General features: G+C 40.2%; 1 protein-coding gene across 6 annotated transcripts; it reads left to right on the top strand.

The window, feature by feature from the left end:
* Positions 1 to 19,417: 19,417 nt before the first annotated feature.
* On the top strand, positions 19,418 to 46,034 carry LOC130168215 (acetylcholinesterase-like). 6 transcript variants are annotated; one of them, XM_056374897.1, is made up of 12 exons: positions 19,418 to 19,634; positions 20,930 to 21,238; positions 23,222 to 23,456; positions 23,772 to 23,904; positions 24,014 to 24,165; positions 24,788 to 24,974; positions 25,433 to 25,743; positions 27,819 to 27,835; positions 27,959 to 28,028; positions 28,124 to 28,281; positions 28,819 to 28,845; positions 36,894 to 38,395. In XM_056374897.1, the coding sequence occupies exons 2-12, from the start codon at positions 20,938 to 20,940 to the stop codon at positions 37,034 to 37,036; spliced, it is 1,734 nt and encodes a 577-aa protein (XP_056230872.1). In that variant the 5' UTR covers positions 19,418 to 19,634; positions 20,930 to 20,937; the 3' UTR covers positions 37,037 to 38,395. The 6 variants fall into 6 exon arrangements, with proteins under 6 accessions (XP_056230872.1, XP_056230868.1, XP_056230867.1 ...); XM_056374893.1 differs by having other exon boundaries at positions 19,430 to 19,629; positions 27,819 to 28,028; XM_056374892.1 differs by having other exon boundaries at positions 19,431 to 19,634; positions 27,819 to 28,028.
* Positions 46,035 to 72,089: the final 26,055 nt, after the last annotated feature.

The following is a 72,089-nucleotide window of genomic DNA, read 5'->3' as shown; positions in this document are numbered from 1 at the left end:
AGCCCACCACCCATTGACCCATCTGCTGTGGGATCAGGCTTAGAGTGCCACTGTAGGGTAATTGGCCTGTCTGTCTCCCACACAAAGCTTGACACGACACACACAGTTTTCTCCTTCACTGGGTCATGGGAGCATTTGTGAGAGGAAGGAAACATTTACTATGTGTGTGCATATCTTACACATTATAAGAAAAAAAAAACTGTAATTGGAACACTCACAGACAAGTACAGACAAAGAGCTACATGCAGAAACAGAGACTGTGCCATAGTCGCACATTCATTGTGAGCTGAGTGCACCTCACACATCAGATATATGCCTGATCCACACTTAATGTCAACAAGTGACCCGATGACCTCACAAGAAATAACTTGGCCTTTTGTGACCCTCTCTTTATTCTCTCCCTCCTCCAAGTTAGACACAGGCTGCGCATGGGATAATTGCTCATCTCTTAATATGCCAGATTAGCTGACCCCATAAAACAATAGTGGCACAGAGCACTCAGAAGAAGAATTAGACTCTCCAAATGAGTTTTTATTTTTGGGTTACATCCCTTAGTAATGAAGTGAGCTGCATGCTGTTGGTGACTGTGCCTGGGTCATGTCATGGGGTCGTAATGAATTGAGGAACGAACTAAATGTCAAAGGGCAGAGAAAGGTGAAGACGCAGTAGGGACTTTGACATCACGGGTGAGTCTCAGGACAAATAGAGAAAAAGGAAACGAAAAAGAAGAAGGATGCTAACTCATTTTGGGTGGATAAAGTTCAGCTCAGGGACTAGTGTGTCTGTCCACATGTTAGAACACAACTAAATGAAAATTCAAGAAAAAAAATATATCATTTCAATTATATAAATGTTTTACATATTTAGATATTTACTACACAAACACGCTATTTCATGGCCAAATACACGTAGTAACTCTTGTTCTATAACCACAGGGAGACTGCTCTAATCTATAGGCTGTAGTCATCCACCACTAAATTGTGCATTTAAGTACTCAACCAGGGAGCATACTCAACCCCATGTGGGCTGCCCTTTTGGGTATTAGAGACCTCATTTAATAGAAGTAGAAATGTAGCCCTTTCATAAAATAATGCTAAACGCTTAAATATATAAACACCATTAAACCAATTTTGTATCCCTATTATAAATGCCTATTCACCCAACATCTGACTCATTTTCCACTCAGTTTGGGAGGAGCATTGAAAAGCCAGGTTCAGTTGATGAAAATTTGAGAACTGTCTCGATGTCAGTCTGATTTGGACATGACCTTTGATATCAAACAGAAGCTGTACCTTCTGAAATGGGGATTAAAGGCGACAGGTCTCGGGACAACCCCCACAGATGTGAGGCTTGATACAGTGAGACTTCAAGTATCACATGACAGGTAAACAAGCCGATCCTTCTGTCAACCTGAGATCTGGTGGTAGAAACATTTATATGCCACACTCCATCATTACTTAAATATAATATTAAGGGTTTAAAGGTTTGAAAACTAATGCAGGAGGAGTCATTAAATCAACTGGTCTCATCATCAGTGGCAAAACCATAAGATGGTCCTTGTCCTTTCTCTAGAAGGTTGTGATGAATAGCAGAACACGCCAGATGCATTTTAAGGATGTTAACTGTGTGAATAAGTGGGACACTCAGAGAAACTCTTTAGCTGACAAGGAGGTCTCATATATCACTGCTATTGATGGAGCGACAACCGGCAGCACGGAACTATTGGCCATCAGCATCCACCACGATGTACGGTACAGTTTAGTATCTAACATTACACCAACTCCTTGTCCTTCACATGGAGTCGGTCCCCCATTCCCCAACCACTTAACAGAAGCAGGTACCAGGCAGTCAGCACACTATTGAGTCAATCAGTGCCCTGGCATTGGACAACGGTGTTCCCCTTCACTCTAGTGAAGTTTGCAAACCCCAGATATGGGCTGTGACACAGAGGGGCTCTTGCCACTCTGCCACCACACACTCCCAGAGCTTGTTAAGTTTCAGGCGGTGAAAACTGGCTTGAAGCCTGTAGGCGCCCTCTTACAGACAGTTCTGGTGGTGAGGGCCAGGAGGTGTAAGCTCAACACCAGTGGTCTCAGCAGTGGAGTTCTGCTTCACCAAAAAAAAAAAAAAAAGAGGGAGTGAGATGTTTCTTGCAGTAGTACACAGTGGCATTGTAAATGCCAAAGCAGCACGGATCCTTTGACAATGTTCCATGAGAAACCAAATGCACTGCAACTTTACTCCTACAAGCAAAGGCTCAAACAAAAAAGAACAACAAAAAAAAAATACTACCTTGTTCAAACGTCTTGGCTGACAAAGGACAATTTGTGACACCCTGTAAGCCAAAAATCTATTACAACATAAACAGAATACATCCTATTGATGTCTAAAACTATATTTCACTCAGTACTTGATTTGTAGAAATTTGTAGTAGTTCATGTTAAGAAACTTCATTGGTAAAATGAAGAAGTTTTATTTTATTTCCCAAATCATTGCACTCTTATTATACAACTGTGACTTAAGTCCAGAGGGCTCATATCCTCCTCACTGACAATATTTTGGAAGTTATTGGTATATTAATTGCTTTGTTGTGTATTTACCATCGTGGGCAAAGGAAGCTGCTGTCTCTGCAGCTAAGTGGAATATCAATGATATGCAAAACACTCCTGTGGCTGTGTCCCTTTGTCTGTCAGTATGTGTGCGTGCTGTCTGGCTCACTAAAAGTGTGTCTCCTTCTTACACATTCACACACAAATACAAACAGCCACATGCACAACAGGAGCTGTAATGGCTGCTGTTCATTACTTATGAGCTTATTTTGAGAGGTCAGCGATTAGCTGAACAAGACAACATTTTTTTTTCTAATCATGGTTTGAAATATAATCGAAGTGAGGGTGTAGGGTAATTACAGTCAGTACAAAACACTTAAACATGCACTGACCTTTCGTCTTTAATCTTGCATCCTATCTGTTGTTTAAAAATTTCTTCAAATAGAAAACTCATTGTGTGCATGGTCGACAATTTCCTATATGCTGATGGGGAAGGAAGATAGGGTCTCAAACTCTTTGCTCCAGTCGCAACTCTTACTGGTTGGTCAGAGCAACTGCACAGTGTGGTTGGAACTGGTTAGGATAGCATAAAACTGGACAAACAACTTTGAGAGTAAAATCAATTGATACTCTCTGATTATGTCATGCAATGACATCAGGTCTGGGCTACTGCAAAAGAACACAAATGCACACACAATACACACTGAAACTGTGCTACTTCTTTAGCAATCTCTGTATGGACAAACTGAATGGAGCGGAAAAAAGTATGCTTTTGCAAACAAGTGATTAAGGGGGTACGGATGTCAAGATGTAGTATACATCCAACAGAAAGAAAGCTTTCACATTTCTGTCTTTGTGTGCACACAGAGTTTTAGTTCAGAACTTGTTCATATTTTACACTTATTTTGAATGGAGGATGATGGTAATGTTGCATTGCACTGAGAGGCTGAGGGCTGTTCGGACAACCTGTTCAGTTGTGTCATGAAGATGCAGTGGACGGGTTCATTAATGCCTTTCAAATGCTAAGTCTCAGACTAAGGCATAATTGATATTGACAGATTAATACAAATATTTTTAAGTCTACGAGTCTCCTTAAATGTATTAAATGATACGATATACTGTATACCAATTTGAAATCATTTCACAGCCTGCCTATCCTGCAATTATGTCACCTGCCTGTTCTGTAGGCCTATCCACACCATGATGCAGGATGGGCTGTTGCCAATTAAATTATTATTGCAGCGATAAAGAGCAACATTGTCCTCATTGTACCAGTTCACTCCTGTCATTCACACGACAACCTGTGCTAGCCAGAAGATAAAAAGAAAAAAAGCATATTCTAAGGGAGTGTTTGACTGTAAGGATAACAAGATATATATATATATATATATATATTTTTTTTTTTTACAAAATATGTCCATGGAACAGTGAGAGAAGTCTGGGTATATTAAGACGATGTGAACATAGATCAAAATGATGTTGGCACAATTGGAGGTCAGGAGAAAGGAATAGACAAGTTAAGGGGTTTAAAGGAATATGGTACATGGGCTTGTGGATGGATAGAGAATTGGCAATTGGAATGATAGGGTGTGCAAAGAAAAGCCTGTACCCACAAAGCAGCTGGATTGGCTGTGTGTGTGTGTGTGGGGCCACAGGGCTGGGAATGCGCTTGTGTGTGTGTGTGTGAGAGAGAGAGAGAGAGACAGAGTAATGGTAGTTACAGGTTAGTGGAAAATCCTCAGTGGTTCAATTACACAGCCTTGTATGACCTGGGGGGACGGCTTGATAGGTCTATTAGCTCATAGTCAGGGTACCAATGCTGCCAATGGGACCTATATACACACACCTTAACACACATACACACATCTCACACGAGCCCTTGCACACACCTACAAGCAGACGGGCACACATTTCCACAGCAGCACACATACAGTACTCAGTAATAAAAGAAATGAACTGAAGAGTTGAATACAGCACATATTGTTTAATACTGTTGATGCATAGAGTGTCTGAGGTGAATTGGACCAGGTCCTTTAGAATATGGAAAGAGTTAAGAGCTTGAATGGTAACTTGTGTTGTAACTCTTGTGTTTTAGGATGTGAATAACTGTTCTATCTGTCACATAATTTATCAGTCTTGAGCCAAAGTATACTTTATGTAACAAAGTGGATGGCTGTAGATGCAGAGTAAACATAGGAGTATCAACTTCCTTTATAACATTTGAAACTGCAGAGGGGCCGCCTGAGGTCAGACAAACGGTGAGTTTGATCATGACTTCGCTGTGAAGTGGAGTTAGCATAACATAGCAAATCTTTGGGAGTATAGCAGCTCGTGCTATGTTATGATATATATATATAGGTGTGTGGGTTGGGTTATGGGACTTATTAATGTATGGATAAATGGATTTAGAGATTGTGAAATTGGACCTGTGCAAGACTGTGCCCTAGGGTTTCCAAGGCACTCCCTGCCCATATGGGACGAGCAATCCCTACAGCATGTGCTGGATCTGCTCTAGGGTCTCGTCTCAGTTGGACGTGCCTGGAATACCTCCACGGGGACGTATCCTCAACACAAATAAGCAGCTGTTCTACTCTAAATTTATCTGCGCTCTTCTGAGTTCTGTTCCTAATGATAAACCCGGACAATCTGATAAGGAACATTTTGGCCACTTGTTTCAATCTTCACCAAGAACCCATCACCAGAGGAAATGTTGGAACATATTGAGAGGTAAATCAACATAATGACGACACCACATTAACTACCAGGCAACGCTCACTTCTCACTCCCTAAAATAATGAGGCACTCACCCAGGGGTTTGTGAATACCCCAACATCTCAACCCTCTACATTGGCTTTAATTCTTTCTCTTCCAATGATGTGACTTCCAATGTCCCAACAGCCAGATTACAAATCCAGAGGTCATTCTGCCAAGGCTACAGTCTTCGCCTGGACCCTTACACCTGTCTTTTCAATTGGTGAGCTCACACAGTAATGGCCTCATGTTCTTTCTTTTAGGTGAGCCTGACTGGGCCCCATGAGGACAGACCAAGCCAAACTGCTCAACTCCCAGGCCAGGATCAAAGAATGGCCTTTAGTTTTAGTGTTGAGGTCATTATTTCCCAGTGAAGCCTCTTCATGAGGGTCTCTGAATTGCTATATGTCTGGCCTCTTGCTTTGCCGAGTTCCATTTTAAGACTCCTCTGATTGAACAGTTCCCTGACAACAACCCCTGGGGGTCACAATCACGTACGAACCTTGCCACCACAAAAAAAGTGATGATTCACAGAGAGGCAAAAACACTTAGAGACAATGTAAATTAATTTGAATGCAAGCGATCAGCTCGTTCTCTGTCTCTTCCTCCTTCAATGCTGCTTATTATCAAAAGGAACACTTTTTCGAAGATTCCCATTGATTTGAGCAGAGTTCATATTTGGAGTGAGTGAGCACAGCAAGGTTACCATATTGATAAATTTTGTTTGCAACAAGGCAAGCCTTCATAAAAATCCAACATAATTATAACAATGGAGTCAATTCAATATTGGTCTAAAATGTGAGATGACTTTCAGAGTTTGCTGAAGCAATTTGAAAATAAAGTTTCATCCTAAACTAAATCAATCATGAATTCAAAATGAATTAATCAAGGGTGTATTTATATGTATATGTGTTGATGTTTTTAATACTAGTAATGGACACATTACAAGGAAACACATGCATTCAACTGCAGAATATAGAATCCGTTCTTGGGTCATCTTTGTACGACCTTTGTGATTTGAGTGTGTCTATGTGGTGTCTATTTGTGTCACAGGAAGGCGACGGAAAGCAATCATTTCAAGGTTAGAAAATAAGAGATGTAATAAGAGGAAATAGCCAGCCAGTGAATTTAATTAGCACCAAGTTTGAGAGGGACTGCACAGAGCAGTCCTTCTTCCAAACGAAGGAAAAAAATTAAATCCTCATTTGCACCAGAAAGACTTTCTCCTCCCCTATTTACATTCTTCATATACATTTCTTTCCGGACTTTAAAATGAAGACACATTATGTAGCCATGTATTTTGGCATCTTGCACAGAGCTTTTATTGTGTTGAAAAGTGCTGTCACTGCAAGACAGGCTTTCCCCCTGTGATTCTCACTCCACATGTCCTCGCTAATACTGGGGGAGTTACAAATGACTTTGCAAATACACACTCAAAGAAAATGTTTGGAGATGGTGGCAGTGAGTGTATGTGTGTGTGTGTGTGTCGATGTGTGTGTGTGTGTGTGTGTGTGTGTGTGTGTGTGTGTGTGTGTGTGTGTGTGCATATCTGCACATTCAATCTGCGGCAATGTGTACTCAGAAAAAAAAAATATATATATATATATATATTTGTAATAATCTTTTCTAAATATCTTATCTTGTGTGTCAAATGCATTTCCTCTGTCTGTGGCACAGCATGCCCCTCAATTTCACCTTCCCACTTTTACAAACTGTCCTCACCAGTGAAATGACAGCATTGGTTGTTTTTTTTGTTGTTGTTGTTTTTTTTCATTTACATTCTCCTGACAAGTGACCCTTTTGGCAATGAAAATATGATGCTTTCTGAGTAGAAAAAGTGTTAGTGTGATAATGTTATAACCACTGCTGGACTTGGTGTAGTATAGTCGTATATAGTTTCTATTAACCTGTTTAATGTGAAATGTGAAATTGACAACTTCAGAAGGAATAATGGACACATTTGAATTTCAAAATAAACTTTCAAATTGCCCCCAAAAAATGTAAACTGCAATGGAAACCCAGCTAGTAATTCAATCCTCACATCCTACTATCCACATATTGTGTTTTTTGAGAGACACTGAATCCCAAGTTCCTCCCAATGGTCTGGCAGGTGCCTTATATGGCAGCTCACCATTGGTGTATGTGTGATTGGGTGAATGAGAGGTTATATAAAAAGCCCTTTGGATAAAAGGGCACGCATGTTAACATCATGGAAGCGTCCTTTTGGGGACTATAAATGTTGCTGAAATAATTTAGTCTGGACCAAAGTGATGAAGCATAATCTAGTTTCACAGAATCTTCCAGCGTTCTTATCCGGAGGTAGGGTTGGAAGACCCTTTTAGGGAGGTGGTTTGGATGGATCATTGGGCGTCACATTCTGTCTCCTAATATTGGCCATTGGGTCCTTAAACCCTGAGGGTGATGTTGCCGTTAATTCACCCATCACTGCAATCTTGTTCGAATCATTGCAGTTGAGTTTCTATTGCCTGAACTTCACAAACTTACAAAATGCTTGTTGTTGCTTTTATACTTCAATAAGTCTTTTACTCCCACCAAAACTGATTTCAAACCAACAGACCAGAACACACTATGTTGTCCAATACTACTGTCAGTTTTATTTGCAACAGTGGTTAAATATCTAAGGGTGTATTTTCCCATAATGCTCTGATGAGTTCTTTTTATTGACTATGCCAGAACAGACAGATATCACTACCTTCCTCTGCTCAGTCAGCCAGTTCTCCTGCGTCCCATTCACCTGTCTGCCCCACCCATCGACACACCTGTTCCCACTTCTCGTCAGCCCCTGCAATCCCCTGGTCTCTCCCCACCTGCTTCTCGTTCCACAATCATCTTTTCGCTATTTATGATAAGCCATTTGTTCCCCAGTCTTTGTTGGACAACCTGCTTCTGTTCCTGGTTATGTTCCCTTGCGTTTCCCATGTGAAGACTTCTGCTGTTCGTTCCTGCCTTCCTGTCGACTCACCTGCTTGCTTATCCACCCGTCTGCCCGTAAACCTACTATATTTCATTAATTGTCAATGCATCAGCCTGCCTTCGTGTGTCTGCGTTTGAGTCCACTGCCTTCGCTGCTACCACTGTGACATTGACTTTTATAGATGAAAGTCTGCCTGCTTTAACACAGTTATGTTTTAATGTATGACTCAGATGACTACTTTATATTTTACAAACCTTTCATTAGCCAGCGTTATATTTCTCAGTTTGTTGTTTTGCAAATTGAATCTTAAAAAAAAGAAATATGTTTTATAAATCTCTTTGAGTATCTACCCCATCATTTATACATGTTTTGCCAAGTCCTCAAGTGATCCAACTGGTTATATATTTTTGAATCATTTTACTTCAGGCAACATCACTCTAATCAATTCTTTAAGTATTATGCACTCAGGTATGCAGGTTACAGTACGCTGCTCTGCTGTTGCCTTATTTTCATGTATCTGTTGAGTTGTTGTAACTATCTGCCCTTCGCTACCACAGGTCCATTTTCCATTTTGTATCTCTGTCAGAAGACTCTTTCCATTTCTGTAATATATCTCCCACGCTCTCATGCTTGACCTCAACCCCTTCTAAACTCTTTGCCTCTCTTAACTTTCCATCTCCTCTCTCTTTCTCTCTCTCTCCCTTTTAATTTTTTTTTTCTAATTCCTTCTCTCCCCTGTCTTTCTGCCTTTTTCCTACTTATTTACCTCCCAACAGCTTTAGCTGCTGCTGGTGAGCCTTGATCCTACTCCGGTGTCTAATTAATAGAGTCCTGCTGAGTGACCACATTTAACCAGCCCCACTACTTTGCCAATCCTGTTAAAGGGAGAAGACACACACACACACACACACTTGCACACTTACAGATGCTGAATAGACATACACGTATCTACTCACACAAGCACATTTCTCCCACTATGTCTACAAAATATTATTATCTGCTCTCTCCACTACAAAGCTGTTAAGTCATTAGCATCAGTAGATTGGTACCACATCGTAGTGATTAAGGCATAAGACGAGTTCAACATAAACGTCTGGAAGAAATGAATTTCATTGATTAGAAAATGACTAAGAGGACAGGGGCAGATTAAAGCAAGGTGTGAAGACATTCACTCTTCAGAAATAATTCATTCATTGAACAAAGAAGATCTTTGTTGTTGTAAATTAAGTTGGATATTTCCTTTGATTGTTTGCAGTTCTTAAACTATTGCACGTTACTCGGAGTAAAATGCCTCTTAATTGTGTTTGGTGACACACACTGTCTGTATACAATGCTGTCCATTCAGTGGAATCAGAGTGCAATGTATTCCCTGAGACAAATAATGGCGAGAAATGTTGAAATCCAAAATCTGCGTCTCACCATTTCTGTACGTTTTTGTGAAGGCAACAAACAATCAGGTGTGTGGAGGTGAGAAGAACAAACTGCTACTTCTGTCACTTTTTGTTTGTACATAGAAGTGTATGCTCTTTCCAGGGTGAGAGTGTCTGATACTGTTTGCCATTATCCTCATGTTTAAATGATTATTGTTTCTTGATCATTTCTAGGACAGCTAGCTTTTCACCATGCATTTCACAACGGCCGTTTGAGACTGTCCTCCCACAAAAAACTATTTCTGTGACAGGCTACCTCTAGCAGACAAGTTAGACACAATAATAGTTTTTTTGTTTTTTTTTTTGGGGGGGGGGTTTATACCTAAATTAGCAGATATAAGCAGTGTTTTTAGGCGCAGGAAAACTCCCTTTTTATATTGCTAGCCGAGTTTGCCTTTCTGTTCAGAGAGAATGCAGAGCACAGACACAGATGCAGGGGAGAAAGAGTTTACTGCTAGCTGCCACGCAAACTGATAAAATGGATCCATCGCATCTCATTCCCAGGTTGGTGCTCCTGTAAAAGTGTTGCAGCCTTCTTGTGAGACGCTTCGATCTGCGGTTGAGTCTTTTGATTGATTGTACCCTTTCCCATTGTAGACAAAAGCCTGTGTTGGTGGGCCTTAGCAGTTTTTTTGAGTGTAAAAGGGGCTTAATACTTTTCAGCACATATGCCAAAATGGCACATTTAAGCTCAAAGCCCTCGTAGATTGGTCACAGTAATTATAAAACTAACAAAGGAGGAAATCGGGTGACGTGGGTCGACATTGTAGCTTGACAGTGTTAAGGCACAGGTAGTACTGGTAAAATAATGGCCTATTAAGTCCAGGGGAACGAACAATCACTAAGCGTGCGTTCAAACAGACAAGATGACGTTTTGAGTACAAAGTCAATGGAAAGATCCAACTGGGCATGAATTTGCCTGGGGCGGAGCAACCTGATGTCAGGATGCGTCTACAAGTTAAAAATGTTTCAACTTGAGCAAAAGATTTGTACTTATCCAGGGGCTTTATGAGTCTGCTTCATAAATGTTCAGAGACAAGAGGGGAAAAAAGAGAAATAACTGGAATTCAAGACGAGTTCTGTCAGAAGCTAAGCTGCCACACACACAGATACACTCCCATACACATGCTCTGTGTGTCAGTCACTAGGTAGCTTATAGCTAATGTCTTTACGGTTGGTCAATTGGCTATTTGGGCCAGAGGCCACAACATATCCTGCCTAGGTTGCCAGCAACAACAAAAGATCTGTGCCTGCCTGAACCCCGGAGAATCCAACTCGCCCCCACCCCGACAGTCGCTTCACTCATCTCCTGCTGCACCACTCACACTCACAGTGTGGTGGGGGGCGGACCAGCCCTCCTCCCCTGTTGCCATCTGTGGACAGAGCTTGGCATTGGCTTCAGTCCATCCAGGTCAACAAACAGACACAGAGAGAAACTAAACCAAAATACCTCAGGGATAAAGGGTCATCACCCATCGTCCACCACGGTCCCCACAAAAAATTGAGTGCTATCAGCAGCAGCCTGCTCTCTTCTCATCTTTCTGCCCTCGGACAGGCTCACACCACTCAAGACCTGCCTTCTTGACATTTTGCAAACAATCAATGAGATAATGACAGTGTGATGGCAAAGTGATGGTTGAAACAGTTGACTGTAGGCCAAACAAGCCAACGTCTTAACGCAGGGTTCTCTAAGACCCCAAACAGAACTCACGCTTTTAAAGCATTCTTCTAAAAGGTCATCAATTCAAAATGGTCTTTATAAACAGTTCTCATATCCTATTTAATTCATCTATTCATCATTCATTATCATTCTACAGCATGAAGCTAGGGTTCAAGATTTGTCAAAACATCTGCAGTAACGATGCAATGTAATGTCTATATAATCACAGTCATTAGGGCCGCTTTAGTTGGACTTGTTTTCACTGGTGAGTTGCGAAGCAGCTAAGCACAAATCTTATTAAAACATCTAACAGCTAATAGGAACAAAAATTGCCCGGCTTGCACAAACACACTTGAATACCCATGCATGCATGTGCACACACACACACACACACACACAGCACTAACTATGCTTGGTATGTGAGCAGCATGTGACAATTTGTGGCTCCAGTGGTTTCCATCAGGAGTTGATAAGATTGCATATGAGTATAGCTTCATTTCAATTTCACAACCATACAACTGTATTTTGATTTGCATTCACCTGCTGAGTCCTCACTGATGTCTAGCTTGAACTGGGGATGTATGTTGTTTTAATTTGGTTTCATGATTTGAATAAATGTGCAAGGGAAAGACTGCATTACACACGCACACACACGCACACACACGCACACACACGCACACACACGCACACACAAACAAAAACAGACGCTCTCATACCCCACAGAGACATATAGTCTGTATGCAAATAAGCATCTACTGTGTCAAAGGCCAAAGTGATTTTAATTTTTTTTTTATGCAACAAATTGAAAGTCACCAGCAAGATGCATTATGTTCATGAATATTTGAGCATTTTTTTTTTTTTTTTTTTACTCTATAGTCAAATCAATCAAAAGTCAATGTGACAACTTCAAATGAATCAAAATGATTATAATCTGCCTTTCCAATCTCTCTTTCACACACACTCTCTGGTGGACATGATCCATAAATCCAGCAAGTTGCCATTTGTTACAGCACAAAAGTCACATTAAACAGTTTGAAATTTGTGATGCAACAGCAGGAAAGCAAATAAATTGTTGGGGAGGGAGCAATTCCATACTCTGTGCGCAACTCAACTCAAGTAACGTGATGAACGGCAGTGAAATAATTTACATTTAATGAAATATACATGTTGAAATAGACTGAAGGGGATACTATCCTCCACGTCAACAGTCGTCTACCACATCATGTTTATTTAAGAGGAAAAACTTAAAGACTTGTACTTTCAAATTTAACTTGGCTCCACTTTAAAAACACCTTCATACTAGCATCCAGGGAGTGTATCCCATCTTCCCTTTCTTCCTTTTTCCTCCCTTTTGCTCCTGTGTTGCTATGCATCATTCCCCACATCACCTGTGAGTTCTAACAGCAATTAAACCTACTTTGCATAGCAGCACATACTTGGGGAGAGAAGAAGAGAGAGAGAGAGAGATGTGTTAAGGACACATGAAAGAGAGGAAGAGAGAGGGAGTAGAGGGAATGAAACACAATGGGGAAAATGACAGCATAGAGAGTTAGAAGGAGGGAAAGAAAATGAATAAGAACATAAACAAGTCTCCCACCTCTCTTTCTTTTCCTTCAATCTCATATATAAATGTGATGGTTCCTCTCCCCATTCAAAACCCCATAGGCAATTTAAAGAAAGTAGGCCAAAATGAAATATGGCTGCAATATAAAAACAACACTTCAGACACACAGCAGCTTGATAACACCCTCTTGTGTGTGCATGCGTGCACATGAGCGAGCGTGTGTGTGTCTGCACAAGTGAGAAAGACGGAGTGAGTTTGGGGTAGGTATGGGAGCAATGGGACACTAAATGGGTCGCAAGACACTTGAGTGTTTTATCAAGATTGAATTGAAAGTAGGATTTCAGATGAAATTTTATACCATTGAAATGGTTGTATAATCTATCATCCTGTTTTTTATCTCTTTCTCTCCCTCTCACGCACATGCCCACACACATACAAACACAAACACACACACACACACGGAAAACTCTTGTCCACTTGATACCCTGCAGTCATGCTGCACTCACACTACTCTAACCTTTCAGCCACCGGCATAATGTAGCATAAACAGGCTAAATCCCTGGTAATCTGTCTGTGACATGCATGAGGAACATGTTGATTTACTCCGAAGAGTGACCCAAATATGGTTGTGGGCATTAGCCAAGAATGTGACCCATTATTTAGTAACATGATGTCATGCGTGATTGCATGCAGACAAAAAAGAAGAGTCTTTTGGTTGGCAGAAAGGACACGGTATCCTCGAGTGGCTGTGGGAGATGACTGTGCTGCCTTTTTTGGGTTTTTAAGAGTCTTAAAGACTTAATTACCCAGAAATTACATAGAGTGATATCAGTAAAGTGGACATTCATTTGACCTAAATATCCTGTTCTAAGTGGCTGGTAGGGGTTTTAAAAAGTGCAGAAAGTTCAACCATCATAGACGAATGCAGCTTTCTGAGGACACAGCACTCAGTTGCTCTTATTAATGGGAAATATCAGGGTGACCACATACGTATACCCAAGCCAATTTAATAAAGCAGTTAAAACCTATTTAAGCCCATTAGGATTCTTATCTAAAATAAATGGTTCACATTAAAGGGGCCCTCTGCTTTTACCTCAATGATTTAAAAGTACAAATTTGACGTGTTTAGGTCAGGTACACTTTCACGATTCGTCTCCGGACCTGCCACTGCCTCCTGTCAGTCACCTGTCATACCCCACCCGCCCACAAGATGTCCCCAGACTTTCTTCCTGACTCCATGTCCACCTGGTGTTTTCCATTTTTTCCAGTCACTTTCCCCGCCTATCTACACACCTGTTCTTTATTTCCCTCATATGTCCCTCAGTATTTATACCAGCCCCTTTTTCCAGTTCAGTTGCTAATGTCTCTGTGTGCTTTGGGTTGTACTGCTCTTAATGTGGACTTCTGTTCCTGCTTCCTGTGTGAAGTTACATGTTGTTGGAACCTGCCTGCCTGCCGGTCCATCCAGCTGTCTGTAAGCCTGGTCCTCTTCAGTTTAGTTTGGGTTATTTGACAGGGAGTTGTGTGAGGTATTTATACATAGTCGCTGTATTACCTGCACTAGATACGGATTGGTGCCCTCACAGTTTGTAGAGGCAGCCAGGAGTACCGGGACAGAGGCTTAGTGATGTAGGTTACTGCTGTGGACAAGGCCAGCCACAAAATTGCATTTTAGCCACATAAAGAAAAATGCACACCCAAAAAAGCCAACATCAGTTGAACTGTATGCTATATTGTGAATATTTTCAATGCTTTATCTTGTCATCAAACAGCCCTTTCCTTTAGAATTACAGTTTGTCAACCACTTATGCATGAGCGCACTTACGCTGCAAACTGTATTTGTAGATGTTGTCTATCTGTAAATAAATGGAAACTTTAAAATACAGTAATACAAGACTAAATAATAATCAAATCCTAAACATTTCCTTACCTATACTAATGTGTTCTGTTTACACTTCCTGGAAAAAAAAAAATGTTATGCTGGTTGCAGGAAAAGGTCAAGCTAGTCACGGTAGAAGATTTCCACGGCTAGGAACTTGTTCAAGACTCCAAGTAGAGATCACAGCTTAGGTCAGATGGACAAACTCAAGTTCGCACCTTGCCTAACTGTCCTTAGACAGGATCATGTCTAGGACCTTTCTTACTCATATGCTGGGCCCAGCCACTGCACTGCATCTGACGTCCCTTCCAACTGTACTTGTAGGTCAAACAGAGGGGACTGCCAAAAGGTAGGTGGAAATGTGGATTCACTGTTAGTCTCACTCTGTTTCATTCGACCATGTCAGTCTCCATTCCACACTTCATTTACTGAGTTATCTAGTCAGAGTGGTATGTTCTGCAACCTGTTAACCAGCTGTCTCACATTGATTACCCTCCTCGTTCTGTTTCTCAGTTCACCAGCTTTTAAGTAACACCCCCCCAACCCAGGCTCACCAGCTCTGTCTCTGTTCTCCATCTATTTCTGTTCTACCAATTAGGGAAGCTCATGTCAGTGAAAGCTGGGCGCTCTATTACCTGTGAAGGTTAACGGAAGCCAGACGCTTCACTGGTTAATCTGATGTGTGCATGCGTGCGTGTGCATTCACATGTAGCTGTACATGCGTCATGTCTGATATGCACCGCGCTGTAACTGACTATTTTTGTGTCTGAAATCAGAGAGAGGATGTGGTGCTGATTAAGGAAGTCACAGAAGTCCAGTTTAGCCATTCTTTAAAGAGTAGATTTGCTGTTTCCCACTATTGTATCAAGACGTCTGTTTTGATGAATACCAAAAAAAAAAAAAGAAATTTACATTTCCTTGGTTTCTCAGCTAATCAAGGTTTGGTATGATTTGCTCATAGTTTTTAAACTAAACTGAATGGCACTTTATGAAATTTACAGTGTATCAATATTATGTATCTCTGTATATATGTGTGTGTGTGTGTGTGTGTGTGTATAGATAACTCTTTGACACTCAAATACAAGATTTAAGTACCTTTTAAAAGTTCTAACTGCAAATAATTGCATACACATATGGATACTCACTCCACACACAAACGCACGTTCAAATAAAATAGAGACAGACAGAGCATGACATAAACCAATATCCTTCTCTGTGACACCATGATTGGATATTTACTATCTCATTGCTCCAAGCTTACACACAAGAAATGAATTAAATGTTTTTTTTTTTCTTTTTTTTTACTGCTTATCCCTGCCTTCATAACAGCAGATTGACATTAAAAGGGCATGGGTGGAATTAACTTGTCTGAGTGTCTGTGTTTGTGTGTTTGGGGGGTTGCATTCCAGTCCCAAGCCTATTTTGGAATGAGAGAGAGAAAACATTCTCTCAAAGGTTCCTATCAAATCCCTGTCATTTCTCCCTTTAACCGCCTAATCCCTGATGGTGTGTGGTTACAGCAAAGACTGTGCTGTCTCGCTCCTCAAACAAACTGTTTGCTTCCCTTCTCTCTCTTTCGCTCTCTCTCTTTCAGTCTCTCTTCCCACCTCTGTCTGTGCATCTGTCCAACCCTCCTGCTGAGCTGTACACGTCTATAAAGAGTCAGCCCACCCACGGCTTCCTCTCTCTTGGGTTGATGGCCACTGTTACAGCTGGCTGCCGTGTTGAAAGATGGAGGGACGGAGAAGAAAGATGAAGAATGACAGGAAGTGAGACAACAAAGGAAAACAGGTCCTTGCATAGCGAATGGGGTTGAATGTTTTCCTGTTCTTTTTAAGTTAGTCATTTAGGGAAATGTGTTACTCTGTGTCACTGTTGCCTGGGAATGGAGATTTCATTCCAAGTATAGTTTGATTTTAGAGCAAAACTGAACCAATAATTAATAAAAAAGAATCACAATAGTAAAAATTCCTTTTGAAACTACATTACTTTTCAGGATAAATTTTACAATATCACAATTTTAACTATATCATACATATAGCATGCCCTCCTACAGTTTTAATAAGCATTTTATAGCAACATGTATTTATAGGGCTGAACTGAAGTAAGTCATGGAAGGAGAATCCATCACATGAAGACATTAAGTAGCACCGTTTTTTCATGTTTTGTCTGAGATACAAGAGCTATAGTTCCATGATGTTTTGCTGTAATATCAGTGCCATCTTCATACCTGTTGAATTTCTGCTGTATTCTAGCAATATTTAATACAACAACATAGTTTACCTGTAAGCTACCACTGTTGCCTGAAAAGTAAATAGAGAAGCATCAGTATGAAAATTTGGTTCAGCTTTATTACTACAACAAATGCATTCCAAGTTTGCACTTCAGTAGATTGCTATGGCTGGCTTTGTTTCATTAGATATAGTTGTCATCAGCACGCACACATACCAACATGTGAAAAACACACACCAAAGCACACACATGCTAAAATCTTGCATTACTGCAGTTATTTTTCTTGTTAAAATGTAGATTTGTATGTGAAATATGGGTAAAGCTAATTCCTGGACCTCAATGCTATAGGCAATCATTTATGGTCTATGCCTATGTACAGCATAAACCCATGATAGAGAACATAATATTAATCAGGCAGACTTAAGCCTGTGTGCCTCAGTCTCTGTGTTGTGCCAAGGCACCGCATCAGAGTCCCAAGAAGACTTTGTTTATAGTTAATCCAATTGCACATTACCATACTATAAATAACATGAATACATGCACACAAACACACACATACATGCACATGGACTCAAACAGCAAATTTCTCACACACGTAAACGAACACACATAGCTACACATAGTCACTTACCCCCAAACAGAGAGAGAGAGAGAGAGAAGAAAAGTTTAATTTTCTCTCAAGCTTTAGCCTCCGGATAAGTGGAAAAGTAAAGAAAGGGAAAGAAAAAAAAAAGCCACAGATAGAATAAGCACACAGTAGTGTAAGAAATAAGCGAGGAGTAAAAACAGGAAGCGGTATAATGACTAAACTAGACTGTGTTATCGTGCCAAATCATCTTCTGCTTCCATAGAAGTCACTGAAGAAATAATATATGACGGACAGTAAAGGTTGCTCGGGGTCAGCCCACTCATAATATTTCCACACATTGTTTTCAGTCCAAGTATGTTTATAATATAAAATATTGAGTGTGGACAGTACTGACTGCGGCATCGGCTATTGTCCGAAGTGGGGAAGTCGCGATCCAGGTGTTTGGCCCTGATTCTGATCAGACTACCCTAAAAACTGGGATAGTCTGGTCCCATAGTAATGTATTTACCAAGTATTGTTTAAATACTTATCTGACACATTGTAATATATGTTGTAGCCGGATACCGCATCTTATTTTTCAGAGTTACTTGAGCCAAATACTGGCGGTCCTGGTTGAGAAATATTGAGCTCCAAAGCTTAAATTATCCTTATGATACGAGAGACCACAGAATACATACCTATTAGTCTGGCTGGCTTGGGACCTTGTCTGCTTCTCAGTGGAGCACAACCTGGAGGTCGGCTTGGAGCTCTTCTAAATGTTTGAGTTTCGGGAAAATTACGTAATACAAGATCCTAAGCAGAGCATATATTACACCGGCACACCAAAATGTAAAAGGAATTTGAACTTAATAACCTGAACTACTCATTTCGCTGTGTCATCACTGTTCTTTGCTCTATAAACATGTTATTCGTCTAGAATGAGCGGATGTCCCTAAGCGAACTGGCTAGTCAAACGTGGACCCCTACGGCCTCGGAACCAGGAACAGGACAAGGTTCGGCTCTTTGCAAACGATAGATTGATGCCTATGTGACTATCGACCATCAGCCCATATGAAACGGATGTATAGAAGCTGTGCTCAACATCAGAGGATTGTCAGACTTCTTGAACCCGCTTTGGTGAAAGAATTCTGTCCCTCTCTGACTCTGTTCATTGGCTTTTGTAATTTTCCAAGACTTATGGAAATGCTGGAACAATTGTGGCAATCAAAGTTCAAGTTCAATTTTTTATGTTACATTTCCTGTATGACCCATATCATGCTTGCTGGACGAAAGGACAGAACAACTGTGTTGGAGTAACTGTTGACCGACTCTGGATACTGGCCTGACTTTTCTAGGGATGCATGACTCGAGGAATACATGGAGTTGCTGAAAAAAAAAAAAAAAACTTGTACTTTATCCTTTTTTGTGGCTGTTGCTCTTGTTTTGTAATAAAGTGTTGTTTTTGTTTCCCTTGGTAAATGTGTGTGCATAATTATGTTAAAAAGACTAAAAAAGCTCTCAATAACAACTGCTCCAGTGGTGACATTTAAATAACTGTTTGGGGCCCGAAGAGAGTCGAAGGAAAAAAAAGAAGCAAAGACTAAAAACAGGTCTGAAAAATGAACACAAATTTGTGTCCTCCCCCATTAATCATATCATGACCCTTTAGATTTAACTACTTAACCTCAACCTATGCTACAGTACAATACTGTTGCAATTGATCTGTACTAATAATCTAAAAAAGTAATGCAACTACAATAATATTACAGGTCCAAAGGGTATTTTCCCCAGGACTTTTACTTTAACTACATTTTGCTGCACTGGTACTCTTCTTTATTAAAAGAAAAACATTGCCGGTCAAATTACCTGTCTATAGTGTTTTCTCTTGATTAGCCTATATGTTATAAATACAGTGCTGATATCATATTGGAGTGGTAGCAATAGAAACTGTGGGTGGCGGACAGGGCTAGCCCAGGACAGAGGGATTCTGAGTCCACGCCTTCTTCACCCAATCACTGCTCCGTCCGCGCTCACCCCAGACAGACACAAACGGCACAACTGGTAAGGTAAGACGTCAATAAACCTTTATTTTATTTTATTTTTTATAAAGTTATCCTGGAAATTTCACCATCAATAACTGTTTTTTTTGTTGTTTTTTTTTTTGTTTTTTTTTAAGTCGCTTGTATGAATCTGTAGGTGCGTGCGTCTCCTTAAGATCCATCTGTGCGCGGCTTTTACTCTGGAAGCTTTGCTGTTTGTTTAGTCTGTGGCTTTCTGAAAGTATCCCGGCTTCATGAGTCATCGTCGAACTGGTAACGGCCTTAAAGTTTCCAAATATTTAAGGATTATAATAAAACGCGACACACTTGCCGTGGGAATGACGCCCCACTCCTCACTCTTTCTCTCTCTCACACACACACGCACACACACGCACACACACACACACACACACACGCACACACGCACACACGCACACACGCACACACACGTGCCACTCTGCTGTAGTAGTATGTAAATTTGATACACAATTTGCTTTGCTAAAGGTGTGGGTTGAATGTAGAAAAATCAACCTGCCAAATTATTCATTGCATCGAGCAAGTAAAGTACAGTAACGAAAGCATGCTGGTATTTTCCACAAGTGAATGCCTGAATGCTCCTGAGTCTAATTATGTCTTGTACAGTAAAAATTATTTTTACTGCACAAGGCATAATTAATCCAACCATTTAATCCTGGTCCCTGATCCTTGAGCCCAGTTCCATGAACCCTAAACACAGGACATGACCACTGTCATATATTTGTAGTAAATGTTGAAGGAAACTGTGATGTTCATGTAATCCGTATTCGGGGTGATACATTTTCAATAAAGCGTATTACTTATAGTTAGATGGAAATGGTGTACAGAGTGGTGGCAGAAGAAGAAGACAACATAAACTTTGTTTTTTTTTTTTAGATACCACCCTAAACTGACCTGGGTTATGTTAGTGGTTATGAAAGCAATGAAATCCTTTACTGAAATAAAAGATACACCAAAAGGCATACATAGAAAGTACAGCATAGAAATACAAAGGAACGTAAAAGTATAAGCCAATAAGTTCTTTGTAACTGAAGGAAATTGAAAGTGTCAGCATCCACAGTGCTGTATTGTAAAAGCTTGAAAACACAAAGCCAGCGTATGAATGTAGACTTTCTGAGTGATGAAGTAGAGTTAAGACCATGTGCGCTGTGCTGGATAATCAGTTACATTACTGGTAATTATCTAATGAAATGTTTCAATCTAATAAGCTTCATTTAAACACGTAAATAATAATAATAATAATAATAATAATAAAGTGTTTGTGTGCGCATGTTTTCTCCACCAAGGATTTTCCATGGCGACAGTCTCTCCATCTACACACTTCACCATTCTCCTTCTGTTGCTTCATGTCCTGAGTGCATCACCTGCCACTCAAGATGACCTCGTAATCACTACGAAGCATGGTAAAGTTCAAGGGAAGTTGGTTTCAGTGCTGGACGGTAATGTTAGAGCATTTCTCGGAGTTCCTTATGCAAAACCACCTCTGGGAAAACTGAGATTCAGAGCTGCAGAACCAGCAGAGAGATGGGACAGGGTGAGAGACGCCACCGAATTCCCAAATTCGTGCTTCCAGTTGCCAGATGTTGCCTTTCCAGGTAGGATACATTTTTACATGGATGGACACAATGCATATGTGTAATGTTTACCACTGTGTACATGCATACTGTCAATTATTCAAGTGGGTCTTGTGCCAAAAGGTGGCTCAATATTTGAAAAATCCAGTACTTGACAATGCCCAAGGTTATACGGACGCCCCAAAACCCAAAGGACAGCTTGAACACTGAACTATTCAGAAGGCCATCAGAATTTTAATGGACATGTGTTGAACTCTCAGAATGAGCTAACAGATTGTGATAAGATAATCATTCCAGTCACTTTCCCCTCTAGAATTTGAAATGCCTTAAAATTGGGGTGTTCACAATAGACAATAATTAATTATCAGAGTCGATGCAACAAATGTCAAGATTTAGTCTTGAACTTTTAGAATATTTCTAGTTCTGAAACCTTATATTTCCCAAATCTTACACTTCCCATAATGCAAAAAAACCATTTTGCTGAGCGTTACTAAACATGAATAGTAAATTGAACTTCAGGTGCAGATTTAATGGACGGATCATTTAAGTTGTAACTTTGCTAAATGAGACGTAGTTGAATCTGGTTTAGTAGTGTGTCTGCTTGAATAACCAAAGTCTGAGAAGACACCAGACACCACTTTTCCAAAAAAACCTGCTAAGACTTGCTAACATCAGGCTTTTGTCTGCAATGGAAAAGGGTACAGTCAGCATTCACTCCCGGGTCAAATGACTCTGCAGTAGACAAGGGTATTTATCGGCTCCGGCTCTGATCGTAATTGATGCAAACACAACACCTGAGTGAACATGCTAATTTTTCGCCCTTTTTCCGAGCTGTTACGTCTTTCAGAGCACAAACACCGCAAACAGACCTGACACCTGCCCAGCACGGTGCTGTTACGCCAGAAACACCGCTGCTACATGGTACAGGGATGAAAGAGTGAGCTGGAGCCCCAAAAAATGTTTCAAAAACATAAAATCACTGTTCAAAGCTTGTCACACGGTGGCTCTGATACGTACAGGAGCACCAACCCTGGGGAGATGCTACAGATCTGTTTTACCAGTCTGCACTGCAGCTAGCAGCTCACTCTTTCTCCCCATACGTCTGTGTGTGTGTGTGTGTGTGTGTGTGTGTGTTTGTGTGCGTGCTCTGTAATTGCATGTGATGACACTGGTCCCTGCACTTGTGTGTGTCCTCTCAGGCAAACTCAGTGTAAAAGGAGTCAATCGTCTTTATTTGCGGGTTGACCCACGTTCAAAAAACCTGCTTATACCGGCTATTTTTGGCGTAAAAAGGGTACAAGTACATGCTTGAATGAAAGATGACTTTAAATGGCCACTGTGGTATGGCATGGTAGGCATTTCTGTGGGGACTTGCAGTTATATGAGACCATATCACACATATACTCACAGCCACACCTAAACCTGATGTGTGAGTGAATGGTTTATTACTGTATTTGAGATGGTAATAAATCTTGGGAAACAATCCAAGTGTTTGGGGCCATTTTATCAGCTATCAGTTAAGCAAACAAAGACGTGCTTTCTTGAACACATTCATAAGCAGACATGCACAGACTGAATTGGAGCTGGGTCATGGATACATAGCTATTTACAGACACAGCCACCTGTCAGTGGTAGCTGGAAGGCCAGCTACGACCAGTGACAGGCATGTGTACAGAGAAAAACGCCCAAAACATACTCTAAAAATAGATATGACAAAACAAATAGATATGGAAAGTAGGCAATGATGTCTGTTTCTGCTTGGGATAAAGCAGCACACATCAAAAAGAAAGAAAGAAAAAAAAAACAGGAATTAGTAGATCTATTTACTGTTTCTGTAACTGTTTGAGAGCTGTGGCTACATACTGTTAGTTTAGCTAATATCTAATCTCAAAATATTGTGTGTAATAAAAGATATAGAGGAACATAGATAAGAGTATTTATCTGTTGTGTGAATACAGTCTATCAATCTCTCTTGACGGTGATTAATATGATTATTCTTGCCAGGGTTCAAAGGTGCAGAGATGTGGAACCCAAACACTCTTATGAGTGAGGACTGTCTCTACCTGAACGTCTGGTCCCCACATTTCAATAAAACCCAGCCTCAGCCCGCACCACTGGCTCCTGTCCTCGTCTGGATCTACGGAGGCGCGTTCTCTGCAGGAACGTCCACTTTGGACATTTATGACGGCCGCTTCCTGAGTAAATCTGAGGGTGTTGTTGTAGTGTCAATGAATTACAGGTAAGATCTGATGTAAGCTGAAAATGTGAAATACTGTCAATGAGTCGTTATAGTTACTGTAGGTAAATGGAAACGCAGCCTAGCCGGAAGTGTGACACTGGATTCTCGCCTGCTCGACAAAAAATGCCAGTTGGTTTGAAAGCTTTGCTAAGACATTTGTAAATAGTAAAGTCCTATACAACTATACTGTATTCAATAAACTTCTTTGTACTTATTTAGATTACCATTGAATCTATGATTGTAAGAGAATGTGTCATTTATCCTCAGTTAAATGTTTTGAACATGTTTCCTCATTCTTCTGATTGTCAATGACAGAGTTGGAGCTTTTGGTTTCCTGTCTCTTCCTGACAACAAGGACATCCGAGGCAATGCGGGTCTGCTGGACCAGCGCTTAGCCCTCCAGTGGGTGGCCAATAATATTGCTGCTTTCGGAGGTGATCCTTCCAAGGTAACTTTTTTTTTTTCCTATCTAAAATCAGGAAATTTTATTTTTTTTTTTTATTGTTTAAACAAAGAATAAAACAAGCTGTGGGGTTTTGATTTGCTGTTGTGTCCAGGTGACTCTGTTTGGGGAGAGTGCTGGCTCAGGATCTGTGGGCTTCCACCTGCTGTCTCCAGGGAGCCATGGTCTTTTTCACAGGGCTGTGATGGAGAGTGGCTCTCCTAATGCACCCTGGGGCACAGTCAGCCTAACTGAGTCCTGGGACAGGTACTGTGTATATACATGTATGTTTCATTGTGAGTCTTCACTTATAATATACGTTAGTCTGGCGCTTCACCGCCATGAAATTTTGCCATGAAACATTCACTGCCCCTAGGGGTGAATCCGATCGACTTTGATGATGCCTTGACTTTGTGTGTAGCACCACCAGTTCAGTTCAGTGAAATGTCTTAATTACTGTTAGATGGACTGCGATGAAATTATGTACAGACATTTGAGGTGCCCTGACTTGTGACTCCTGAAGAGTTCTGCTTCACTGCCACCAGCAGGCCAAAGTTTCCACTTATCCTGAGATATACGCATCTCTCCGTCTACTATGTGGATTGGCACATATTTTTTGTGCAGACATCATGATTCCCAAATAATGTATCCTTATGATCTTGGTAAATCCCCTGAAATGTTTGCTCTAGAGCCACTATGAGGCTGACATTTGTTTTATTTGAAGTGAAATGTCTTCCCAACTAATGGATGTATCGCCATGAAATTTAGTATATCATCTACAATCACCTCTCTTTCGTACCCTCTTGTCCTATCCTCTTCTTCTTTCTCACATTCCTCTTTATCCCTTCTTTTACTGATTGGCTTGCTCCCTTTCTTTGTCAATATCCAGGGCCCTGAGGCTGGCATCATCACTGAAGTGTCCCACGTCTCCTCCAGGTCAACTGGAAGCTTGTCTGCAGAAGGCTGATCCTTACGAAATCGCAGAAAAGCAATATAATGCTCCCGCACAGCCTTCAATCTTAGGCGCACTCTTTGTCCCTGTTGTTGATGGGGACTTCCTACCAGATAAACCTGAAGTAGGTGTATGTGTTTGTACATTCTCACTCTCTTATCTCTGAGGAAGCAAAACCCAGTCTCTCAGTTTAGAGGGATGTGCAGTTTTAGTGGTGTGAAGGCAAAACAACATGAAGGCATCAAAGATAAAACTAACGTTGTCCAAAAGATAAATTCTTAACTGTCTATATGTAGTTTGGTCACCCGCTGTTACAACAGCATTTTAATCCCTATATTTCCAGCTGCCACACATGGAAAAATACACTGAATTTCAGATGACATAATATTTGTAACCTGAATAGAGGAAGTCAAACAAACTTAAACTTCAACCAACTGTAGCCTAGTTGCTCACTGGGTAGTTACAGCAGCCCAAAACAAAAATGTTGCAGGCCCATGTTAACATTGGAGGATCAGCTTTATTTAAATCTTGTACAACATCTTGTATCATAAACACCAAATTATCTTTTTTTTTTCCCTCCAGGTGTTGCTGAGTAGCGGTAAGCTCCCAAAGAAAGAGGTGCTGCTTGGCTTAAACAAGGACGAAGGGACCTACTTCCTAATTTATGGAGTGCCTGGATATAGCCTCACTGGTCAGAGTCTCATTACCAGAGAGCAGTTCCTTAAAGGAGTGGACCTTATAATGGAAGAAAAAAGTAACATCACAAGGGAGGCGGCCATTTTCCAGTACACTGATTGGACAGATGAGGAAAACAAAATGAAAAACCGCGATTTTCTGGGTAGTGTGGTTGGAGACCAGCATTTCGTTTGTCCTGTGATAGAGTTCGCTCAAAGGTAAAGGAAAATTCTGCATATTAATGATGTGGTCCGATTTGTAGCTATAAGGAATGACCCCAAAGAAAATTCCAGAAGTGGATTGAGAAGGAAGGTTTTGTGCTCTAGCAGCAAATATTCAGGGAAAAGATTTATTTTTTTTCTTATCTGGTTGTTACGTGGCATTCAGACTGAAAACATCCCTGTGTTAAAGAGGAAATGCGAAGGGCTGCATCAGAGGGTTTCTGGCTTGTATACAGGAGACAGAATTTTCAGTTTAATTAGAAAACTTGATTGGTGGGGAACATGCATACAACATATACACATACACACGTATACACACACACACACACACACACACACACACACACACACACACACACACACACACACACACACACACACACAAGCTGGAGTGACTCTCCCAGCTGATCTGTGAGCACCTGGGGATTCTAGCAGGAAAAGTTATCTAGGCTGCTCTGCTTTCCCTTTTTCCCCATCATGAATCTAATCTGGATAAGCAGCTAGAAAATGGATGGATGGATCTTATTATGTGAATATGTGAATCATGACGAATATCAAGTATTTTGCTTCATTAATCACAGACAATGATAATTGTTCCGAGGAGGAGTTATAGCATTAGCATAAAGACTGAAATTAAAGTCTCAGTTGCTCAATTTCTTCTTGTTTCCACAAACTAAAAGTCACAAATGATCCAGGAGGCAATTCAAATATACAACCGACACGAAGAAAGACCAATATTGCAAATTTGCACCAATAATACTACATAAATATAACGCTGTCATGAACACATTTTTTAAACGTAAACACCTATGTTCATCAGCACAAATTAGGACAGACTGGTATGCATGTTTCCACACCAGTAACAAGAAGCCTCATATTAAAGGCGGGCAGTATTAAAAGTTAAGGCTGTCATAGTAAGCAGGCACTAATAAAGAACAACAACACAACAAGCATGATGCAGCATTGGTGCTATTAAAAACGAAAACACTACACATACCAATTTACATTCAACAAGTAAAACTAAATAAAGACTAAACTGAAACGAGCAAACCTGCTCTGGAAACAAACAGAAACTAAACAAAAATTAAAGACGAAATAGAAATAGAAATAAAAACTAATGAAAAATACAATAGAATAATAACTCTGGTGCAGTGCTCGGGGCAGGGGCAATAATGAGTCACAGTTTCTTTATGAAGTCTGGGGACTGCAGTGCCGACTTCATTTCGTCTTGCTGCTCTTGCCTCGTTTCCTCATCCACATGTCTCATCTAGTCCCAGCCAAGAATGTCCATCTCACTGCGCACATTTGAACAGGCCATTTCTCATGAAAGAGAATAGCCGCTGAGATCATTACTGATTATTTCACACCTACACCGTTGAGTACATTGTACATCATTAGCAACTATATCTTGATCTCGCCTCTTAGCACCTGTTGCTACAAGATGTAGGAATGTACAAAATCAGCGCTGAAGTAATCCAAATTATGCATTCCATCAAATGCTTCTATTGCCGCAAGTGCAACACAGAGAGACAGAAGAAAAAGCTTCTTTTCTCGCGCCATCAGGATGGTGAACTCTGACCTCTCTGAAGAGTTGGTACCAACCTGCTCATTGCATATTAATGCTCATTGGGACATATGTGCATGTTCATTTTTTGCATTTATTCATAATTTCCAACAACACTGCACAGCGGTTTATATTATTATGAAATAGAATGTTACAACTCTGAAAAGTTATCACTCTGGCAGTCTTTATAGCTTGTCATAAGGAGCGCAATGTAAACAGTAGAAATAAGATGTTCACCTTAAATAGTAAAATAATCTGAGTGATGGAAAATTGCACTTGCAGTTATTCGACAGGTCAATGCAGTGCCTTGCTGGTTAATATACTGTGCTGCAGCACAAGTTGAGGCTGCTTTTCTTGGTTCAACTTGTGCTGCTTGGCACTAAGTCAGTGATTTGCTCATTTCTTGTGATTGTTCCAGCACATGCAGCTTGTTTGTCTTTTATTTTCTCTAATTCACCTGACCTAGAGAAGTACAAAAATAGCTCAATATTGTCCATTTCTTTTCCAGATACTCACAAGGAGGGGGTAAGACATTCCTATATTTATTTGACCACAGGTCCTCCGTCAATCCATGGCCAGAATGGATGGGTGTTATGCACGGCTATGAGATTGAATTTGTCTTTGGGATGCCTCTGAATGCATTCCTAGGATACACAAAGAATGAAGTGAACATGACTAAGAAGATCATGAAACACTTGGCCAACTTTGCGCGAACAGGGTACGCATAATCACACAGTCAATCACTCTCTCAAACAGTCTGAGGACCTCTCATGACACGGCTGAATTGTCTTGATTGGCTTTTGTTTTTGTCAGGAATCCAGGGATTGATGGAGCTAACTGGCCCGTTTTCACCCCTGAGAAGCAGGACTATGTTACTCTGAACTACAACCCTCCGGAACACAAGACGATGATGAAAGCTCAAGAGTGTCGTCTCTGGAACAAATTATTACCAAATGTACAGAGAGTCTCAGGTTAGACACGCACCAACAATCTCTCCACCTCTCTATCTATGTCCGTCGCTCTCTCTCTCAGACACACACACACACACACACACACATACACACACACACACACACACAAAAGTCAACACGCACACTCTATAGTTTTCTGTGGTAGGAGGCATTGCGTCAGGCTCTGCCAGGGAGGCGTTTTGCCTTGTTTAGCCTGTGGAGGAGATTTGTATCCAGGCTTGCTCCCCCTCCGCTTCACCACAGGGCTGGAGGTCTGAGTGGGAGGAGAGGAGGGTCAGTCATCACTTCACTGAACACTGATCACACACAGGGTGAACAATACTCATACACCTCTCTACTGAGCTCATTAGTCACTCACACCACACATCTGCACATTTGCACATGTAGAGGATTTGGAAACATGCAAAGCAATGTCTACTGCTCTATTATCCAAATTACACCATGCAACTTTACGTCCACTACAGTTGTTTCTATCGTCATGCAAGGTAATGAAATAAAAATCTCTCTCTCTCTCTCTCTCTCTCTCTCTCTCCACAGATGAGCTACAGTCCTGTAATAAATCAGGTGGGATTATACTCCACTGTAATTACAAATTCCTCCTTGTTTTACTGGTTACCTGTTTACTGCTTTATTAGAGCGAAGAGACCTATCGTTCATACAGTTTACATAAATAAGTAGTGGGCAGAAAAAATTAACAAAACTAGTACTATTGTAAACTTTATATCTGATTACTGCATTTCTTTTCAAATGAACTGATTTTTGCCGTATTGAATTCAGTGGCGGAATATGTTTATTAATATTATTGAACCTTTATTACTAACATGTAAGCAGTACTTTAATGTTGAAGTTGGTCTGGGTAGATAATTCTAACAGCTTTATAATAATGTTGGGTAAATTAATCTGTAACAATGCATCATATTTTAAAAACTAATCACATGTTTTGCATGTTAAAACTTAGTCTGAGAAGCAACTAACACTACACTACTTTACTCTCTACCTTGTAGTGGAGTGTAAAGTATGTTTTCAAAGTTTGTATTTACAGAATTTAAAGTCAACCAAATACAACACTGGCAAAGGCAGGTACTGGCACTGCACAATGCACAACAACCAGATAGTGGCTAACCCAGCTACAGCTGCCATTTTTTCCCACTTGTTTATCTCTGTTCAAACTGGGCATATACATAATTGGTGTAAATTTATATTTTTAAACAATCCAATTTTGGAACTTCCCTCCACTTTAGAAGAATTTAGTTTTTCATGTCTAGTAGACGACATCATACTATCACAAAAACAATCAGGGATTATTGCAGTCATTATTAAAGGCTTTGTATTGATCATTAAATATGTGGATATAAGGTTGATTAACACTGTGGTGTTATTTAAATGAATAAAGTTCTTTTAATCTATCAAATTTTTATCCATTATGATGAATGATTTAATGTTTGTGATAGACACTCACACATTTTTTTACTCTTCTATGTTGGACATTGGGTCATTGTGAGTCATTATGTGTAGTTTGTATGAACAAAATATTAAAAAAAAGGCTATTTCAATGTTTATTTAAATTTTAAATCAGATTTCTTTAAATAATCAATAACCGACAAATCCAAGAGAAAATCAGGTGTTGGCAGAAACATTGTTCATTAACTGAAGTTGCATAATCAGCAGCTCATTGGGAATTTTCTTCATCATTTCACTTTCTATTAACAGAGACATTTTCTGAGCTGTGCAGCGGTCAGGGTGCTCATGCAGTAAGAAAGACGTCACGTTCGAAAATCTGCACTAGCACTAGTCAGTCCTGTCATACACACAGGAAGCACCAAAACGCATCACATCACAATCAACACGAATTATTTATAGTGTCAAAGGCAAACAATCTCGTAGCTGTCCATTGCTGAATGATATTTATTCTTGTGATCAGAAGTGTTCCACAGTTTAGTATACTGTGTTATTGCTCCTCGCTCTGTCATTGAAGACAGTAATGTGATAATAAACAGTGTCACCAAGCAAAGGTCAGACTGTTGATACAAAAAGCTAATGAGATGTTAGAGAGAAATGAACTGCTTTGGTTGAATGACCTTGAATGCTATTTAAAATCCTTGGGTGCGAAAGTAATTACATTGTTTGAGGATCTGGTACAAAGTGTGTGTGTGTGTGTGTGTGTGTGTGTGTGTGTTAGGAAGTGGGGGGTATTTTGAGTATTTGTAAGAAGTTAGAAACAACTGTGATATGACTCCATCATGTTATTTGTATCTACGGGTGTTTGTAGCAACTGATGTGTTTTTTTTTTTTCCTGCTAAGATGAACTCCTTAAATGCCAAGCAATTTATTTTTGTCATAATCTGTTTGAATCTTTATCCTTCCCCACCACCACGGACACACACACACACACACACACACACACACACACACACACACACACACACACCCACACACACACACACACACTCTCCTATACAAACTTAAAGTTGAGAATGCTGTTCTCTTCGTGACCTTTTAAAGTGACTGTTGTAGGATGACTCCTGACCATTGCTTAAAGGATGGGGTGTGTGTGTGTGTGTGTGTGCCTGTGTCTGATGCAGTTAAAGGAAAAGACGGAAAGTAAGATAATGAGAGCAGGAAAGTTGCCAAAGAAGCATGTTTAGCAAAGAACATCAGTTGAGACTTGACAGCGTTAACAGTGATATCACCACACCCTTGTTTTGTAAAACATTCGGTATTTTCCAGGGAGAAAAACAAAGTCGTCAATGTGACTCATACATAATGGATATAGATAAAGACAGTGAGGTGGCGCAAGAGGGAGGGTGAGGGAGATTAAGAAAGAGAGGATGAGAAAGGGACAATAAGAAAGAGAACTACAAAGAGAAAGTAGAAGACAAAGGGCAATCTTTAAATGAACATAAGGAAGTCTTTGGAGGCACAGGAGTTATTTCAGACTTGGCTTAACATCTTCTCTATGTTTAGGAGATGCACCTCTCTTTTCATGATCAAGAGAGGTGAGATCATGACAAAAAAAAACTAGACAACTCTTTAATATTTCCTCAATTTTTCTTCTTAAATGGCAATGATACAGCTGGATAGAGGAGTTATTGCATCTGTTCTGTATTTTAGTGGGGGAGTGTCACCAGCTAGACTAAAGCCACAGCAGAATTTTTGTCTTAGAGACCTTTCCAAAACCCCAAAAAATGAATGAACAGTACAGGTCAGCCTGCGCCATCACTGTATGTGTGTACCCTGCTCAGGTAGAAAAAGTACTACATGCTGTAAATGCACTTTATTTACATTAGTGCAATAAACACATCCTGAGTGGTGATTCACTGACATGTGAATCATGAGTCCAACAGCACGGTTTCGATATCTGTGTTGTTACATTTTACAGTTGCTATGAGACATAATTAGATCCAGTTAAGTCGCAGCAATGTAGGCTCAGAGCAAATATACTAAAAACAAATGCTGGTGAAGGTCATGGAAATGACAACACAAAGGACAGGTTTGGCTTTTGGCATGCTTAGACTTTCCAACTAGTACTAAACACAACGTACAGCTGATGCTGAAGAAGTTTTGCTTATATTTGGTCAGAAAACAAAAAGAAAATAGGACTGGACTAAGTGAAATTTTGATGTTGCTGGTTGTTGCATAACAATTTTGTGGTCAATTTGCTTTTGTTGAGATATTTCAGGGTGGACCGAAGTGGTGCAGCGACCGACACAATGCTAGCATGGCTAGAAAACAAAAACAAACAGTAAACTGAGATTATTTAGGTGCTAAAAGGTCTTATTCTGAGAGTTAGTACATGATGGCAACATTCCAAACTGTATCTACAATGTGGATATTGACAGAGGTGAGAACATTTATAAGTGAAGCTGTCTTGCATGTTCATTCTACCTCTGGAGTCAAGTCGTTCTTATATCCTTTGTTGTTTGAGGAGTTCAGGGTTGTGATTCGATATTTTCTCAGCTTATGACAGTGAATGATGAACAGCTGCTTCACAGGAGGTTAGTTGTTTTGACTCATGTCAGTGCCACAGTTTAGTTCTCAGACATGACACTTTGAGACAGATGTCAGGGGGTGAGCTGTGATTAATGCGCATGACAGTGACAGCTTCATTAATTAAGAGAACAACACCTCCCACTGTGTGTCATGTGAAATTACTATTACCAACCCCCAGGCGTAGTCAAGGCCGAACACGTTGTCAAAAGAATGGCAATGCTTGATGTGAAAGACTAACAACATTTGTTTCACGAGGCAGCAACGTGTCGGGAGTTTTCAAAAAACATTGCGATCCTGAAAAAAAGGTAGCCATTCGAAATGACATCTGAAGCGTTGCATGAAATTTAAATTCTCAATGGAATGCCACTGACAGCATTGACTATTAGCAGAAAAGTCAATCCTTTTCTGCTACTTTTCTGTTTCCCAATATCTCTTAACTTTATTGCTTCATATAATGTATTCAAACCTTTAATAAAGTGGGTTAAATATTATGCCCTTTGAATTCCAATTTTGATCATCGACAGCTGACACTGCAATAAAATGAAACAGAAACTCTTCCATGACTATAGGACTCAATGTGATTGGTTGATTCAATTCAGTTGGACTGATTAATGTACATCCTCCAAGATATCTGTTGCTTATCAGGTCATAAGTAGTTCAAGCAGTGGAGTCCACGTCCCTCCTTCCTGACAGACTTCCTTGAGTTCCTTTCCAGACGTATATCCTGACCGAATGAGAGATGTCCTCCTTCCAGTCTGCCCCCATATCTCATTAGCTCTTCCTAGTTCACCATCCAAAAGCATGCACCTACCTGGCATCCTTGCCAGGTGCCTTTTCCACTACAAAAAGCTTATCATCTCTGAAATCGCTTGACTCTGAGGTACTGGTACTATTGCAACAGTGGTGAAACGCTGATGAAGCTGAAAACATCAGCCAACATTTTCATAATACACTGTTTAGGGTTTTTGGTAAGATGCCTGAAATAAGTTCTGTGCTTAACACAAGCTCAAGATAGTATCATCTTTTATTCTACGACATAAAATACATCAATAAATACCCCAGTCGTGATTTTTTTAAGCTTTCCATTGCTTCAGAAGGGCCGGTTGCTAACAAGGGACTAAATGAAGTTGGGGATGTCAGGACGAACACAAAAACCAATCTACTCATCAGCCCACCTCGACAGCCTTGTTGTGTTTTGTAAGAGGCCTATTGTAGAAGAGGTGGAAGAGGTAGTTGGAAGTTTGGCGGTGGTGACATTGAAGCCATGTGACTGAGGTGTAGTTCATTTATAGCCTAACGTTAGCTTTTAACATTTAGCGATTGTATTTAAGCTTGAAAAATCATACAGGTGCTGTTCATTTGTTAAGATTATCGTGCTGAACAAAACATGTAAGTATCAAAAGCTTTTGTTTGTCACAGACCTTATTTTCTGCAATGATCCAAAAGCCACTGTAAAAATCCCATTGGCTTTTTGCCAAGGGAACCAGGGTGACCTAACTTCCGGGTTGGCCTTCCTCCAGCACCCTATATGAATGATCACTGAGCATTTGTTATTCATGCCCCTTAGCTGGAGACCAGCAAAATCAGTATCGCTTCTGGAAAAACTTGTTAATATCATCTATTTTGTTTTTTCGACGACCTTTTCAGTACGTTATTATTGTCCTTTTAGCATTTGTTCAGTATTTTTGCCTCTTTAGCAAGTCTCTTTGCTTCTTTAAGTCCAGTATGTGTCTGCTCTATGATGTATGTTGAACTACGCCGAAAACATACTGTACCTTTATAAAGTACTTGGTAACTTCATTGTGGAATCTACAACAATCACTCATGTGTTTTAGACCAACTCTTTAGTCTTCTACACTTACTTCTACCAGATTCCACATGCCCAAGGCTGTTCGTGCAAACTTAGCTTGTAATACTAATGTTGGCTTCCTTCCCTTCTGCATGTACAGTGATAGCAGAGACGGACGGACACAGGGTGGTTGAGGTGATTGCACTGATACATGTGCTTGCTCTGAAGATAAGTTGATTTCTGGTCCAACAAAAGCAAATAATGAAACGAGAGGGAGGGATATAGATACAGGAAGAGAATCAGTTAGTAATGCACTGGACTGTGTTCAAAATGACGCAATGTTATCCTTTACTGTGAAACTCAAATGCAAAGTGAATGAAAGCATAGCGGATGCAAGGGCTTGGTAATTTCCCACTTTTTTCAACAACAAATGTAAAACAAAAAATGTGCGAAACAAGTTATTTTATCTCATGGACATAAATACTTAAAGGAGCTATTCGTAATTTTTGCTAGCCAACGGCTCCATGGCTCCGTAAGCAACATTAGCATTAACAGCTTTTTACTTTAAACACTTTCCCCTCAAAAAATTTCTAGACAGCTTCTTCAGGACTGATAGAAACCTACAATTTCTTTCAGTAGCAATTGAGACTCATCTCCTGTACCTTTCACCAAAAAGCTGAATCACCTTCAAGAGTTTCTTTTAGATTTTAGCCACACCCATGATTGGCATGCCCATGAAAAGCCATGCTGAACTGGTTAATCCCATAGTAAGATGCATTTCAGACATCCCCTGGAGTTAACCAGAAAATGCTATTTAACACCATGGCAAAGTGAGAATGAGTCTGACCCCGGCTGTCAGTTGAGACGGAGACACCCATCATTCAAATGAGACAGGCGATTAGGGGAAGGACAAATCCAGACAGCTAAAGAGAAACAGAGAAAGAAAGAGGGAGGTATGAGGAAAGATGGACATAGGCTGCAGTGATGTGGGAGAGCAGAAAAATGGAATGATGGAAGAGAAATACAGCAGCTGTTTGGGGAGGCTTCAGACGCAGAAGGGTTGCTGCACTCAGGTAGTGAAGGAAGTACTTGGTGAGGATAAAGGAAAAAAATGCAATTGATAAAAAGAGGGAGGATGAATGGTTTTCCTGCAGACCAAGAAAAATAAACACAAAAGTCTGGGAAGTGAGAGAAAGAGAGAAAAAACTATGATAAAGGGACACACAGAGAGGGTAATGAAAGACTGAAGACTTTCAAAATGAGAACGGATTTGGTGACACTGAATGATACAAGGAGAGGCAGCCGGCTTTCATCAGGCTACTGATGAGTGGAAGCGGAGAAATATAATAGCATCATTCCATGGAAATTGAAAAAGGTCCCGCAAATGTTTTTTTGAAGTCATTTTTATGCACACTGTGTGGTTTATCACGGGGCACGGGGATCACTTTTAGGCGTGGAGAAGCAAAAATAAACACAACCTTGTCTGAGAGCAGACGTCAAGCATCTCATTTGCCTGGCTTCAACTTTTCCATCACCTCGATTCCTCCTGTGGCAACAATTAAGTGAAGTCTTCCTACTCTCATTCACTCTCAATGACAGACATTCAAAATATCAAAATACAGAACGATATTACGGTGCAATAATTTTGTTTAGATGGGTTTCATACTGGCACAGTATAATAGTTCCATCAGGCTTGTTTTGTGGAGTATGCTTCTACAGTCTGCATGATGGCCGAGGTGGCTGAGTCACTTATGTAACTCACATCAAAAACTTGGCCATATGCAGTAAGTTAGTTCAATCTGATTTCTCCTCCTCTCTTTACAGACATAACTTTTGTTGAAGTTTGCTTCAGTTTATTAAGATCCCATTAGCTCCAGCATAGCAACAGCTATTCTTCCTGGGGTCCAGGAAACAAGACTTTACATAGTGACAGTGCAACCATTACAACACAACACATAACATTACAAGATGAACAAACAGGACAAGGGCTACAACTCATGCACAGACAGACAAGCTCCTAACAATTCAATAATCAAACCATAAAATATTAGATTTAAATAGTTTTGTGTTAGTGTACCAACACATTACAAATCATACTGCAGTCCTTTTCACTCAGTATTCAGTCCAATAATACATTAAACTAATTCCTTTCACTCCAGTACTCAATAATATAATCAAATATATGAAAGTCAATTTCACTCCAGTCTTCCCAAAACATCTCAAATTAAAACATGGTCCCTTTCACTCCAATATTCCAGTTCCACCTCCTAGACGGACCCTCCACAGCCACGATATATCAAAACAATCAAATTCACATTTAGATTTTATTCAAAACCTCAGCAAACTAGTTCATACATCTATTCAACTTCTTTGGTCAAAAGATACCGTCTTAATAACAATTTAAATTGAGTTTTACTATCTTGTTTTGTGATATCTCTAGGGAGTAAATTCCATTCATGCATAGTTCCGTATATGACAGTACGCTTGATTGCGTTTGTCCTTGCTTTAGGTGATGTAAAATTTCCCTGTGAATAGTAGTCATGTTTATTTAAACTGAAGGATAGATTCTTATGTGAAATAACAGAGATGTTTCTGATAAATACAAGTACTGAATAAAGTAATCTATTTTCAACATGTAACCAAACTAGAGGATTATACATTTAAAAAGCATTTGTTCTTTAGGCAAATTAGAGTTCTGTATGCACGGCTCTGTTTTCTACCATTTGTAATTTCTTTCGCTTGTTCAAAGAGTTGTTTAGAGATAAATCTATTAGTGGAACCTCACCCGGGAAATAAGTAGCATTGGTGCTGGAACGTACTTTGTGTCTGTCAGAACCGTCAGAGCACCCGGATTGTCTCTACACACCCAAGACACAGAAGATTGTCACACACATTCACACTTGTCTCCTGTATGAAGATCCTGTGGGTCCAATGCACTGCAACACAGACGTGGAGGACTTAGGCCAAACCAGATGACGTCAGACGATGTGACACTGCTGTGATACGAGACTCCACCATGTTGGAGTCTTGCAGTCTGCTGTGCAAATGCCTGAGTAAATCAGCCACATGTGAATTGTGTGCTAATGTGTAACACAGAAATTTCTCTGTTAGTAGATTGCTTTTAATCACTACGCAGGGGTTTTAACGGGAGGTGAACCAAGGGTAAACAAAATGTTTTGTCTTCCAGTGTCCTGCAAGGCAAGGTGTTATCGTAAAAAAAAAAAAAAAAAAGACAAACTGCTTTTCGGTGGAGGAGGAGGCTGTAAGATGGTACGATGAGGTGACTCATATCTGGAATAGGAGTCATGTGTCATATTGTAGATCTGAAATTGGTTTGCTTTGTGTAATTTCTATTTGTGGAAATTAGCCATCTCCCTACATTGAAGGAAAGTAGACTTCCTCTTCTCCTCTTTGCAGCTCTGGCGTAATGGGAACGGATGTGTGTGTGTGTGTGTGTGTGTGTCACTGAGAGGTACGGAGAGATGAATAAATTGATAAAGGGATGGACTGTCCTTGTATATTGTCACTGAATGACAAGTGAAGGGGAGGGAGGAAATAATCGTAGTATACACAATGAAGTGGTGAATACAATAAAGCAGTGTGATGGATGCTCGAAGTCAACTCTGCACCCTTAAAACCTATAATCACTGAGCTACATTGTGGCTACATGACATGTTAGTTGGATATGTTTCCCCTGCTTGGGAACATCTGGGTAGAGAAATGTACTGAGCAATGTTCTCTATTTCTTATTATAGCTAGTTACAATAGCACCGCAGCTCATCATTTGCGAGCAGTGGAAGACTACCCATATGCAGGGCAGCTTCCAGATTAAATTAAAGAGGAAGTTTACCATAGTTGCTGATTGGGTCATATTCTGTGATGTAATCGACACTGAAGCCTCTAGTGCCTGCCAGCTGAGCTTAGGGTTTAAGCCATGATAAGTTAATGCATGGTCTGATTAATGTTACTGCCCTTTCAATATCTGATAGATTGCAGTTAGATTTGTGTGCGAGTGAGTGTGTGTGTGTGTGTGTGTGTGTGTGTGTGTGTGTGTGTGTGTGTGTGATGCTGTCATATTTAATCTGTTAATCCCCAGTATAGTAGATAAAATATAAAGTACAGTACACCTCCCCTGCCTCCCTCAGCTCGCATACTCTAAATGTTAGCACCATGTTTATACCTGTAAGTGATAGTGTGCTGTGTAAAGTACCTGTAGCTTTCTATTCCTGTACCAACCCGATGATGGAACATACAAAATGAATTGTTCTCTTTTGAATTGTTCTCTCTTAGTCTTCGGTCTACAATGTAGCCTATTAAAGACACCCCTCATGATAACATGGTGTTTTTTTTAATATGATAAAAGACATATCATGAGTGAAATAGACAGTCAACACCATGACTGAATATTTCCACCTTGGAACTGCAGCGAACCAGATGGTTTCATATGTCACAAACCTAAGCAACCAATTCTGTCAACTTGCGGGGACGTGGGGTGGGCAAAATAAGCCCGAAACCTCGTCAGTACAGAGAGCGAGCCGTTCTGATATGACAACTAATTGCCGATTTTGGTGCACAACAGACTCCCCATCCCAGTCCGGTTTGACTGTGGCTCAAACATGTGGCAGAGTCTCTGTAAGACTAACCATCTTGATACGCACTGCTCTTTCTCCAGTCACCGAAACTTTGTCAGTACAGAGAACAAGAGTTTGCATTATCAGAGCCACTTGCTTCCCGTTACAAGCTGACAAACAACATAAACAAATAACTACGCTTACCATTTTGATACATCTTCTAAGTCACCGATTTTGGTTCACAGCAAACTCCTCACTCCTGAGTTTGTGGCCCAGTCTCTCTGCTGTTTCCTCCCCTAGCCATCTTAATATGCACTGCTCTTTCACCTCAACCTGGGTGGGGCACAATGCCTGATTTCTCAATGAGGACAAAACACAGTATTTTCACATAGATTTAAACATGTCTGGAGAACAACTTTAAATAAAACAAAAAAAAAAAAAAAAAAAAACGGCTCATATGCAGATCAGGGGACTGTGCATTTCACATAGAAAGGCTCCAGCTAGCCAAGATTGAACTTACTACCATTAGTGTGAAAGTAATAGTCCTTACCATCAGTCAGTGTGTTACTCAAATATAATATGATGTGTAAAATATGCAATAGTCTGTATTGGAAACATAATTATTTTGCATGCACAGTTTATCATGCCGGATTTTCCTGCAAAACAGCAAACATCAATTAGTAGTTCAACTCTTTCAAGTAAAAGCTCATCAAATGCTTGTGCCTGGAAGAAAGAGATGATACTGTGTACTTAAAGAAAAAAGTTTAAAGTATGAAATGTCAACAAAAGTTTATGGTATATCTTTAGTGCTGAATAATTTGCTCTTACAGCATTTACTCTTAATTTGCTGTTTGAAGCTGGAGAGAAGCTGTTTTGCTGTGGTGGTCCTAACCTCTTTCTGCATTTACAATGCAACGCGCCATATACTTGCGTATACTTGACTTGCGTTGACTCTCCTTGCTTCAAAGGAGAGCTTTTTTGGATATGTGATAAAATTTGAAATCAGTGCTAAGGACTTGGTAATGATTATTATATGAATATTTCTTTTTCACTTTCCCAGTGCATCTTTAAATCGAACAAAAGATGACGAAAATGCAACCATAGCATTTTCTCAACCCAGCACATGCTCACTTCTACCATCAAAATACAGAAGCACAGAGTAGTTTATAACCAGGTCTCAATGCTTTAGTGTTTACACCTCTATACAGAAAAGGTTTATGCTTGGAAGTTCTCTATCGGATTCATCCATTAACAGCTTTAATTCAAGGTAAACTTGGCTGATTACAGTGCCATTCTCAAAAAACTAATTTGTGCCCTTTTTTGCTCTGGTCTCAGTCAAATAAATAGTCTACTTAAATCATTACAAAGAGCAGTGATGCAGTGTTCAAACCTCCTAAAGGATGTTTTTCATTTGATCCTCTCAATAAATGGAGGGATGTATAGATAAAAAAAAAAAAACCTGCCCCACTCTCTTCATCCCTCCATCCCCTCTCCTCTCCTCTCCTCTCTGTGCATTGCTTTTGCCAAGCGCCTTAGCGTTGAGCTGCTCTCTTTTCAATACCGCTGATTAAAAATGTCTGATGCATCAACACGACTAAGCTGATTACAGATTTAGTTTCCCTGAGCAAAGGTTCCCAAAGAGTGCCGCGGAAAAGTGGGAAAGAAGTGAGGAATAATAGAACACACAGAGTCAAAGCAACTGAATTGCGTTGAGTGTCTAATTTTTGAAAGTGTGTGCGACTGAGGGAGCATTGCTCTTCTCTATCAGTGTGAATTGCTTTGAGTGTGACTGAATAAGAAGTGTGTAATTTTAAGAAGCAAACCTCTCAGGAAGGAAGAGGTGAAAAGAGATTGTATGACTGTATGTTTCTCTGTGTGCAGCGACTGTCTGCTAGGGGGGGAAGCTGTTAGCCGACGAGCCCTTTTTCCTGGGATGTAGAGACCACAGATATGACTCCCAGAGTTCACGGTTTTGGTCTTCCTGTGACATCCATCTCTTTCAACTGTTCACTTCGTTCCTTCTCTAATGCCGCCTCATACACCTGGAGCCTCCGCCGTGACACATCCTTTATTCATAGCTTCCATCCAAATCTGTATCTTTGAGGCCACCCAACAGTGGTGCATCAATATCATCCGGAGCATAAACTTGCAGCTTTCCTGGTTTTGTAACAACCTTCTTTTGTGGCCCCTTCCTAAAAGTCATACTTTGTTCACAGTCTGTCACACACCTCTGGCCCTCTGGCTAAAGAAGTTTGTAACAGTGAGCATCAGTAAGTTCTGCCCTGAAGCTGTGTGCACGCTGGTGCCCACACCAAACAGCAGAGGACAGGTGTCGCTGATGGAAAATGACTTGGGAAATAATCTGACCTATTTTATCAAAGATCATTGCCTCCAAATAGGGTGGATGAAAAAAGAAAAAAAAAGAAAAAAGTCAAGACCTGCCTTTTAACTGGTAGTGCATGTGAACATTTAAGTTTAAACTTTGTATTTAGATATTATAACACAGGCCATTCTAGTCAGTTTACTTTACAAGCAGCCAGACACAAGACAGAATCCATTGTGACTGGTGTGATGCAGATCGAACTTTTCAAACGTTTGGAAATTCCCAGCTGTTGCCCCGCCATGAGCATGAGCTCGTTTCTGGAATTGGACTCGGTAGTGCCAATGACCCATGGCAATAACAAGAATTATGTTCATGCTGTTGTTATAAAACACCTCTGCATCCCATCACAGTCAGCATCTCGATCAGTTAAGTATCTGGAGGCTAACCATTGGCATGACATCACAGACTCTGTCATCTGTGCCTTGTTGTTTGTCCACAAACGCTGCATTGTTCACATAATGAATAAGTTGTTTTCCTCTTCAAGATCAAAAATCATGGGAAGAATGTGATGGAAAGCAAATGGGATATTGTGCCTAAAGCAGGGAGGATGATTGTCAAAACCTTAAAAATAATGATTTTGTTATATAAAGAGCAAAAGCTGAAATGTTGTCTACCATACAGAATGCATGAAGCAGTATTGGATTTTTGGCCTCTTTTTTTTTTTAAAAACCTGTGTTTAATTTGTGGGATTTGACAATAGGCCACACTCTGTGACAGCTGGACTTCAGTATTGCATGCAAGGTTAGTTTTGGAAATAGACTGAGTATTGTGACTTGTAAAGGCTCTTTTAAAGATTGTAAGGACGGCTTACACAATGTGTGTAGAACATTTCAATAAAAACTGTAGATCATTTGGTTTTAATGGAAACCACTACAACCAATCCCATTGAAAAGTCAATATTTTTAAGTTCCATGGGAAAAAAAAAGACTAAGTCAAAACTTATATGGCTGAAACTGATGGTGTTGTGTAACTACTGTAAACTACGCCTTTCAATGGAAAGTAGCTAAAGCCTGCTGGAAAAGTCTCCAAATGTAGCTAGATGACATAATACACTAATTAGCATATTCATGACATCATTCTCATCCTCCGCCTAGTGTCCTACTATCTGTCACAGGTACAGTATTTTAAATACAGTCGGATTCCCAATATAACTCTTCTCCTTTACATATTTTTTCTGTTTATGTTGTCACACAATGGGACAAGTATGAAATAGTGAATGAAACACAGCCCATTGAGACTAAATGTTAACCAGCAGTCACCTCCAAGCCATTTCCAAGCCGCTGCTCTGCACTATATAACCATGACAAAAATCACCATACACATAGGTTAGACAAGCTAGTGCTGTGAGGTTGTCTATATTTTATTTGTAAACTGATCTCGGAAAGAAATGACAGAATATCTTTCTTATTTTGTCTCTCACACAGAGAGCTTCTGTCTAGGTAACAAACTGCTGCTCCATGTCTCTGACAGTCACTGAACAGAGACGACGTTGGGCATTACTGGTGACTCTTTTCTATTGAAAGTAGCTGAGGTCTGTCAAGAAGTTGCTAGATTTTTTTTGCTTTTTGGAAGAAAGTCAGTAAAGGGAGTAAAGGGGTGTAAAAATAAAAACTGTGTTAGATCTGCTGTGAGCGCCCTCCAGGACATAAAAGAAACAGTTTGTGCTAAATCTTTGTGAGAGAGCAACAGCTGACAGAAGTCTCACACTTGGTTGACCACTGATAACTTCATTATTCAGTAAAGTCTATGGCCCAATCCCACTGTCCACCCTCACGGTCTCACAGACTTTGAGGCGCGTTCCCACTGAGTCCATGAGGGTTAAACACACAGTTACCAAGGTTACCAGGGGACACCTGGAAGTGTTACACAAATGGTAAACAACTGCCATAAAAAGGGAAAAAAAAGAATGTAGAAGAAGAAACACTACTACTAAAGTGTAAACATTAGTAAACTATAAAAATAAAAACTTTATAATTTAACTGAAATATGTGATGAGTTTCAGTTTAATTCATATTTCCACTGTTTCTATGATACATTGATGAATCAGCTCCCACTATAGAAAAAATGTCATCAATATTTTCATCAACTTGCCTCAATAATGGACAGATTTAATAGAGGTTGAAAAAAAAAACCTGATTACTTTTATATTTCACTCAATCTTTTTATTTATTAAAGTGTTTAATGTTCTCTAGAGAACTTGCTCTCAATTTTAAAATCAATTTAAGACTAATCCATTGGGCAGGCTTAAACACTGAACTCATCCATATGCATGATGCCAAGCCTTTTTAAGCACAGCAGGTGGAAAGAGAAAGAAACATAGCAAAACACAGAAGAATTGAAACCAAATGTCTTTTGTGCTCCAACACTATCTCCATCTTTCTCTATAATCACTGCCATTGCAAAACAGTGCCTATTTTTTATTTCTTTTTAAAGATTTCTGTGGTTTGTGTGGTCTCACAATCATCTGGTAATATGATCTTTTTAGGTTTCTATGTTGCTGTTTTAAAACACGTTTATTAAAATCTTGGGAAGGTGGGTTGAGGGACATAAATAAATGTTGTGGGTGAGACTTGGCGTAGCTGTGTAGGTAAGAAGATCTACAGAGTATGAGGTATGAATGACCCGCTGCGTGCGTGGATAGGTTTGTCAGTGTGCGGACAGGAGGTTAATGATTAAAATACATATCACAGTATTTAAAAAAACAGTAAACAGTGCTGTGATAGAAATACAGGAAACACTTTGGCAAGCGTTTTATGTGTTTCAGTGTGAAAGTGAGCCAGCCAATGCGTGTGCACTTGGTGGACCTTGGATTGCTGATCATTTGCTGGTTACAGGAAATGGAGGATTTTAAGACATTTCATGGACTGAGGATTTCCTTCACTTTCTTTCTCAGAGCAGAAAGGTGACATTGACAATGAAAAACTTCGGACTTGCCCTTGGTGGTTAAAAACAATCCATTCCATTCATCACCTGTATGTAACTGTGCTTCTCCTATCTTGAGTAAGTTTTTTTTTTTTTTTTTTTTAATTACAAATATTACCTTTTTCTCAATTTTTATCAGTCTAGTCAGTTTAAAAAGCGGTACAAACACATGGTTTTCACGAGGTACAGGGAGGAAGAAGGGCTTTAATAATTGGCTGTTTTCATAAATGATAAATGATTTATGTATTTGTTTATTTAATCTATTTATTTTCTACTTCTTTTTTTTCTTTCTTTTTTATGTAAATATATATGTTTGATAATTGAGTAGTGGAGAAGGGGTAGGTTTAAATAAGCATATGCTTCATCCTACTCCTTTTCGGACATGTTGGGTTTACATTATTATTTTTGTTTTGACTATTGTTATTGGATTTGTTTGTTTTTCAGTTTACTTTGTTGTGTTACTCGCACATGTTCGAAATAAACTAAACTAAATTAAATAAGTGATATTTACCCAACATCACAAAGAAAAAAAGAAAAGTTTGATCTGACTTTGTGTATTAATTTCAATCTTTAATATTCCAATTCTATACACACATGGATGGCAGTATGCTTAATCAACAATATTTTATCATTTATTCAATACAAAACCTTCTCGCATTTTTAAATTTGAAAAAAAAGGCTCCTGCGTCTGTTTGGCATCTATATTTCATTCCATTTGGAATGTATTAATAAAAGTTAATAAAAAGTTATTGAATGTTAACTTGTTTAGCTAAAATAGTCATCCCAGCCACTTGTTACAAACTGAAAGTAGGTTACAGAACATTGGGAAAATGAAATAGGCAACTCAATATTGAGGCTAGAGCAAGCAGAGGCTAAAGCAGCAAAAACAATGTCTTTCATAGAGAGCATGAAAGTTTCAGATGGATTTGGAAATGAGGTACCAGCCTCCTCTGACTGGCTGACTTGCAAAGCCTGGCAGAAGTCTACATAGGAGTGAGAGATTCTGCCATCTGTGCACATCGTAAGTAAGTCTTTCTTTATCACAGCAGTGATCTAAGGTGGACGTGTGTAACCTTTTAGGATCCATACCGTGAGAACCTCTGGTCTTCTGTTTTCCAACTTCAAGCATTTTAAATGCTTGGTCAAACAGGTCCTATTGGATAACTTTCGGATCATCTTTCGTTTAGCACAGCCATTTGATTTTCTGCCAACTAACTGTTTCTTTGGTTTTGTTTCAGACCATGAGCTGTGAAAACGACTTAAAATCCAGATAGTCTCTGCGACTAAGCTCAGTCACCTTGTATGACATGCTCTTCCTCGCCACCCTTACAGGAGTGTAGTACCCCTCCAAACTGTACACAGGAGCTGGCGGTCTAAATGGCTGCATGGACACTGGTTGTGCCCAGACTCCATGAATTTTTGGTCAATAATGGAAATTGGCAAGTTTTTCACTGCATGAAGAGACAGCATTCCTGTCCTGCCTTTTGATTAGTGTCTACAAGAAAGCACAGATACTTCAACGTGCATGTCGTCCCCCCTCATGCTGCCTGTAGCAGTTTGCCTCCTTGCTGCCCTACTCATAGACTGTCACGTTGCAGGTGCTTAACTTCCTTAAGGAATAGAGACTGCTCACATTACACCATGGAGTGCTCAGCACTTGCTCAAGATCAAAACAGACTGCTTTGTTTGAATACTGTTCGTGTGCTCGTCTCTAATCATGTTCTTTATGTTTTCGGGCCTCTGTCTCTCCGTCATGGGGGGCATTATATTGTTCTTCATGGATTTGTTTGTAATTGAAATGCTTGTACCACTCACAGTACTCGCATGTATCCTTTGTGGGTTGGTGAAAGATTAAGTTGAATTCTGTGTTGAATAGGTTACACTTTCCATTCCTCTTTGCATTTCTGCACAGAAACGTCATACGTCCTTGTTACATTCAGATGTTCCTCAAGGTCCTGCGTCGCTGTGTCGTCCCTGCAGTAGTGTGATTCAACTGAGGGGAAAGTCGTGATTTTTTTTTTGTTTTTGTTTCTAGGTGAAAGCGTTCTCTGCAGGCTTGTGGAAGACATTCCTAGATTACTTGACTGACCAAGTGTGATATTTTGCTTAGCTTACCTTTCTTATTCATCACTGACTAATTTGTCTCATCATCCTCGTGCAGCTGTTCCTCATTTTGAAATATACTTAATAACACTTCTTCAGCAGTCATAACGGTTTTCTTTCATTGGTTTATCTGACTGCTTACATGTGGTGTCAGCCATTTTGACTCATGTGCTATCTACATGCTTTACCCACAATACATTTCTCAATACCAAAAGGGCATCAGTGCTTTTAAATCCTTTTGGCACCAACTGATTCAGTGTGTTCAGTGTTAAATTCATAGACATGTATCAACTACTTGTTACTTCATGATTCATTTATATATAATCTCAAGTCTGTTCTGTAATTCATCAGTATCTATCTTCATAGTGCTGGTGTCAGAGTCATTAGGGAACAACTAATTAAAGACTCATCAACTATCAGGTGGCTCCTGAATCGTTCCTCAGTCGTTCCTTAGTAGCCATACAGCATTTTGTGTACCGTAATGAAAAATATTACAGAGGAAGCAACACATTAGCAGTGTCACATGACCAACCAGTCGTTATTCTGTCCAAAAGCTTCTTGTATCACAAGATTTTTTAAAAAGGATGCATCAAAAGGAATTTTTACCCTGCCACTTTCTGGTGTGATTTCCACATAACAACTTGGCTTGCAAGGGTCATGAAGCATTTTTCTACAAATTTCCAGCTGTTAATCCTTTTAAATTATTGCAAATAGTCACATCATAGGACTATGATATGGTCAACAGGTGATTAGATGCTGCAGTCATTCAGTTATTCATCCAATGCTTCTGCCCCTTAAATTAGGAAAATATGTCACAATGTTCAGTGGAGAGTTTGTATCCCAGCTGGAGTACAAATGCAAAACCATTCTGAATACAGTCTACAAAGAAACACATACAGTAAGTGATGCACATACAGAGTGAAACTCACACAAGCACAGTGGAGTCTTTGATCTTCTAATAACAGACAGCTTGAGGACCCTATGGGCAACTTACAATAAGAGAATGTGTGTGTGTGTGTGTGTGTGTGTGTGTGTGTGTGTGTGCATATACAGGTGTGTATACACAATGAGTGATTGGAAAGAGCATAGAGGTAAAGAGGATTCAGTGAAACAAACAAACAGTAATCAGAAACTGCCACAGGCACTTATCCAGAGGCTGCCTCAAAGGAATTACACATATATGTATATACATTACACGCCCATGCAGCGCTTACACTTACACACACGCACCCACACGCACTTGGTTATATACTAGCACAAATGCTACACTGATATTCAAACACACATACACAGTGTCCTCAGCTGGATACATTAGGCTTCATCAGAGGAACAGAAAATCTACCCATTTATTTTCAATCTGTTAGTGACATCAAGAGGAAAACTGCTGTCTGGTGAAATTATTTACCTTGCTTCCTCAGCCATTCTACTTCACTACTACTTTCACTTTCAACACTGATGAGTCCCATGTGGAACCATCTGTAATTATCAGTGGAAGACACTGGGTGATAGGATAAAACAGAGAGATAGAGGGAGGAGAGAATACAAAGACAGACAATTAAAAGACACAAATTGGATGAAGACAGAAGACCAGAATAACGCTGCCAAAGACTGGATGGATAAAAACAAAGTACATAAACAACAACTTTGATGCTGTTACATGCAACACTACAAAAACTAAGACATGTTTCTGATCTTGAAACACACTTTGTTGGGTTATTTGGTATTTTCATGCCAAACACATTCGGTATGGTAGAGTAGGAGGGAAGACACAGTTAAGAGTGTGGTCCATGTAGATGAAGAAGTAAGTAGGAAGTGAGTAAGTAAGAGGTGTTGGTAACAATTGATGAGCATCAGGTGTATAGCAACCCCATTCCTATGTCCAAATATATTCTGCTGTATGAAAGCAACACCAATATTTATGACAAAGTCAGAATCAGAGAGTTCCAACCTCGACAGCCAATGTTCTTAGGTATAATAAATGGGGTCTGTTGAAATGTTGCACCGCTGTGATCCCCATGGACGACCAAGCAGTTTGGGTTGACTGATGGAGTACACAGGCCCGGGAACCTGTTCCACCAAAGTCACTGCCAGCAACGGACAAAGCTGTCCTCAAAAGCAGCAGATTGCAGGGTAATTTTCCTAAAGGGCTCATAGCACCGAAAGCTTCTGCAGCATGAACTGTCGCACATCCTCTCACTGTAAACAACGACCTGTGCACCTTTGCAGTGGAGTGAATAAGGTATCTGACAAACACAAGCTGGCTGACGGACAGCACTGAAAACAAGACGGTGGGTCAAGCCCATTCTTCTTCACCCCATATTTGAAAACGAAACTTGCATTAGAAGCTGAGATAGACAGATCATGTGCACTTTGGTTTGGCTAAAGCACTTGGACCAGACAAAGTCAAATTCATCTGTGGGTGCCATGCAGGGTTCATGTACTGTGAAACCAGCACCTGGCTTATTGCATTGTTTGCCAGAACCACTGAGACTGGTGGACCAGACAAGGTAATTGTGTTGTAAGACTAGGCTACATACCATGGCGCCATCATACAAGTTATTCACAACTACCGTAATGACTTGATTCCCAACCTTCTTTTCTATAGGAAAGGAGAATAAAGACCAAAAAAAATATTCCGCTTCAGCCTGAACAAATGCGTCCAAACTCGCTGTGTGACGTCAGATGTTTTGACAAAGCTGATACCAATTGCTACAAAGGACAAGACACAAATAGAATGACCCGCTGACACTGAAAAATATTGTTTTTGGTAATCCACAAACCAGGCAATAAAGAAAAAAGAAAGAGGGACAGAAAAACACAAGGGCAAAAAGAAAAATACAGAAAGGGTCATTTGAGGCGATACAAACAAGAAGGAAAGCAAAAGGAGAAAGCAAGTGAGAAGAGAGAGGGAAAGGGGTGATGGAGAGAAGAATTAGATTCAGTGAGACAGAGAGGGGAAGGAAATGGGTTGAGATACATGAACAGGAAAAAAAAAAAGGAGATGGAGAAAGAAGGAGAAAAAGACAAAGAAAACAAATACAAAGAGAGAGACAGAGGATGGGAAGAAGAGAAGGTGTCTGTGTCCTCATCCTGTCGCCTGCTGTTTTAAGTCGGGCTCTAGGTCATTAATCAGACTATCACGGCAAAGTCTAAGGGAATTAACCACCCGTACAGAACTGGAGTTAAACACACACACACACACACACACACACACACGCACATGCACACACACAAACCTGTGTGAGTCACTTTCTCACACATAAACACACAATCTCACACACATAATCTCTCTACCACACAAGTTTTGCATGAGCCTGCCCACGTATACTGAGAGCTACACAAACACACACACATTTTCTCCATTTTACACATGCTTAGACACACTTAAAAATAAATGCAAACACCTAGACAAGAATGTGGAACCTGTGAAACAGTGTGAAATTAGAGCTTCTACTGTGGGTCCTTCAACACAGAACAACAAGGATCATGAAGAAACTAGAATTGCTGCCTCATGGCTGCACGCCTCTGCCAACCAATCAAGTTACAGTTTACATCCATGTCTGTCCAGACTAATTTAATATATGTAGTGAAGACTTTGAAGGAATTTAATAAAGAGGTATTAAGTGCATTTTTTGATCCGTGACATACGGATATACTGTATATAAATTAAATTGATTTGACCTGACTTTGCTAAGCTTTGTTATTTTCGTTCTGCTGTATGTCTACCGTATAAATGTGTAAGTTCACTGAGAGACCCCTAAAAACTAACGCAACCTACAGTACTGGCAAACAAGAAATACATATAAATGAAAAAAAAGATCCCCTGCAAAAAGAAACACTGCACATATCACAGATAGATATGATAGATTGTGCATGTCTAAGTAAAGCACAACACCTGCATGAAACCAATTTACTAAGATGGATCACAAATGGTAAACTGTCTATGAACACGCTGCACTAAAGCAAGACTGTAACTCTCGCTGAACAGCGGCACCGGCAGCACTGACTGGTGCATTGAATTCTGTTGTCTGAGTCCAACTGGTAAAGGGTACTGGAAGCAGCGTACCCCTAGAAGCTAATAGCTCATGTACTGAAAACAAAGCCTATCAGTCGCTCCGGCAACAAACGCAAAATCATCATGTCAGTGGAAACCAGCAATCACGCTGTTGTCTCATGTCAAGTCAGCATTCAGCTAATCTGACTCACTCTTATTTTAAGCTAAGTGGTAGAATCGGAATTTTCACGACAGAAATGTCGGCAGCATGGTGGTGTTACAGGAAAAAGCCAGGGAATCATCATTAGGAGTCACCATTTCTACTATGAGATCACTGACGCTGGAACATCCATTTACATATACATGTAACGTTGCCCATGTGGGCTGACATACATAGGACAAATGAAATGAGATGTAAAACTCATGACGGACTAATCAGAAATGGTGATCTGGATATCGCAATTACAAGACACTCAGGGAGGAATCACGGCTCCACAGTTTCAGTTACATTTATTGGTATTCAAAGACTAGTCTATTTAAATCCCACAGGCCGTAATTCAACCAAACTGTTGTTGCAGAGGGACTATTGCTAGATTTATACCCTGAAAACAACAGAACCATATGGACCTAATGAGGCTGTGCTGCTGTTCTATCGCTTATAGACTGGAGGGATAGAAACATCCCCTTCATTGTGAGTTCATGGAGAGGGAAAGGTTGAGACATACTACACTCATAATCTGGCTGATGATACGTGATGCATCTACCAGGACGTTATTATGTTCTTCCCCCCATACCATAATGTGGTTAATGGAGATATATATACTGAGTAATCAGAGAAACGCAAGCATATATTATATGCACTTTGTTATTTTGAATATTTGTAAATGATGTTTATTGTAATGAATGTTTATTGTTCAATCTGTCTAACTGACAATAAATTCGCCCTATAATACTGGAGCGTTTGTGCTTCATCCCCAAAATGAGACCCTTCCTTGTGTGTTGTGCCCCATTATTTGAGCTTTATTAATAATAGGATATAATATGATATCAACCATAGCAACCTCATTTATAATATCAAGTCAATTCTAGAAAGAAAAATGTGGTTGGTTTTGTGGCAGGCAAACAAAATTCAGGCAAATGGCAAATGCACAGGGATAACCTGTACTTGAAAGAAACTGTTGGAACTGATTCATCCGGGCAACAGATTTGCCACGATAGACCTGAGAGATGCTTACATTGACGTCACGCATGGTTCCACAAGCACAGGATGATCCTTTGCTTTGCTTTCCTTGCAACAAATATATGTATTTGTAGAATGAGATAAATACAGCTCTCACAGACAGAGCCTCCTGTTCCAGTGCCTCTGTCATTGAAGACATGGGGAGGGTCTGTTGCTGACACATGGCTGGGGGCTCTTGAGTAGCAACCACAGATGGTGGGTTAGCTCTTCTCAGAAAGACTCACCTCACCGTGTTAGACATACAGTCTGAGAAACACAGAAGGATATCCTTGTGGTGAGCAGATGGGTCCATCATGAGTTAACCATTCCAGTCTCCACATTCAGTCTCAAAAGGGCAAGAGCAGACTTTGTGCTTGTGTGACTTTGAGTTACTGTGCTGCTCAAAAAACGACATGTTTTGTCTCTGACTGTTGTAGATGTGAGGGTGCACAAACTAGCTGATCTCAAATGAGGTGCACTGATTAAAAGATCACTGTATTCCTTGAGATCTGCAACAAGAGCCCATGATCGCAATAGCTGACGAAAACATGTGAGAAGACCCTTGCTGGAAATTACATCCAGTTTGTTTACATGTCGCTGGAGCCTGACGGAGGCCAAGAGTTCAATCAGCCCCACCTCCATCCGTGAAATGCTAGCCCCCACCTTCACCCTCTTCACCATCATTTCTTTTTAGGACTGTGCGCTTCCCTTTTCAAAGGCCTCCGTTTCCTCGTGTGCTGTGATTGGATACTGCTCTCCTCCCATCTAAGACTCGTTGTCAAGGTGCCACAACTGTAAGCACATCTTAGTTTTGGTTACAATGACATCAAACATTTGAAAACCCATATACCTAGCATCTAGGATACCTGATGATGTGGTCCCATATTGGAACCTCTCAAAGTAGCACAGCTTTTATCTCAGATCTGAGAGATATGTTTGGAACCCTGTGGTCCACCCAACCACCATATTGGTCTTTTGGCCAATGCACATTAGCTGCCATTTATTAGCCTCCATCCACTAACATATTCATATGCTGCTAGATAGTATAGGACAAACATTCTGAGACACTGTCCTTGAGATGACATAGCCTGTCCTCGGTCAAACAACACCACCTCAATGGAGCCACTATCATTCCCCGGAGGTACTTCATCTAATCTAATGTACAGGTTAATAGGAGCCATGGCCACACACTATCTCGCTGGCGTCATGTCAAATGTTAATTTCAGGAGATTGTTGAAGATATACAGCATAATTTCATGTGATCAAATTATGGGCTTATGGTCCTCTGCATTTCCCTCCGAGAGCTCGAGTGGGTCTGCCACTCACAAATGCAAATGATCGTAGGTTGAAAGCTAGGAGAAGGCTTCGCATTTTAAAGAATGTAGATCTTCAAAACTTCATCTGCATTTGTTGTGGAGGGTCAAATAGTTTGCTGTGCTACTTTTAGTGTTAAAATAGGTTAATCATGCAAATTGTTTAAAAGTTGTTGAAGTACAATCGTTCTGAAGCCACAAGGGAAAAGAACGCCAGTATATCTGATCTTTGTCTGCTATTTACAGTCACAAAAATAACAATGAGGAGTTAGACAGGGGAATTGTACATGAAGGGATGCAAAAAAAAATTGAAATATATATATATATATATATATATATATATATATATATATATATATATAGATGGATTTAGAACAGAGGCCAAGTGGGAAGGAGAAAATTAGAGGTAAGGAACATAGAGGCGGCAAGTGAGAGGGTGATGGCTGTTTCTGTGCATGAAAGCATTCTTAAGGACACAGCATGTATATTCAAATGCACAAACACACATGCACACACACACACTGGATCCCTGGCAGGCCCATAACCTCAAGGTCTCTCACCAGCAGACTGTCATCATGACCTATGCAAAAAAGAAAAAAAAAAAAGTACATTTTGCAGATGTGCACACAGGCAAGGCTGTCGGTGCATGGTTAATGAAATGGCCACAGTCAGGCTGACCTTTGCAGCAACCCATTCTTCACAACAGTGATGTGACCTACCTCACATACACAACTGTGAGGAGGAACGCACACACACACACACACACACACACACACACACACACACACACACACACATTTGGATATTAGTGTTTGACTGATGCACCTGCACACATCTGCACCAGTCAAACATGGAAAAGCTACAGTCCGCACAAATGCCACACAGTCAAAGGGTCACCATTGCCACATTAAGTGATGATTGACAGGTTTGGAGGTGATGGAAGAAGACCCTTTTGAGGACTGGAGCATTTGAGACAGCTAGAGCCGTCAAGCACATCCTCGTTACACTGCAGTCAGAGGCCATTTCGTCTATGAAGACGTGGACACAGACACACACAAGCATGCACGCACGCACACAGAAATTATTCACCACAAGTGGTTGCCAGGGTAATATGGGTCACTGCTCCCTCAGCTATATCCTCACTTCTGAGAGGCGGGAGGAGAGAGGGAGAGAGGAAGAGGAGAAATGAGAAGAACAAAAGAACAGATGGGATCAAGAAGCAGTGGAGGTGGTGGAGAGCTTTGGCACAGGCTCCTTTACCTGAGGACAGGACTGTTTCATTTTTTCACTAACACATTGGTTTCACTGTGACTTTAAAAGTGGCTTTAGTTTAACTATTTAATGTGCCCTGTTCCTACACCTGGGTTGAGTTGAAAAGATTCCTCGCTCAATGTGAGCTGCATTAAAACACACTGATCATGTTCAATGAAGTCGGCATTGTTTATTGACTTTTTCTTTTTCAGTCAAGCTACAGAGACTCCATTAGACTCAGCTACTTTTTTTTTTTTTTTTTTTTTGGGGGGGGGGGGGGGGGGGGCTCTAAGGGTATGACGGTGTTTGTGAACCATTCTCAGAGCAAAGTGCATTATAAAGACCTACATGTGAAGGATAATTGCAGCAAAAGAAGGAAAAGATGCAGAAAATTGCAGAAAACGAGGGAAAATTGATCATGAAACTGAGGTAAACAAGACAGGTAGGTTGTATGTAGATGCAGGATACAGGAAATAATTTACTCAAAAGCCAGTAAGCCAAAGAAGACTCTTTGTTTGCTTTTCTCAATTCATTTTTCTTTTTCTCTCTCCTGTTTCTCCCCCGGTGGATGTTATTATAACACATTTAATGGAGCTGTGCAAGTCTTTTAATGTATTTTCTGTGATCGCAGGGTGTGCGACAGCGACATTTACAAAAATGCAAATGACAACACACACATGCGGTGAGACATATCACACGAGAACATGAAAACTACTACCTGGGAATTTAAAAGCAGACACTGGGGGTTAGGGGGACAGTGCTCTTCCACTCTCCGCTGTGTTAGGTTAAAACGGATGCAACACCTTTAAACATTTCAGAATTTTATGACTTCAATACATGTAACATGTTTCTTAGAAAGAAAAGGAGCTGTGGGAGCTGTCCGTTCAGCACCACAACCAGATAATTGCAATGGAGGACCAGTATTTTATTCCTAACTTTATTGTTGTCTTTCTGGCATTTGATAGTTCTACGCTGAATCAGCCAATCATATCCACTAATTAGATATCACATTTTTTTTTCCTATAATTTTGACAAACAAGTGACAGAAAGTCAATGGCATTAGCTGCAATTTCCCACTGCCTTCTATGTTGTGGGGAAAGTATGTGTTTGCTGTTATGAAGTATAGTTGTTGGTTTTTACCAGCCAATACTATAATAGCAAAGTATAAAGGAAATGATACAGTCTTAGGTGCAGCTTTTCTTTTTAAACAGGTGAAGTAATTCTCAGACAGACATCCAAGTCCACTCAGCTGTGGCACTGGACATTTTCATCAGCAGTGCTGTTAAATACACTGCTGCACTTGAATACACTTAACAGGCTTGGTGTTAATTTGTGGTAAAATCAGTGAATCAACCTATAATGAAGACACATACAGTTGAGCATCAGGTTGAAATTCCTTTATAATTAAAAGCAAAGCAGCCATGACATGTAATATTGAGGGAGACTGAAACAATTCAGTTAAATAGAGAATTTTAATGTGAGGGCTTGAGTTAAACTTGCCTGAAAGTGGAGGGTTGGCTGGATGGAGCGATCAAGTGAGGATAATTTCATAGTCTTTCACTCAGAAGCTACAGTCTTGCATCACTGTCTTGGACTTCAAGTTTTTATTTGTGGAATTCCAAAACAACAAAAATGTTTTTAAATTATCAAAAGGAAAATTTGGGAAAGTATCCCTGCATCTCATGAAAAAGCCCTTTCACTGTAAAATTTTCATACGGGTGTCTGTTACTCCTTTATTCTTCATGAGAGGATGTAATACAAACCAAAGTGAAATATTGTCAATTAAAATAGTTGAGTATAATTACATGCTCTCACAGCACGCATTATATACAGTCCAATCTGTTTAGGTATGTATGCTGACTGAGCACTTCACGTTTTTAGACTCCTATCTTCAATTCTTCGATTGTTGCATTATTAATTGCATCCCCCTCTCTGCTGATAGAGGCTTCATCAAGGTGTGTGTCTCACTTTCCTGTTTGAGATGGATTCAATTCACAATAAAGATTTGCCATCATTCTCAATATCCTGTTCTACAAGCAAGCAGGTTGATGGGTGTGATGATTACAGGAGCCAAATAAAGTGGCAGAGAAAGTTATCCTGGCATTTTTTTTTTTTTTTTTTTTTTTTTTTAATATAGATACTCTGAGAGAAAGACACAGGACGTGCAACTCAATTATCTGCCAAAATGAAAGCCTAATTGAGTCAGATAATGAGATATTTAGACTAATGCAGGATGAGATGTCTGGTTGAACAAAAGCAGTGGGGAAGTGGGAGGACATCATTATTAATGTTTAATGAAACACCTTGCTTTGTTGCCTTTATTTCCCAGCAATATAACTTGAGCTCAATAATAATAATAATAATAATAATAATAATAATAATAATAATAATGATAATATGGCAACTTGGTTACTCAGGTAACAAAATAACATGATAGTCTAAGGCACTGGAAGAAAACAGCAGCAGAGGTTTAGCAGCTGCTGAACTATATCACATGAAGCCATGAAATACTTGTAGACCACTCTAACTTTTAAAATAGGAAAAGTAGATTGACTGGAGTCAGGGTGTAAGGTTTGGATGATGGTGAACCCTTACAATCAGGATGAAGGCCAGCAGGATTGGAGTACAAGCATGAGAGAGGACAGAATCAGGCACACAAAAGTTGGTTGCAGAGCTCTTAGTTTACTGGTGAGCTGAGGCAAATGACACAAACAACGTCCAACAGTTCTTACATAGAGGTCACAGGATGGCTGGACAACCAAAGCAGTCTGACTGGTGTAGCAGGTTACATTGGATAGCAGCGGCGGCGGTGATGTCCAACCTGACCCCCATTCTCTGACACCCTACCCTGCTTTCCCACCTGGTATAAGTACCCATAGCCTCTACCAAACATCACCTAGTGCAGGGACCCTAGACACTAGCACCACACATATTGAATACCTTTACAATTTAACCACACTGATATTTACATAAACTAACCTTTGGCCTAACACAGATCAAAATAGAATACATAGTAAACTAAAGAAATACCCAACAAAAGCCAAACTTAAGTAAAACCCCTCTACCCACTCCCCTCTCTCCTTCCTGCCCACTTGGTACAGCCTGATGAGGTAATTGACACCTGCTGAGTCTGGCAGCATTCCCATGTGTGCACTCCATGAAAACACGCCCCCCGGAAGTAGACCTCAAACAGAGAGAGTGGTTAGTAGGGGTTCCCAAAATAAAAGCACAACAAAAAATAAACTTCCTGTCTTAGCCAATGTGCATAGTTTTCACCTTAGTGAGGGGGATGCTTGCCAGCTCCCTCACACAGGGATTAAGCAATAAATCACCACTGCTTCATTCAGTCAGTCATATAAATCAGTATCAGTAAACAGTATCAGTTACTACACCTCCCCGCAGGTGCAGCTAACTGTATAAAACTGCTTTCTGTCGAGCCACTGAGAAACTACATCAGCTTCTATCTCCCTCCTGTCTGTCTCCCCTCCTGTCCTTTCCTTGTCTGCAAGAAGACCTTGTCACTTTTTGGGTGTTTGTGTCTGTGAATGTGCATATCTTTAAAAAAGCACATGGGATGATGTTTCCAATGTGCATATCTAAGGCACCAGCTTAAACCTTTTCTCGTGCTTTTTTTTTTATGCGTTGGTGGATTTAATACTTGTCGGCTTACACACTGATACTCAAAAATTTATTTAATAAAGAATAATAAGAATAAATAAATTTAAAAAACTGTCCACTGGAAAAACATCACATTAAAGTTTAGACAGCCTAAAATCAAGAAAGGACTGGCTTCAGTTTTGAATTCTGGATTACAGATGTTCATCTTATAATATTATTTTAAAAAATGCATATATTCAATTGAATAAACTGTATATATTTAGACTATCCACCAAACAATTAACTGTCACTGCTAGTTCTGTGAAATAGGAGTACTGTATAGCCATATGATGCAAACAACAATCCTGTATCCTTTGAGATTTTGACACCAACATCACCTCCTAATCAAAGATTTGACACCTTAAAAACTATTATTGATGCAGTTATGTAGAGCCAGGACAAGACTGGAGGTGCAAAGAAGAAGAAAAAAAAAAAAAGGATCCCCTCCACCCAATTAGTATTCACCCAGGCAATGGTATAAATAACAATGTTGCTGTGCAAGGTCACACTTAGGATTCCCATCACTGCTTACGTCAGGAGATTGAGGCCAATGCGATGGAGAGCGTTACTCAAACAGAGAAATCTAACAGTAGGATTTCCCTAATAAGCCGGTCTGTCCTTGAACCCACTGATGTATTGCCGTGCATCTACAGTCCCCCGAGGGAAACATGGTTCTTTTGAAGAACATGAGAGATGCTGATTATCATGTGACACAGCAACCTCTCTCTCTCTCCCTCCCTCCCTCTCACTGTCCTTGTACCCACGACTGTGTGTGAGTGTATCCTTTGTGTGTGTGTGTGTGTGTGTGTGTGTGTGTGTGTGTATGTTAGCGCCGTGACAGTTTAATTTTACATATGTACAGGACCAGGAATGCAGTGTTTGTGCACGCGTCGTCCCTGGTAATACATGTGCACACATTTTAACCACTCTTATGATGTCTGCTATTGACTGACTCAAATATTTACTTTCGGTTTCGCAAAGTAAACACAGGGAAAAATGATTTTGAGTAGAAGTTTTTTTTTTTTTTTTTTTAAATCTGTGCAACAGAAAAGTAGACTATTTATACATTTTCAGTTTCACAAGTAGACAAGGACCACTCAAACACATCATTAGTTTTGGTCTGTGAGGCTGGACTGTCTCATTTGGAGAGAAGCATAAGTTCACCCCTCAAGCCTTCAGGGGCTGTACCACAAAACATCTTAAGGCTCAATGTAGCCCCTAAATGACCAAGTTAGGAGAAACTCCTCAAAATAATGAGAGTAAAGTCCTAACTTTAAGACTCCTTAGTCAAACACTAATTCAGGCAGCATTGAAGCACCAAAACAAATCAGTGAGAACCTCGAGGCTGTTCAGAGGACTCCCAAATTACTAAAAACGAATCATTATCGGTTTGCACAACTCTACACAACATGGCCATTGGGAAATTGAAGTTATCTTACTTTGTTTTTATGTACAAAATCAGTGACAATGACCCGGTACAGTATCTATATATCTCATGGCAACATAACTCAGTTTGTGACCCCTGCTGCTATACATGAGCGTAGCCTTCATTTGAGGCAAAACAGGCAAAATATATTGGGATATTTTGGGCTATTTTACTTCCATAACGTGTCTTCTTTCAACTACTAGAAAGAAAACGTCCAAACACACAACATGCTGTACCGCAATTGTCTGCCACATATCACAGTAAAGCTCTCTCTCTTCTGTACAATGTTGTCGGATTCAAATGCGGCCATTTCCATTTCACAGACACTTGTTTGTAAAAAAGTGGTTTCTGATAGAAATCTAGTTATTTTCTCAAAATGAGATGAGGGTTTGTTAATTTATTATTCATACCCTGATTTACCCTGACCCATGATATTTTATTCCTATTCTTGTTTATTTATTTATTTACATTTAATGGATGCACACAGTATTTTCTGGTTTATGGAGTAATAAGAAGAGATATCCAAAATCTAATATCTCAACAAAATGAAATCAGAATTTTGTACCAGGCTTCATCCAATGTGCAAATTAGTGTATATTTAAGTAGATAATACCTCGTGCATATTTAAACATTACATTTCTGGAAACCTGTCTTCATGTAAGTAATGAGCTGGGCAAGTTTCATGGTGATATCCTTTAGTTCAAATTTCACCTGAATTCACCTGTAGTGTCTCTATTTCAAGTCCACTGACATAGTGACCAGTACAGTCCATCAATGATGGGTGGCTTTGTGTGTGTGTGTGTGTGTGTGTGTGTAATAAATTCATGAAATCATAGACAAATGTTAGGAGGCTTACCTGTTTTCATATGGTTACACACACACACACACACACACACACACACACACACACACACACACACACACACACACACACACACACACACACACACACACACAAGCACAAGCACAAAGACACACATTGGCACGCACCCAAAGATGCACAAACAGTCACACTCTAGTCCAACACTTACAATAAATCCACTTTCAGCGGAGCCACAAATGGAAATTTTAGAAGCGATCAGCATTTTGCTGGCTGGCTGAAATAAATGAGGAAGACCATAAATAGTCATGCAGCTCCATCTGAAAGGGTAATTGTTAAGTAATGGTATGCGTTGTGAGCACCACTTTGCTTCTTCCCAGAAGAAGGAGGCTGAAGTTGGGGTGGGGGAATGTAATGTGTTGCAGAGTACAGATGCAGCAGCACTTTTAATGGTAACTATAGGAAAAGAGAGGACGCGCAGATGGATATAGTAGATTCATGGTTACATTAAGAAATACTTATGAAGGAGACTGAGGGAATGAGAGCGTAAAAGCATCCACCTATTGACTCGTTCTGTCTCAACATAGTAACAAAGGGGACAGATGGGAGGAGAGAATGAATACGGGAGAGAGAAAAGGAAGGAGAGCAGAATGTAAGACAATACCAGTTGTGGGTGGGACAGAGGAGTGGGAGTGGGCTTCACGACACACATGCATTTTTGTCCGGACCAAGAGTCGTACATAGAATTCAGGTTAAAAACTGTAAATATGATGAAGTTTTTGGGGGGGGGGGGGATTTCCTGTTGCGTTTGCAAAGCGGTGTACGGGATCCGGCGTCAAATTAATGAATTAGTCCAGAGGCCTATTCAGCATCTCTCAGCTCTTTTCTAACTGGCTGAACTTTACATTTAAGACCTGGTCACCTCAGCAAAACTGATCCATGTGACTTTGCAAAAATAAGCGGGTGCTATGAGGCTTGGTAGGGAATTACTCAGAGGGCTAGTTTTTGAACTTCTGTTGCTGGTGAGCTAACGGCTTACATGCTAGCAAGCCATGGAACACACTAGGTAAAGTGAGACACAAAAGTATGTTTTTGGTTTCTCTCTACTGTGTGTCTATACCCTCCTGGCATTTTTTGTTCTCAGGACAAATAACAGGAAGGAAGCAAATCCATGCTAATCTTCTGTTTGTCTTAAGGCCCAGGTTGAAAGTGAAAGGGTGTAAGAATAGAGGACACCACGCACATATTTCATTCAGATTATCGGCTCTCAAATCATGGACACACTCAGATGACAAGATTAGAACATAACGCTGCATTATAATATTACTAAAGAGTCTAAATCTTTTCATCAGCTGTTATGGACCACCCTCTCTTTTTTGTTCTCTTTCTCACAAACACACAGAACACAGTCAAGGACATAATGTCACCAACCCTTTTGCTACAACTGTTGTTCAAACTAAGCTTGTTATCTTGGATATCTTAAGTATATGTTGTAATCTGAGTGACATTAGAGATACACTAACAAAGATGCACATGCACGCACACACACATTTGTACACCCTCAGGATTTGAAACCTGGGGATTCCTCAGGCCCTTATCACCTGATCTCAATCATTTTCATCACTTTCCCACTCTTTTCCATCATCTTCCTTTTCTTTATCTCCATCTACCTCTCCCTCTCTCCTCGCTCCTCTTTCTCTGGCACATGTCATATCCTTCCCTGTGACTCATTCCGGGACGCTCAATTCCTACTGTCAGCAGTTCTCCGGGTAAATAAAGAAACACGCGTGGATACCAAAACATATATCCCTGAGTAAGCACTGACATCCATATGATGGGTCCTGACTCTGGCATACCCCATGAGCCTGCATGCATAATGCTTACACACACACTCTGCTGAGCATCCACCCACAAACTATTAGGGGAATGCAATCTGAAAACACAGCTTTTGCAACAATTTACCATGTGTACAATAAATGAACTGTGACAAACGCACAGTCATTGAAAGGCCTGATATAAATGTTTTATATTGTTGTATTAATTCATTTTTTTATTGATATTCCAGAATTATTGTGTGAATTATCTGAGAACTAATGCATTTTATTTTTATTGCATAAGTAGTCAATTTAATACTTTGTATCTTTTCATTTGGCAGTAAATACCTTTGTATCATTTGCTGCCAATAAATCGTCTTGCAACTAAAAGTCAGCTGAGAACCCACTGTGCTGCAGGTCACGTTCTCCTAAGCCCATACCTGAAAAGTGACACCACTGCAACACTGAAGTATTTCCAATTTGAAACATGACACTAAAAAGGTTTACAACTTGAACTTGAGCCCAGCTTTCATTCACAACCTGGGGTAAACACTCTTTAAGATGTAGGACTATGCCCCGATCCCTACTCCCAATCACTCCGTGCCACTCTTCCTGATAATTACAACCGTCCTTGTGGAACATAACATTAAATAAATGCAAATTTTATTTTCAGCAGCACATATAATGTGACAGAATCCTCACGCCGATCAACATAAACAAACAGCCAATGCATGAACAGCTTTAAGATGGAGAACGAAGGTGAAGCTGAGCTGAAGGAATAAGTCAAAGAGAAGCAACATTTGACGGCTTCATGCGCTTGAGCAGGTAAAAAAATCAGCATGTTGATCACGCATGTGTTTGACATGTCTTGTCAGGGCGTGTTAGGCAGACATGAAACACAAACATGAAGAGATAGATGGCTGCTTTGATGAGTAAAACTTGCAATTTATTTATTTACCGTCAGATGCTTTGACATATAGACTTGTGTGAGCACAGGCATCCGCAGTTTTTCTTTTCCACTTACACATCTTACACCACAAAGGCCATTGCTGTAAATTAAAACAAAGCTGTGCTTCCTTGTGTATCGCTAATAAGATTGCCCTTCACCCTTGAGCTCCTCATTCATTTGAAGACTTTTCTTAACTGGAAACTTAAATGAGCATGTTACATGTAAAAGAACCTTTCTAACTATCGTTTAGCTTGACGGTGGTTTGAGTGTGGCTCACAAGGCTAGCAGAATTACTCAAACACACAAAGATCGTTTGGATCTTTAACATGTTATTTAATTTTCCCCATATGAGTTTCCTCCATATGATCTGGATCAACCAAACACAAAGATGTGTCCTCAACAAAACTTCCATACCAGCTTTTACTCCCATGCAACAAACAAATTCACTGTAAAAGCACTGAATGAACGCATATGTTGCTGCTACATGTGTCATATCTGCTCTAATGTCATATCTGCTCTAATGTATATGATACGACATTCATTGAGTCATCCCTCACTTTTAAAATAAAGAGCATTTAATTTCGAAAAATGTGTTTCATAGTGTACATGTAGCAGCGATGTCATTTGTGTAATTTATACAATCTCTTAAAAAGGACACAAATGTACCAGCGCTACATCTATATCATTTATGTTTAATGCATATGTCTACTCCGACACTATATCTCAACTCTTTGCAAAGTCTCAGAGATGATGTAATTGAGGTCCTGTCTGAAGGTTACTGCCAGGGCTCACACACCTTGTTATATGCACACAGACACATAAATATATTCACACAGATATAGATGCACACTCTTACCTGCATGCAAATATTTAGGTAAAATCCAACTAGACCCAGCTGGAAACACAATCACATACACCAGATCTTCTAAAATCCTGAAATGCCCTTTAAAGCAGTCAGAGATTAATCAACAAAAAGGGATTACAGCCCATCAGTGACATAAGCTTAGTGCCCCATAGCAAAACGTTTCACGTTTTAGTGGCCGGCAGATTCATAATATATAAGAAATGATTAAAAAAAATCAACGTATGTTCATATTTTTTGCAGAAAGGATAAAAATCAGTACTTTTTCTAAAAATCCAATAAAATAAATAAAACTGGAGAAAGATAAAAACAAGATGAAGACTGTTGTACAAGAGGTCACATCTCATTTAATAATCAAAACGATCTGTCAGTGTTGCTGGAGCCTTGACGAGAAGGTTGTGGGTCGAACAAAACGTCTTAAAGCGAATGCAAACTACGACAGGTGAAGGACTGTAATGATATTTTGATCCATGTTTCCAGGCATACGTACAAGAAAACACAAACACACACACACACACACACACACACACACACTCACACAGACACACACACACGCACATGTACCTTTTTACAGGATGTCATTGTTGGCACATCATTTGCAAGGTTATCTTGCCAGCTTGACCTTACATGCTCTTACACGATCTCAAAGGAATGCACACATCCTGAGCTCTGTGGTACATGAAGGCAGCTTTAGGACAGCAGACTTGTACATCTCAGTTTCCGACATCTCAACAGTGTGACGTCACCATCCCCAACAGGATTAAGAGACGCTGTAGTAAAGCTGTAAAGACGTCCTACATTCACTCTGTTGTTAAAAAAAAAAACACACACCCATGACATATTAACCGTAGGTGATGTCTTTCAGTGCGTCTATTTGCACAAAGATGGCATGCATTGCTGAAACAGTATTGATGTAATGCAGAATGTTTGCATACATTTGTTTGCTTGGGTACGGTGAATATCCGCGATTTAACCCTTGAGCTAACACGGTTGGCTTGATGCTGTTTGAGCGTATCTCTATGTGCCCACACACTCATGTATCTGTGTGTGTGTGTGTGTGTGTGTGTGTGTGTGTGTGTGTGTGTGTGTGTGTGTCCTGTGACTGAACCAGAAAAATGACTTCACTTTATTTCACAAATGTATAAACCAAGCAGCTTTTGGAAATAAAAAAAAAAAATATATATATATATATATATATCTTGACTCCTGTCTGTGTAACTATGAGATGACCATTAGATCAGTGATGTGTAACCGTGACGATAAGCCCTTATCTTTGTTTACTTCACCCTGTGAGATTGATCCATATCAATCCCTCCCACACCCAACAAACCAAGCATCCTGCAGTGGTTATCGACTAATGGATTGTGAGCCGTTGTGCTATTATAGTCAAAGGTTGCAGAGGATGTGCGGTTCCAAACACACAACTAAATCTGGGATTCTGAAGCTGGATTTACCCCTAAAATCTGATTTTAACCTTGTTTGACCTCGATTTTGATGGTCTTTTGCCATGTTGAGCTGATGATGTGAAAACTATGTCTGTGTCATGATGGGTGTTAAAATCAGATTTGTCTGGTTGCTCATGTCTAAATCCAGCCTGGAGCTCTTATGGGCTTCCTACTCTGGTCACCCCAGTGTCCAATTACACTCCTACCAGCACTAATACTGCTACAGAGAAGAGCAGAGAGTGGGCAAAAGAGTGGGTTAGTGGGATGCAAGTCCAATATAATCTCTTAAAAATGTTTGGATGTGTAGGTGATGGAGAGTGACGTAGTTTGGTATTTGTTTGTGTGCAGTGTATCATACAGTCTGGGTCTGTATGTCTATGTTTATGCACACACGTTTGTATATACTGCACACCTCACTTTATTAGATACACTTTGCTGAAAGTATGACTCTAAAACAACAACCCTGCAATAAAACTTGCTTTCGTGAAGCTAATAATGTTCAGTTCTGAGATTGCTGTAGAGAGATGTTGACTGAAGTCATTTAAGGCATGTTTCAGAGAGGTGTTTCTGATATTTAGTCTTTATTTAAATTGGTTGGACATACAGAAAAAGTCAGTGGTGACCCATGATATCAGTTCGGGGGAGGGTACACAGAAGGAGGTGCAGCAAACTGTGGTGAAAGTTAGAATCCTGCCATGACTTAAGACCAGGACAAACACTGCTAACTCAATGAAGGCCACAGAGTCAGGATTTCTGGCACAACTCCCCCTACTTGTAAAGTGGTTAGGAAAGAGAAATAGACTTAAAAGGTCAAAACTCTACAGCAACACTTATACAGTAGTACGCAGAACAGCTTCATTGTGAGAGCGACCAGTGTGGTTTGGTTTTTGTCACTGGAAGTATCCCAATGGCGGTCCATTACATGGCATTCGCTGAAAGCACTGATGCTGTCTTACATGACCGCTAGATGTAAACTCTAATTATAGGTCGTGTCTGCAACCTATGGGGTTGTTTGTTATGGGAGGACAACCTCGGTCTTCAAGTCATAAGGAGTCGGCACTCAACCACAAACTTTGGACCCTAAACAAGAAACTCAAAGAACAATGGACTGACAACAGACAGCAAATGAAGGGGCCAAAGTCCTCCAGTCAAGGATGGTTCAGGATTAGGTAAGAACATACGACAATGACGAGGCTTAAGTGACCTACAAAGTCTTCCCACATATAGGTTTAGACTACAGGAAGACTGTTGCAACCATGTGATACCTAGGAATATATTCAGCCTGTAGGACCAGACATCTTCAGAAACTGGTGTGGAACTACTCAGAATCCCTTGCCGATGTCCCTTGGTGCACATCAGACTTTCAATAAATACTTCTGTCTGGGACAAGTCCTGGTGATCGTCTTTTCCTCCAGCTCACAGGATTTCAACCACACAACCTACAACCTACAGTACTTCAGGGGACAGCTGAAGAAAAATCCAGATGGCCACCTTGGTACCTTGAAGACCGTGAGATGCTTTTAAAAAGAAGTTAGAGAGAGCTAGTAAGAGGATGATTCAGCTGTGATTTTGGCTGCATTACCTTTAGATAGGTATACCTAACACACTGGCAACAGAGCGTGTGTGTGTGTTTCCATCTGCTTTCTCCAAACAGAGAATCAATGTACCACTGGGCCTGAAAGCTTCACATGCCTTCTTGATTGCCAGAGGGAGGCCAGTCTGTGCTGCACAGAATGAGCAGTAGATCTGTTGTGATCAGTGGCTGTGGAGCTGTGGGAACTTGTTGACGCAACATCAGCCCAAGAAGACTGCAGCTTTCTATTGATGTAACTGTCACGCAATAGTACCTGACACGGCTCTAAATATTTCTACTTTGATCCTACTGCTATTATAATTATTTAAGAGAGGTAATGTGGGTGTGGTAAGAACATTTAATTAATCAGGCTGACAATGTGAACAAGTACGGTACCAGAAATAACAGAGTGCGACATTTGCTATGTTCAGGTGATTTTCTTCAGTATATATACACACACGCACACATAAGCTCTTAGCGACTCAGATTAATTCTGTCACACCTTTGTCGTGAAGACACACACCCGTGCTCACCCTGCCCGAGTATGTACACACACTCGCGGGTTTAATCTCCTGCAGAATGATTTACCACCCTGATTGTTTGCTTTTGTTCCGTCTTTCTTTCGCTTGCATCGCTTCCTCCCTCCGTTTCTGTCACTTGTTCACCAAAACATCGGCTGTGTTCTCCGGTTTCCAACCAGACTCAGTCTGATTCTCCAGCCAGAACCTTCTCCATTACACACACACACACACACACACACACACACACACACACACACACACACACACACACACACACCACACACACACACACACACACACACACACACACACACACACACACACACACACACACACACACACACACACACACACTTCCCTTCTCTCATTCCATACCCTGGTTGTTGTCACCCTGCTCATGAATATTCATGTAAAGCCCTGCGGCTGAATATCACTGTTTATTGTATTGCCAAAAAATTCTTTCAGTCTCTGTCTCAGTCAGAGTCTCCAAACAAGCCTCAGATGCACTTACACACATGTGGTACTGTTTTTTTTCTCACTGACGAGGCCAAGAGAAGTCATAAAAGCATTACTTGAAAATGACCCAATATGAATCTTTGTATCATGGTGGTGTGGGAGATGAGCTGTAGAGAAGCAATATTTCCAATTTCCTTTATGATATTACAAACTCCAAGATTCCCACAAAAAAGGGTATAATGCAGTACATTCCTAAAAATGAAAAAGTTCAAATTTCCACATAACCTTACATCATAGTTTCTTTGAATGCCGTGGAAGTATGGGGTTTTATTTCAATATTTCAAAATACATGCATTTATCCAGTGATATCAAATGTACAAATGGAACAAATTTTGAGCATCTTTTCTACTTTTGATCTTGCAGGAAATGCATGAATTAATACAGTAACGTGTCTTTTTAAATGTTCTGAAAAACTGTAAAAGAAAAAAAACAAGTCACTTGCTGTAGGCAGAGCGTAGCAGCATGAGTCAGGCTGTTGATTCCTTTGTACGACAACCTTTTTCTAAATATAGCACCGTTTCACATTGACCTCAGTTGTTCACTGATCTTCTACCTCCCTCTTGTCTCTCTTTCTTGTTTCTGACTGCTCACTGAAGGATAATCATGTAAATGAGTCTTACCTTTCATCCTGAGTCACTTCCCTTGGGAGGGGATCACAGGAACCACGATGACTCACCCCTACACCAGCTCAGGTATGAGTGAGGCTGCCCCGCTGTTGTTATAGCTTGCTGTTAAGTGTTGTCGATTGTGCATTAATTCATGTCTCTAGCTAGCGTACAGTGCGAGTGCTTGTCTGCTACATACATTACAAGCATTCATGCGGAGAGAGTGAACACGTTTTGCTTGCCAAAAACTGCGTTGTCACTTATTTCATGACCTACGCTGAATATAACTTGATTGCAGACGCAACAGACCACTGTGTTGTTAAATGAGTTGTGACCTGCTTCAAACACTTTCTTTGTCTCTCACTCATTCTCTCACTGGCTTATTCCATCCTGGACTGCCTGCTGTGAGTCCTTATGCTTAGGTTGGCTGGTCTACTATAAAGACTTAATTTTCAAAAGGTTTGCCACTGTGATATATCAGTGATCTCACCCACACACACACACACACACACACACACACACACACACACAGAGTGAGAGAGAGAGTCAAACCGTGTGTCCTGAAAGAGATAATGAGATCGAATTGAATGGTAAATGGGCACAGACAGAGGGATGTAAAAGAGAGTCGAGAAAAAAAAGTGAGATAAATTTCTGGTTGATGGATAGACATTCAACCTGGGAGAGTGGACTTAGTCTTCTTTGGCCACCAATTCTCACCCAATCTGACAACACTACACATCCTTCATCTCAATATTCACTCTCTCTCTATCTCCATCTGTCTCCCTGTCTTCCTTTGTACTCTTCTGTCAGACTGCTACACAGCAATATGGGTACACAACTGAAAACACAAGGTGAATACCATTTCCAGGAACCTGTATTACAGCTAGTGAAGAAATTGACTCCTAGTAAACTAAGGTTGGTGAGGACACAGACTAAACTGAACTACTGCTGACTGGTTAATCTTACTTTATAATAAGCTAGGTTCTAAGCCTGCTTTACATGGAATATGCAATTGTGTAAGAAAAAAATATAATTCTCTGCTATTTTATTTATGACTGTGGAACAGGCTGCCCACATCTGGGAGAGAAACAATCACTGCGGTCTTTCAAAAGAGGCCCAAAACTCGGGATGTGACAAAACATCAATGACGTACAGGAGTAAATATTTCTTAAAAGTAAAATTTTCTTAATCTTTCAATACACAGAGCAGCAACTAAGGTAATTTCACTGAATGCAACTTTGTGATGTGATAGTGATACCCCTTTAAAATCTATGTTACACCAATAATTACATGGACTAATTATATGAACCAGTCAGAGTTGGTTCAAACTATAACCATTTTGGTATCACTCATGCTGACAGAAATCTTCTAAGAAGAGAACCCGTCCCAGCGCCCGCATGCATCACTATGCACCGTGTAGGTGGCTGTTAACAGTGAACACTCAGACCAGCCCAGCTTTGGGAGTGGGAGGGGATATGTGACTATTAGACTAAGCTCCTTATGCTTCTCACAATTTTGCAGAAACAATAGGCAATACATGTACAGCCAGTAACCACTGCAGGGTCCTGTTGTCTTCCAATCTGTATTGCGTGCGTGGACTAAAATCTTCATGTGACTGTTGTTTTACCTCTAGCAGCAGTGGCTGCCTCTGATCATTCAGAGTAGTCTATGCTCATTATAGTGATGTGAGAACATTTTGTGAAGCAGATGTGGCAAAACAATCACTTTCAGTTTCCATGAAAATGATTGAGTAAGTGAACATCACGCCACTTCAGCCTCAAAATATCAGCAATATCAAACTATATCAATAAAACCTGATTCAAGACGTCACAAATGTATTTATTGCAGTGGCACTCGGCATCCAAGATGTCAAATCATTACCTTGATTTTTTCGTATATTCACAAATCTGAACACTTTCTCCCAGCTTCATGTTACACTGATGGTATTTTCGATCGAAGTTTCCGTTCTCTGACACACTGTGCTAATTAAAATTGGGATCAAAGACAAAGGTTAGCTGAAGAGCAGTAATCAATTATTAAATTTTAAGCATATAATCAGTGTTTAATACACTCTGGCTTTCTGGCATCAACACTAAACCGGGATAGTTATGTTCATTAGTGTTTTCTGTGCTATTGTGTCCAGTGAGATTATGCTAGCTCTCTCTGCTAATATAAGATGACACCCACACTTCAAGACTCCCATATTACTCCATGAGTCATATTGTCCTTGCTATTTCAGTCTCCGCAGTATGGTTCTGTGTGTGTGTGTGTGTGTGTGTGTTTGTATGTGAGATTGTGTGCATGTGGCAAAGGTTGCACTTAAGACTATTTCGCTCCTACTCATTCCCTTTATCTTCTTAAAAAGTATCTGAATTCTCTCCTTATCCTGGCATTTAGGATTGTGCAAAGTACATCCCGTAAACATTTTGAGAACATAAATAAATAAATAAATAAATAAATAAACACAAATAAACAAAAATCTGCAGACCTGGCTGTGTCTGTATGTATGACGCTTTCAGATGCTATTATAAAGTATAGGACATCCCATTGGATATCCTTGATCCCCCTACATTTACAGTATGTCAACCATCATATCCAGAAGATAAGCTATAATCAAGTGACTTGGGAGACTTGGAAGTCTGAGACTCCCACAGCACATGAACGCACCACAGCACAACAATCAGCACGTGTCTGCTAGGTACAAAAAGCAGTTTTGCATTTAGTGTTTTAAAATCAAATGGGACATTGCCTGCAAAAACATTGTTATAAAAGATAGATAAATAAAGAGGAGGAAACAAGTAAATCCACCAGTCTTAACACGCACAGCAGAGGAAGGTGAACTGCTAAATATTTTAAGTACTGCATTCACTTCTGCTTATGCTTTAATGAAAATGAATATGCACTAGTTTTTTTTTCCAACTATTGTATAAATGTTAGTATCCCCACATATCTGAAACAAAAACAAAATCTGCACCTGATTTTCTTGACTGCTCAACCTAGTCACACACTCTTTGTTACTTTATGTACACACACTGCATAGACAGACTGTGTCTATGCACATGACAGACAGACACACAGAGCTCTTTTTTTTTAAGCTTTGATATTCAGGTTTAGCACATGCAAACGACAAGCTTGTATCTCTCCACAAGCGAGCTGAAGATTGCCTTGCAGGGTTAGAAAAAAATTTAAATAAAGATTTTGAAGTTGATTGACGATGTAAATAGAGAAAGAAAGAGGAACAGTGATGACAGTAAGACAACATGGGTGAATGACAGAAAGACAGAGATATACTCTCAAAGGCTTAAGGTAAGAACAGAGGGAGACACAAAGTGGGAGGCACAAAGACAGCAATAGACAACAAAGGAAAGGTCAATGAAAGTAAAAGAGAAACAAACTGAGAGGTGCAGGAGGTGTAACACAGAGGGTGGTAAAGACAAGAACAAAGTGATGAATGAGACGGTAAAAAGAAAAAAAAAAGCAATGCAACTGCTAATCCAATAAGCATGATTTGCTGCACTGAAACAATGAGTAATGAGACTGAGAACTAGACTCACGTCGCTCGTGAGATGTGTGAACGCTGCGGGACATCTGAGGCCCAGTTCAGACCTGGCAATGTCATGCGTCTCGTCTCCACTCACTCAGTGGAGGACCGAGTGGTTTAGTTGGAGAGATGCAATGTAAAATGTTCATGAGAAGGAAAAAGAAATAAATAAATAGATTGACTCAATGGGGGGCAAAAGTTGACAAAGTCAAAAGTGCTGATGGTTTCTGCTTTTCTTCCCAAAATATACGTCCCCAATTTTCATATTCATCTATGAGAAAATGTGTGTTTTGTGTGTGTGAGAGAGAGAGAGAAAGAAAGAGGGCTGCAAAATTTGTTGCAGCAGGTAGGTGACACCATGAAGACAGGAGCATAAAGCTGCTCAGCCAATCACAGCCAGACATGAGGAGTTAGTGCTGTTGGGACTCAGTCATTCAATAGACCAAATGTTTCTTTGCTCCACTGGACAAAGGAATTCACACCCCACAGTTCCTCACGGTTCACACCTGGGGATGACCCTTCCCCCCCATGGACCCCACTGGCC

This window comes from Seriola aureovittata, chromosome 4 (genome assembly GCF_021018895.1).
Source record: "Seriola aureovittata isolate HTS-2021-v1 ecotype China chromosome 4, ASM2101889v1, whole genome shotgun sequence".
Lineage (NCBI taxonomy): Eukaryota > Metazoa > Chordata > Actinopteri > Carangiformes > Carangidae > Seriola > Seriola aureovittata.
This window is presented reverse-complemented; position numbering and strand designations above follow the sequence as displayed.

What these genes read in the sequence shown, in the direction of transcription:
- LOC130168215 (XM_056374893.1), top strand. Translation starts at nt 20,938, where the DNA reads ATGGCGACAGTCTCTCCATCTACACACTTCACCATTCTCCTTCTGTTG. An exon ending in TCCTACCAGATAAACCTGAA is followed by an intron (nt 24,975 to 25,432) that starts GTAGGTGTATGT and finishes TTTTCCCTCCAG; the next exon opens with GTGTTGCTGAGTAGCGGTAA. An exon ending in ACAGTCCTGTAATAAATCAG is followed by an intron (nt 28,846 to 36,893) that starts GTGGGATTATAC and finishes TGTGTCTGTCAG; the next exon opens with AACCGTCAGAGCACCCGGAT.